Here is a 72,089-nt window from a genome sequence, read left to right as displayed (position 1 = left end):
TCTTTACCGGGAAACGTTTACAGGGAACACTACGTGCTTTGCATTGCTGTCAGGAGCGCCTTGTCATCAATTATGTAGTTCGGATGTGTTTTTTTTTAACTTTTTATTTATTGAAACGTATGCTGTTTTGCATATTGTATGCGTGATTTTATAGGTTTCTGTCTCCTTCTCTCCGAAGTGTAGGCAGGCGTCGTGCCCTTCCGGTGGCAGTTGCCAGTCTGCTCCTCGCTTCGCCTTTCCTATCAAGTGTATATATGTTTTCCAAACGAAACACAAAGAACGTATGTACTGTTCGTGCACTGTTTTGCTGAGTGCTTGCAGCCTCTGCCTTACGGGAGTATAAGCCATTGCATTTTTGTGTGCTTACGGGGTCATGAGCCATTGATAATGACATTTATCAACATGCTGTTATGTGTGTTGTATGCGTGCTTACAAAGAATGTAAGCACTGCTCGCTTCCTATTGCTAAGTGCTTGTAGCCTCTGTGTTACGGGGCTATGAGCGATTACAGTGTTTGCATCCCTACGGGGGTATGAGCCAGTGACGAGAACAGTTTTTTCTCGCCGAGAACAAGAATACACGGGACCCTAGCCATATACAGCTTCGCTGTTAAAAACTTCCCTGTCAAAGAACTATCATATGTCCCATATACACTATCGCCATTGGGGCTAATACAGATCACCTATAAAACGTATCTACTCCCATTACCAAAAGTGGCATGCCAGATATGATAGCCACGTCTAGTAGACAGGGTGTTGTTTGTTTGTTTTTTGACAGCGAAGCTGTTAAGGGCTATTTTCCTCAGGAACGGGTCCGCACGTTAACAAAGAAACTATCATTATCAGAATTGGTTCCAGTGTCGTCGTTTGCTTCCAAGGCCGGCTCAGTGGCGCCCCCCGGCGCTACAGTGCGAACGCGCTCGTGCCTGTGCTCCCGCGTTCGTCATAGTCATAAAATAATTAATAAATTTTACAGCGAAGCTGTTAACGGCTCGTTACCCCAAGATCGTATCCGTGTGTAGACACAAAACCCACCATACGTGGGCCGATGCAGAAGATGTTGCAATGCCGCGTCGACCTACGGCGGAGGTGAAGCAGGCGTTAAGCACTCCTTATACGTGCGCCGATACCGAAGCTAGTGCAACGCCGGGCCTAACCACGGCGGAGGTGAAGAAGGCGGCATGCACTCCCCATACGTGCGCCGATACCGAAGGTAGTGCAATGCTGGTCTGACCCACACTGGAGGTGCATTTCGCCATTAAATGGCCCCTCACCAGGCCCACAGCAAATTTTGGTTATACGCTGGAAGTTACGCGTCATCTAGGGAGTATTGTGCCACAAGATGTTTCAAATCGGATCATTAATAGCCGAGATAGAAATATTTCAGTGCCGCGAACCCATGATTTCAGAAGGCGAGCACCACTGCATAGCGAGAGACTCTCTCCACTCGCCCAGTCTAGCCACCGCAAGCGAAATTCCTTCCCTGCCTTTCCCCATGCCGGACCTCGAGGATCGTATGTCGCATACGCCACGTGTCCAGCCTTAATTTTTTTCACCTCGCTTTCTTTTATGCGGCGCTGGGCACTTGCGCTGGCGGCGTTACGCGCGAGCTATTGTAATCGCAGCGCATGATTTTTTTTATTTTGTGCGCTGTACACAAGAACACATGATCAGCGGTATAATTCAGTGCTACGCGAATACTGAGGCAGAACAAGCGGATCACATAGCATGATCACGCGCTAGAACACGGCAGGAAATGGCACAGTTTCGGTACATGCGTACGTGACTGCACGACCATGTGAAGAAGCAGAAGAAGCGAAGTACCTCTCTCTTGCTTCAGTGCGAAGTAAAACAAAAAAAAAACGCAAACACTCATCTTGTGTGTTTTATTATTTCTCTAAACTTCAATTTGTCAATTCAAGCAGCATATAACACAAATAAGAGATGTTGCGTTGAACAATTTTTGAAGTCACCATAAGTGACGTCACACTGCGGACACGAGGACGTAGGCTCAGGGACACGAGTACATCACCGTCCGGCTTGGAGCGTAGTCGCCGGAAGGGAAAGGGAAAACGGCGTTCGGACTGAAATTTCAGACCTTTCCGCGGCGCGTAGCGATGTAATTCTTTGCAAACACGATTAGTGTTTGCAAACGCGCTTAGTCTATGCTCTACGCTTGTCCGCTCAGAATGGCCAGACACGGGGAGGGGTCTTAAAGGCGCCCACATACATAGCATCGCTTGTCATCCCTCTCCAGAGTAGAAGGCCACTCAGTTCTTTTCTTTTTTTTCGTGAACCAAGACACAAAATCTTGCCTTTAGCAGGTAGCGCAATATTAATCCCTACTTAAATTACTCGACGAGGCAGCAATTATTTCTACTAGAAATGAAGATGGCTAGCTGTATAATTACCATTATCACGCTAATTACTTTTTTTTTATTACTTCATGCCACATGTTTCAGTCGGCATGACCAGACTTTCTGCTGGCTTTAAGGCGAACCGAGCACATAGCGTGATGTGTGTGCGCGTGATTGAGCCTACAAACAGCCTCGGAGATAAGTTGTTAGTTTCTGAAAATTCGTTTCCTGAATGTCATATTACTACGGCATTTCAATGTTGTTATACGTTGTGGTTTAGGAGCTATGAGCAGCTATGAAATATATGACAATCCGAACAGCGTGGCCACAATTCTGCTGCGGAATGAGTTGTGGTGTTGACTTTGAGAAGTGTTCAAATTGTTATGTGCACATACATTGCTCGACTACGTCGTTTTGTTAGACTATGTTTACGCACACGAATGAAATATTTTGGCTTAGTAATAGCTTCACGCCGTACAGCGGTTATCACACCTGAGGAGCGGCGGAGCCACCGGCGACCGCCTGCGCGAGCGTCCGAAATAGTGCTGAATCCTGAGTATAGATATTTGTTCTATAGGGTGCATTGTACAAGCATTTAGCATAACCATGCGAAGTCTTCTTACGGCGTGAGTCGCTGATTTTTTCTTGGTGAAAGTAGACGCCGAAAAACGATTTTTCTTTGTTGGGCCTTGTGCATTCCGTTCTTTATTAGGCACTCACTGGTTTTACGGGAATTCTATTGTCACAATCGGCTGACGGATTCTTTTTAAGCGATCCCTTTGGAATATTACAGCTTTACAGGGTGAAAAGGCAATGCCTAAGCATGAAGCTGATATGTGTCGAGCAAATTTACCAACCGCATTGGTCGCTGTCTTGAGCCATGCCATCGTACTCATACAGGAGGCTAACGTAGTCATAGCATAGTGATTTCTGCTCTACTACATTCGCAATGCGCGTGAACGATGCTGGTGGCAGAATAAAAAGAAATGATCAGCCCTTCCACTCTGTAAAGAACGAGCAACGAAGCTGTGGTGTGTTTTACCTCAATTGACGCATCTATACGTATATAGACATTATTATTATTATTATTATTATTATTATTATTATTATTATTATTATTATTATTATTATTGTTATTATTATTATTATTATTGTTATTATTATTATTATTATTATTATTATTATTATTATTATTATTATTATTATTATTATTATTATTATTGAAGGAGACAGACAAAGAATACATATTTCGACTGTGGAGTGATTTATCGTTACTCTTCTAGGAAGTAGTGACGTATGCAAGTACCGCAGCATGGCAGACGAGAATTCCGGAATATTTAAAACTTCACTGTAAACTATGTAATTAGGAGAGGAGACGAAACTGGGCGTAATGATATATTCGTTTTAGCGGCTATTTGTCATATACTTTGTTCAGTAATAGTTTCGATAAAGCAAGAGTTACAGCCGCTTTCTGAAACCATGCCCCCTCCGTAGATGGCGTTGTATTGACGGCAGAAAGCAATTAGGTAAAGTTTAATACTTCCCTTTGAACTACCTAAACAAGTCAAGTAAATAAAACTCGGCGTAGTGATAGAGTCATCTATGCGGCCAATTTCAGTATGATGTGTTTGGGATAGTTTCGATAAAGCAAGACTTACAGCCGTTTTATATAACCACACAACCCATGTAGACGGGCATGTATTGGCAGCAGGTGGGAACTTGGTAACGTTTACAACTTCACTGTGAACTAACTTATTATGACCCCTACATGAAACTCGACGTCACGATAGAGCCGTCTTAGCGGCCAATATCGCTATGATATTTTTTTTCCAAGATACCCACATTTGAGAGCTAGAAGGGACTCCAGAGAAAGAGGAGACGAAAATTATTTAGTGCCGACGCGACGCGCGACCGCACGGACATCGACCACCACCAGGGGGTAGCTATATATAGCTTCGCTGTAAAAGGTTGCCGTTTCACCCGAAAGGCGAAGCACCAATTGCGATAAAAATAGCAGAAAGCTTAAGAAGTAAGGATACTACTTTTATTGGCTGTATCAACTGCAAGCATTCGCGAACATGGTGTCAGCGCGCAATGGAAACACGTATCACTCGATAACCGCGGACAGCCGCTGCCAAGACAATGGCGCGAAGAAATGCGGCAGCAGCAGTAAGCGAAACGAGCTTTGTGCTGTCTATCGCATCGAGGCAAGTGAGTGCCGAGAACGCAGAGCTTCGTGGCTCACGGAGAGGCTTGACTTAAATTTCTGGCATGGACTTGAATGAGGCTGACTGGAATCGTTGACTTGCACTTCTTGGCGGTAGCAGGCCGATTCTGTTGCTGCTTTCTGAGTGTCGATACAAATTGAGCCAGGAACGGAGTGGAAATAAAGCTGGGGAAAGGTGGCAAGGGTCGATGGAGTCTTCTCAGTGTCGGTGATGCCTATAGCAACAAGTCTCCACCTCTCAGTCGAGTCAATTTTGTGTGCACCTTGCCTCTTCTGTTCACACACAAGGAATAGAGCAGATGTGGTGCTGCCCGACGTACTGCTCGCAGAAGCACTTGTCACTAGGAACTTGTTACGTTTCGTTGTGTCACGGTTAACAAGTTTATCATTGCTCTCGGTAGATGGGCGGTTGCTGTCTTGTTTCCATATGACGCAAAGTGCTGAAACATAGCGTTTCGAGCCGTAGTTCCACTTGAGCCACGCTCCGTTGCGGCAAATTCGTGGGACGTGTCACTCTGTGCAAGATTTAAAACAGCAGTTTTTTCCAGTTAGTCGGCGTCTAATCCCGTCGGCTGACAGTGTGACGTGGTAGTCCTTTATGACGTGGTCACGTTGATCGCACAGTACACAGCAGCGATGATTGTTCGATGGGGATCTTGTGGCCAATGCTAATGCTGATGGTAAGGGTGGTGGTAGACAATGTTGATACCCCCGGTGTCTCACGGATGTATTGTGCGGTAAGCACCTCCAACGGGAGGCCTGGCTCTCTTCTCTGCTCTCGATTTCCAGCTGCAGGAAAGCCATGACTTCTCGCACCTCTCCTTGACGCGACCTCGGTGTGGCCCCCTCGTCGGCCTCAGTCTCCTTCATGCGTTGACGGTAGAGAATGACGATATCTTCGGGGAGTGACGGCATAAGGACAAGATGAAGTATGACCGCGTATTCTGACGCTGCAACTCCGAGGCTGTCGAGGCAACTTGTACGGATGTACACCTCTTTGCAGAGTTCTTACAGCTGCGATACAGGATAACAGCGACCAACAGCCGCGATGGCAAGCAAACTGTCAATGCGGTCATGAACGAATGCGGTCTGACGGCCGAACCTCTCTCGGAGCATTTTTACTGCTACCACGTAGTTCGCTTCTGCCAGGCGCACACCTTCAATTGCACATTTCGCTGTTCAGGTTAAGTAGGACCTTAATACGAAATCGTCCCTATGCGGGACAGCTCGTGATTTTTATAGATCATGGCCTTGAGATGTTCCGAGAAGCTTTGTCACTCGTGAAGCTCAACGGAGAAAACGGGAACCTGTTGTTTTGGTAGGGCGAGTTGCCTTACCGAAACTGCAGGTTCCCGAGCACCGTTGTTTCAGTGCTCGGGAACTTGCCTGGGTCGAGATGCTTTACGTGGGACTTTCATTCAGAACACTCTGGGCGGCGCTGTCTCCCGCCTTTGCAGCAGGATTCAGAAGGAAGCGCACCCAGTTCGTGGTGTGGCGGATCTTGTTGTGGTACTCCAGAGCTGCCGCGGTTTCAGCCTCACACTCGTCACCGTCGTTCATGAGGTTGGCAATCTTCTTGTTGAGAGCCGCAACCACCGAGTCCTTGTCCTTCATGCCACCGAAAATAGCTTCACTGTCATTGGAAGGCGAAGGATGCTCGGCTTGTAGCGTTTCGGTAATTGACTAGATGAGCCTTATAGCAGCAGCTCGAAGTACGCCTCGGCGTATAGGATGCCAGTCTTCTGCTGAGTTTCACGAGACCAAAAATTATGTTGAAGAGATGCCCGTCGGATGCGGTTTATGGATCCAACAGCTAAAATGGCGCTAGCGCGAGCCTAACCTTCACGCGTTCTCCACCGCTTCTTTCTCTACAGTTTTCAACACTAAGCATAGCATAATAACCGAGTAATGCGCTCGAGTACTCCGTCAGAGCACGGACATCCGATACATGGAAGAGTAGTCGGAGAGCAAAGAATCAATGAGATGATACGCAACAAATTTACCAAGTCGTCGAAGCCTCGTCTTCTGTAGTTTCAGTGAACACGGAAATACCTCTGTGTTTCTGCGTAGATTAAACTCGCCTGAACAATGTCTCCAAAGAAGGACGCTTAATCGTTCACGTATTTTTCGTCGTATCGCCAAACTGGCTATTCAAAAATAGAAAGCCGCGACACCGATCGAGAGAATACCTTCATCAGTCCGAAAGGTCTGTCTGAGTTGTACTTCTTGCAAAGCGGGTGTTGCTCGGCCCCTGTAACTTTCCAAGTCGTGATGGACAGGGTGTTGCCCTGCTGAAAAGGCAGACATGTTGTCTCGGTAGCCGCTATAGGCACGCTAACATAATGGGAACGGTAAATTCTTTCTTTGTTTCGTTGTCGTTTTCTGTTTGCAGCTTAGGGACGATGCTATTTGCGAGGGGGGTGCATTGTGTTTGTAGGGAGGCGTACGCGCGTAAGTTGCTTATACTTGCGTGGTTAATGTGGTTTTACTGCCCCGCCAATGTTGCTAATGGTATATTCGAGTGGCCGTATTAGACCGGTCCGGATTCGGTGCATAAAGAAACTCAGGTGCTTCTGCAAACATGGACGACCCCCAATGAGGATTGGTAATCAGAAGCGTCACTTCAATCGTTCGTTATTCCTGCCGTACTACGGCGTTAAAGCAATTTTCAGCCATTATCGAAGCAAAGCCGGAGCTTTCGGCCACGGCCACCTGAATAAGTCACGAATGATCACTCAGCGCAAGACGGACCTGCCTGTACCAAAACCTGCTAAAATAATGTCGCCGATTGCGTAGCGAAAAGAACCTTGTTCGATTAGATTACGTTCAAACGCGGAAAGTGGTGTACGCTCTGGAATGTGCGTGATCACAAGCGGTCACGCTTTATTGTAGGTTTAATCGCGTAAAAATAAAACCGACGACATCTAGCCTCCACACCATGTTTCGAAGAACAACCACTGTGCTATAAAATATCGTTGTATTTCAGTGTTGCTTGTTTTCCTGAGCAAAACTTCACGCAGTAAAGGGTTTTGTGACTCGCAGTCAAGCTCCTGTCTGGTTGTCTGCCATAACTACAGTGTGACAATATAAATTTCCCTCTTGGTGCCCTCCCTCATCGTTTCATCCTCCTCAGTAACAATTTCATTTTCCTTTACCTATTTGCCTTCATCGCGAGTTCCTCGAATAGCAGTTAAACACCTACTCAGAGGTACCTAGAAATGCACGTGTCGTTGCTTGTTTGAAGCATAGTGGGAAACACCAAATCTAGTGTTGCCGCTGTCTACTTTCACTTGTACATTTTCTTTATTTTAGAGAAATGCTATTTTGCTTGACCTCGGCAATTGGCAAACGGCTCGCTTTACGAAAGGTGTGCTCTCGATTTGTTTATTCCATCTAAACAGCCAGAGAACAAAAAAGGAGCTAACTCTAGTTGCAACGTAACGTGCAACGGACGCTGTGGCAAAGGACATATTTTTGAGGCACTAAATCATTAGCACGAAAACCAGAGGTTCAAATCCCTGCCAGTTATGACGACTCCGTCGTCTCATTAAATTGTTTGTTATTTGTTGGAGACCCTCTATGCTAAGTGGATGAATGGCGCTGAAAATATCACGATGTGGCACCAAAACAGCTACCACGCAAGACGGGCACACATTATGACTGGCAGTTTTTAAATCAACCTTCTAATAGTAGCAACCTAAAATCTCTAATGTATTTGTTCCCAGGAAGTTTGGCGGATATCTCTGCGAGTGTATTGCACCTAATATTCTTGACCACATGAAGCCAGCAAACAGTGAAGCCATTGAAAACATCAGGGAAATTAAAAATTATGGGGTTTTACATGCCAAAACCACTTACTGATTATGAGGCACGCCGTAGTGGGGGACTCCGGAAATTTTGAACACCTGGGGTTACTTTAACGTGCACCTAACTCTAAGCACACGGGTGTTTTCGCATTTCGACCCCATCGAAATGCGACTGCCGTGGTCCATCAGAGAAATTGACGGTCGTATAAATTGTAATGTAGAAAATAATCAAGTAAAGGGAAATCAAAACGGACGAAAAGGTCAATTGTCATCAAGGAACCAAACCCACGGCATCCGCATTACTCGTGCGTTGCACTACCAATTGTGCTAGGCAATGGCTATCGATTCTTACACTAAAATGGGTATTTGCGTTTGCTACAGCAATAGCACTAGAAGTATTAGTCAACGCCACCCAGAGCCACGTTGGGCGGATGTGGAACATCCTTTTTTTTTGCCTGATGGCGTCACGTAACAAGTGACCACTGTAGAGCAGGCACGGGGCTAACAAGCCCTCGCATGCATAAACCCTCGCACCTAATTCGTAGTTCAAAGCACACGTAATACGGAACCTGTGGGATCGACTCCCAGTGGTGACAAATTTTGTTTTAGTCCACTTTCATTTTCGTTTTAATCAGTATTTTCTGCACTCAAATTTAACCTACCTAGCAGGCAATTTATCCGAAGCTTACCTCGGCTTCATTGTCTGTTTGTTTATGTCGTCATGTTTACCAAAATTGAACCTATCCATTCCTATTCTTTACCCGACTAATGTTGTTGACGTTCATCGGGTGGAATTGTAAATATAGGCGCCGCGAATTGCGCTCTCTTTCAGATTGCACCCTGTGGACGAAAGAAACAGCCAAAGATGCGGTGCCCCAAAAATGCTTAGATGAGTTCATGAAGAATTGTGGCGTCGGCGCCCCACTTTACAAAGATGACCTTTGCAGTGGTGATGAAGTCGCCGAATGGTGATGTACGTTGAGCAGCAATACTAGTTGCAGCAATACATTTTGTGTACATGGATTGACATTGAGTTTCCGATCTATCGCGATGCAGTCAGATACATAGAAATATTCCTAGCTATCCTATGCTGCACAATCACAAGTTAACAAAGAATGCAGTTCTGTGTCTAATAGCTAACTATCCTCATCGGAAGAAAGTGCTATACAAAAAGATGCGAGAATAGCAGGTTTGAAGACCTAACTGAATTCGAGTGAAATAACGCGAAGAACAAATCAAATATAATATTGAATACTTTTAAAATACTCTTGAAATATAAAACGGTTTTCCTTATCCATAATAAGCATTCATTTTCATATCCTCGTGATGCACCAATATTAGCAATTTTTCTAAAAACCGTGCACATATCAATCATTCAGTACTAAAATTTCAAGCAGCACATTTTAAAGAATGAAACAGTTTGTTCAGGTACACGTAATTCTTAAAACAGTGTAAATGGCGGTTTTTCTGATGCAAAATATGGCTTCATTCTGATATGGCCATTGAGATTACAGTTATAATGCATTTTCTATGATTTTGAGTTCAGTTCTCAGCACAAAAGAAATAAAACTCTTCGTGAAACATTAGATAAACACTCATATTTGCGAATACAATTCACTAACCTTATCGATAAAGAAATATTTCATTTATTTATCGACATTATACTAGGACACTTTTACGAAGTGATTTATCCATGTGACTCCCTCGAAGATCGTGAGAGGCGTGGTCTAACTTTTCTGTACTTGATCAGGACGGATTAAAATTGATCACTTGTATTCTTTCTGCGCATTTACCAGCTTCTGATACGCGCTGCTCGAGTATTACATGTAATAGCATATGTCTTAGATATTTGGTGAAGAGTGGTGTACTGCCTGCGTGCACATGGCAAGTGCATGTCCCCCAAAGATGCGCAGTTGCAGCTTAAATTAAGGCTATACAGGCACATTCGGCTAAACATAGGATAGAAAAAGCAAGCGAGAAGGTACATTTTACGTGCATTACACAGGCTAAAGAGCCAATACCACTTATCACTCTATACCTTTTGTCGATTAGATGAATGTACAGCATTGGTCCAATCTACGCGAAATTTCCAGGTTCCAGTGTTGATAACGAATATGTTTCTAGCAGTCGCTGACTTACTGCCTCTGTGAAATTATAGCTTTTTCTTTTTGATTTGGCCTTCCTTGCGCATAGTACTTGAGACAACGGAGAGAACATCGGTAAAAGTTCACTAATTAGCATTTCATTTTTCTTTCACACGAAATAGGTTGTAAGCGCCTACTTTCGTTATTACACACCCGTTAAGATCTCAAACATTGCCAGAGGAATGAGACATCCAATATTGCGCTAGAATGAAACATGTAAGCAAATGCGTTCTTATGTCAACCCTCCTCCCTTCACATATTGCAGGAAGAAGAGGACGCGACTTATTTCCACCAGGCTGAGAAGTACAAATCTTTGATTTTCCCTTCAACACCTTGAGCGGAGGCACAAATGCAAATGTGTAATAAACGTAGAAAAACACTCGAGAACACTTGCGTTTTTTTTACGCATGCATTCTTCCGTTGTGTTGAAGCGCAAGTCCAGTATCAATTTCCGTTACTTATGCTGAGTTTAGCACATCCTCAAGTAAGGCCCGCGACAACCACAACTTTTTGCTGTTTCAACAGCTGTGTAAGAATGAATGCTCGAATGGCTGCGCATGGAAATCTCTAAAGCAAACGCTCACAGAAGTGCCATGTTGTGGAAGTTTTTTTAAAGATTGTACTCTCTTGTACTCATCTTGCATTCCTCACTATGTGCAGTTCTGATGATGTAATCAGCATGTAAACTGCCTATTATGCCACAGTAGCAAGGGATCCATTGCACCCCAACACACTATCTTGACCTGCATGCCACATTTTCTCTCGATGAGATTATGTGGCACTTATATCACCCAAGTAATGCAGTAAAACGGTAATAGTGCTTTTCCATTTGATTCCAAATATTTAAAATCAATTCTATTAATATGAAACATCTTTATTACCAGGTCAATCTTTGTCGGAGGAACTTCATCTCGCCTAAAGAGAGCACAGCACCACCCATAGTGTTAGCCTATCCCAACTCTTTTATTTACAGCACCAGACATTTGTGAGAACCCCACGTTTCTTTTGCGCTGTCCTACAGAACTCACATCGTACTAATATTTCGCTGTCCGTCACCAGCCGCGTATTATTTTTTGAGCTATTGGAGGCGAGTACTTATGGAGTCACCATCTATGGTAGGCACCTCGCCTGCGTAGTGTGAGGAATAATGCGGCGCTCTCCTCATAAGTTTGGCAGTCCGCGCTTAATAAAAACACAATCCAGGAACCCTGTTAGATATTTCTGTACGTACATTTCAACTGCTGGAAGTATTTTACTGCCAAACTAATCATCTTCACCAAACAGAAAGCACAGAATGGTTTACACACATCATCTCTTTACTGAATAGGTAGTGAACGCCAAAACTGCGCGTGGTCGCTGTGATGGAGTCCCCCGCAACAGTTTCTTGCGCGAAAGGTTGGCAATCGCTGAGAGCAAACTATGTGCGATCTGTACCTATAGTAAGTTGTCTCTATAACCAAATCGATCATCACAGAAGGAAGCCTCAATACAACCAAACGGCTTCCCAGTAGCCGGCTGCGCTTCTGCATGCGCTACCGCACACAATGTTTTGCTATTGCTGCCAGCACGATTTCGCGCCGTGCCGTCAGTTTAGGCTGCGGATTATGAGCAATTGTTAGTACACAAGCAACCAATGTTGTGTGGTTGCTATCAGAGCTGTTCAAAAATGATTTCATTATAACTCCAAGCACTTCGACATCTACGGCGACTTTTGATATGCAGTCAGATGATTCAAACTTTCGTTTTCTTTTGAAATCTTGGACGTTTCAATGTCATTATTTCTGAAGTTGCGTTTACTACATGTTTATCCGTCTTCTCAGCGAGTTATTTCTCGTAGAATTCTTTTTCTTAATCCAGTATATTGACGGTTTGGTGTTAACGCAAACATCAGAATATATGCCATGCCTTTCTTTAATGTACTCCTTATCATCCTCTTACAATTCCAGTGAACTTCCCAGTATCTAGCATCAACTTGTTCAAACACCAGAGCTTCATCACATTAGCTGGGCCGCGCTCGTGCGAGCGTCTCAGTGCGTGCTTTGTGCTCTCACCTGGAACATCGCAGCTCTGACACCGTAGCAGAAATCTTCCCCACGAAAGTACTTGCTACACACCCGAGTTTTAGCCGATGGCTGCTTGCCGGTTCCAACTTTCATGATCCAAGCTTCCCGCAGCTTCCTGTCCTGCGGGTGCGTGTGAAGGCCGATACCGGGCTCCGTTGAGTATGTCCGGCACTGTGGCATCAAGCAGTAGCCTACCGTGTTTGATGTTTTCAAAGGCCGCCACTACCCATCATAGTGCTTTAAAGAATTGTTAAGCAGACACGCGAAACGGGAAAAACCTCCCCATTTACTCAGAACCAGCGCGACAGACATTGTACTTTCGTTTTCACCTATTTTCGGCGCTTCCCAAGCAGCCGACGCGGCCGCTGTGATTCCTCATACCACGTCGCGCCGACGCTGGCGCCAGCTTCTCCTTTGATGGAGCTCGCCCCCAATAGTGAACTGTCGATGTGATCTGCCAATTTATGTACACCGCAACACAAGACAACTTTCCAGTGATCTCCATTTCGGCGTATGTAATATGGTAGCGTCCTTCACATCAGCAAATTTGCAGCCGTCGTGAACTATATCTCCTTTCTATTCTCACACATTTTGCTACAGTTATAGACAACTGCTCAATTCTATTGCAGAGTACGTGAAGTATTAACGCGACAGCGTTAAGGAGCTCGTGTCGCAGAAAAGCCGGTGTCGTCGGCGTCGGCGGCGCTGGCCGTGAGCGATAAATCCCAGCAGGCACTTCATGAATAAAAACAACTTGCAAGATGGGCTGGGTGGGAATCGAACCAGGGTCTCCGGAGTGTGAGACGGAGACACTACCACTCAGCCACGAGTTGGATGCTTCAAAGCGGTAGAAAAGCGCGTCTAGTGAATGCGGTGTTGCCTTAGAAACGAGCTGTTTCTAAGGCTCAGGCGCACATTTCGTTGCCGCGCCGAACGCTGCGTTGCTCGACGCTCACCGCGTCCGATGCGGGGCGCGTAGTCGCTTCGCCGTAGCCCATTGTCTTACACCCCTTGGCGGGTCGACGGGAACGCTGTCGCGTTCCACTCTTGAAGGCGAAGCTTAAGCGTCCTCCAATTTTTGCAATGAACATCGGCCTGTCGTGGTGGTTCAGTGGCTATGCCGTTCTACTGCTGAGCACGGCACCAGGGATTGCATTCCCGGCCGTGTGGGCGGAACTCCGACGTGGCGAATTGCTAAGAAGTCGCAGTTTTGTCCGAAATCATTATTTTGGAATCCAAATTTGTAGATGGCTGTAAGAATTAAGTAGAATATTACAGTTATCGGCTGCGCAAGCAAGTGTTAACGTTACCTTGCTAACTAAATAAGAAGCATGGTGTAAAGCTCGCAGATGCAAACATCAAACCATCTCACTCGATGACCACGGAGAGTCCCGGTCAGGACGCTGACATGATGAAGAGTGGCAGCAGCAAGCAAATTGCCCTTCGTGGTTCCTCTCTGTTCAGCGCGAACTAGACGAGTTAAAACAAAGTGCCTATGAATCCACTAGCTATCGCACGTTGCCTGAACTTAGCACCCACCGCCCATTACCTCCAGGAAAGAGGGTGCGCGGCCACGCTCAGGTGCACCATGAGCAGCCGAGGTTGTAGTAGAAGATAGAAATGTGGTAACCTGACCACCCCCAACCTCACTTTCCCTACTAGTGTGCCAACACCTCCCCGCTCCCTTCTTGTGCACTCGGATCCTGCCCTATACACCCCGACGGCTGAAATAAGCCACTATCATCCTCTGCTCACCTGAGCATGATTACAATTGCGGCTACAACACACGGCGCTCGGCCGCAATCATATAGCACTTGTACTTCATACGGAACATCGCGGCGACGCCGATGATCTCGACCCAGTCCCAACCGGTGCCACCGGAAGCCCATGCTGCATCTTGGAATGCACCGAGAACTAATCCTTGGAGGACGCCTGGCAATAGTCCCATCTGTTATTTTTGCTGCACTCCCGGACACGTCAACCGATATTGCCGCCGTCGCCCTCAAGCGTTCGGCGGCGCCTCTCGGCCCTTCTATTACGGCAGCCAGCCCTTTCTCCATTACGCCGCTCCTTCCCCGCAACCGTGTGCTCGTGCTGACCTCCCAGAATTTCCGTCACGTCGCTCGCCCTCTAATCGCCGACGCTCGCTCTCTCCAATGCGTCGGCGACCCGCAGAACCTGACTAGGAATACTGGACGTCGACGTCGCAGTTCAAGAGGCAAGATCTGCCCCCCATTCGAACTGTCCAAGCCCTCGCGCCTGTCCTGCTAGCGGTCGAAATTTGTGTACAAGGTTTTCCTGCATTCGCTCTTGTGGATACCGGCGCAGCCGTTTCTGTGATAGCCACCAAACTGTGCCGTTCACGGCGCAAGGTGACCACGCCGCTTTCTGGACTGTCGCTTCATACAGCAAGCGCGCGACATGACACTTCGCACGCAGCCTGTACTGTACGTGTGCTTATTCACGGCATTGTTTATATCGTCGAATGTATTGTTCTTCCCGCCTGCTCGCATGACGACATCCTCGGATGGGACTTCTTATCCCGTCATAAAGCCGTGATCGACTGCGCACCCGCCGAAGTTGAATTTTCCCCTCTGTGTGACGCACCATTGCACAAAGACCATGATCGCCCTCCTAAACTTACCGAGCGCGAGGACAGATATTCCGCCTCGCTCCTTCGCCCTCGTACCCGTCTCTTGAGATGCCATCACTGATGCAACGGTCCTCTTCACGCCGTCCGATGTCTTCATGAGCCGTAAATTTCTCCCACTACCCTTCCCAACGCTTGACCTCGCCGGCAGCTGCAGCAATGTATACTTCTACAATCCCCTCTGTGCGCCTATTGCGCTGCTCGTTGGTGAATGCTTTGGCTTCGTGGAACTCCTCGACTCTTGGTCTTTGGTTGACGTCCCCGGAGACTCTTTTGATGTCGACTCCAGCCAACCACCTTCGATTTCCGCGCTTGAGGAGACGTCCAGGGATGCGTTCTCGAGTGCCATCGCCGATAGACTCACACCTGCCGAACGCAACGACCTTCTTGATCTCCTGCACCCCTTTAGAAGTTAATTCGACGTTTCACCGCCTCAACTGGGCCGCACATAGGAAGTGCAGCACTGCATTGACACAGGTTCGCATAAGCCGTTACGTAAACGACCGAACCGCGTATCTGCCGAAGAGCGTCGTGTCATTACCACCAAAGTTGAAGATATGCTGCGCCGTGACGTTATTCAACTTTTGCCCAGTCCCTTGGCATCTCGATGTTTTTTCCTAACCCAAATACTCAGTTTCAGGTTCCCTCGCGACTTTTTTTTACAGGACCATCCATCTTTAGCTCCACATAATCTGCGCTTTAAAGCTGCACCTCTACGCGAAGGCCTGCTGTTTCAATTTAACTCTGCATAATTCCGTAATTACAAACAGTTTTTGGAGCCGCATAAGTGCGTGCGAACTTGTCAAGCACATGTCAACCTCGGGGGAAAGGAACTAAGAAGTATGTAAGTAACCCGAACAGATGCTTTTTTTTTTGTTTCTCGCATGGGTCGATTGCATGCAACATTGCACGGTCATACTGCCAGCCTCGCAGCTCTTGAATCGATAGCTCTTGAATAACAATTCACCTTTTGTAGAGTAGAGTCCCGTGAAGCACAAAGTATGGTGACACAAGACAACGTTTAGCCGAGCTACAATAGCCGGACGTATTAACACAACTCCATACGCTCCATATGTCAATGCGCCAAAATACATGAAAATCTGAATTTGCAATAAGGTCTACTTTTCAGCTGACTATTTGGGCAGACATCAGCTGCATACTCACGAAGAATCAGTGCGGGTGGCGCCGCATGACACAAAGTAGTCGCATGCGCGTCTATAAGATTACGGGATTCATTGAAAGTCTAGGGTCAATCTGCAGGTTTCTGAGACATTCAATGTACATTATGAAAATTTCGCGTCACCGAAGTCCCTAGAAATTTCATGCACCCAATTTGGTTGACGCATGTACCTAGCTGACACAAGCATTGTGGAATTTTTCAATACTGAGACACGAACTGCGAAACAGCAATGTAATTATAAGTGATAACTTATAGTTATATAAGTTAATGTGATTTGCTAGAGCTATACTTGAGGCGTATTCGCTCTTTCCAAGTATGATTACTAGTTGATCACCTGCCATGGTTGCTTAGTGGCTATGGTGTTGGGCTGCTAAGCACGAGACCACGGGATCGAATTCCGGCCACGGCGGCCGCATTTCGATGAGGGCGAAAGGCGAAAACAACCGTGTACTTAGATTTAGGTGCATGTTAAAGAACCCCAGGTGATCGAAATTTCCGGATTCCCCCACTAAGGCGTGTCTCATAATCAGAAAGTGGTTTTGGCACGTAAAACCCCATAATTTAATTAATTACTTGTTGATCGGAAATGCTCGTCGTCAGTTGTGTTCCGTACGCAGTAAAAAAGTGTGGACCCTTAATTGTGCTGGATATTCCAATAGTTGACACCTTTACCCTTCAGGCTATTAGCAATTTATTGTACCTAACATCGAGCTTAAATAGCTGCGGCGATTAGAGTACACGTACTTGAGTTGAATATTTTGAAGCGATTCTGACCATATCGCACAAGCCGAAATATCGGACACGAATGTCCAAAAGTGATAGTCGGTAAAGTTAGTCATGTGGTTTTTGTATCCTCTGTCGCTGCTATCATCATGTTTTCTTGCCGCATAATGTAGCCAAGAAGGAAAACGTTAGTGGTACGCATTCATAATTCGTTCGTACCCATTTAAGGCACAAAAGGGGGTGAGGAGGTGTGGGGCGCTAGCGATAATAGGAATCAGCCGCCTTCAGGAAGCAAGTTTTTCAGGTGCCTGTAATTCTGACAACCCGTCTTCTTCGACAAATAGCTAATTCCAATGTATGCAGAAAAGCACGTGTACTATGATCCGACTTGAGGTTTCTTCAGGAAAACGCCGCACTCGAGAAGAGTAAAATTCGAATATTTGCTTATTTCGAAACTATATCATGGCCGCTCAGCTACAGCCATATCACAGGGCTCTCGCGTAAAAAATAGAATAAAACACGTTACCGGCAAGCTACATCTGTCCTTACATCCCTGTGCTGCAACAGCTGTTCTTATTTTATAAAATTTTTGTGCTATGATCCGTTTCTCCCTTTGCACATGTCGCTCAATTCAAGCCATTTGTTTAAAGCGTTCATTTAACCTCTCGGAAAATTCTTAAAGGAAAATGTTTCTTGAGATGAAGTTATCTCCCTGCAATGGCTTAATTTCATATCCCCTTAGTTTTGCGGCAATGTGCGCGTCGCCGAAAATCTTTATCGCACAGCGGTACTGATAGACAATGTTCTATATATGCACGCTCAACCATGACGTGCCTGTTATTCTCGGGGAAGCGGTAGGGGTCTGATGCCGACACGGAGATAAGTGACTTGTCCAATATGCGAAGGTTGTGGGATCATTCTCCGCCTGCGGCAAGTTGTTTTTTCATGTAATTTCATTTCCATTAATTTATTGTTTCTTTATTTCATTTATTAAGCACAAGCAATTCCCCCCATTTTGTCCTTGGTGTCAGTATTTGTTGGCGTCTCATGATATGACTGCTTAAAATGGGGTCCCTCAGTTAACGTCCTTTTCATCTGGTTGTGTCCGATATAGATAAGTCATGTGAAAGGGCTCACTAATCGGGCAAAACAACATTTTCCTCAGCTATCGCCTACTTTATATAGTGTAGTAATATTGTTTGTTAGAGTCTTGCACTGAGATAAACCAAAGGGTTTGATTTTAACCAACTGAAAAGTGACCTGACTGGTACATTTTATACTTTTTTTTCACCGTGCGACCTTGTTCGGTCCACAACAATCAGACTTGCAGTAATTATAGATTAAAATCATATTATCTTCAATTTATTCACAATTTAGGCATTTGACCTATCTCTTGGAAAATATGTCGCCATCTGGTGAGTGTGACGCAGTGACAATAAGCTTGAAATTCTTCCGGCTTACCTAGATAATGTATATAGCATTCTTTGATAACACAAAAATTGGTTTTCTTTTAAAGAGGAACTCACTTACTCGCATGCCACTCACGTCTGCAATTTTTCTACAGAAATAAACGATACGCCGTCATGTCTGCAAACCTTGCAGGGCACAGCAGAGAGAATATAAGAGACGTTCAGCTGGAGGTTACCTCCAGTAGGCCCCCCAATCGGCAAAAAAGCATGAAGTGCGTTAGCTTTCTGGCTGTTCTCGTCGTCACCTTGCAGCTGTCGCTTGCGCAAGCTCAAGAAACGGACGATGTTCCAGACAGCTTCAAGGTAAATATTCGCGCATGTACCGGTCGCACTGCGTGCTACAGGGTATTCACAGTACTTTGCAAGGGTTGGCATCTGGCCTTGCCTTTTCGAAACCTTTTCTAGCGCTTAGCGCAGAAACTTTAGAAGAGACAAACGAGTGAAGAGAGACACGCAAGCGCAGCGAGCTTACTGTCGTAAACGCAACGCGGCGAGCGCGAAGCCTGAAATCCAAAAGTACATTTTGCCGCGTCTTGTTGCTCTTTCTGTCGGCCTTAGTGAGAGAGACACACAGAGATTAGTTCCTCACAAATTTTTAGCCCGAATGGCCGGTATCCGTCTCAGCGTTTTTCTCAATCCCCGGTATAGTAAGGGCGCTAACTGATGATGCACAGAAAAATCCCATTTTTCCTTTTCTTGGTAAAATCAAGATTAATGCTCGTTACGACGGGCACACCTTAATTTTCTTTCATTAATGATATTCGATATGTTATCACCTGTCTCGCAAAGATGACCCACTCAAGTGGACCTGTCAGCGATCTTTCACAAGCAGAAAACTTTAGAAATGAGCAACATTGCCAACTGCTCTAGAAGGATTGAGTCGTGGGGTGAAGAAAACTGGCGGCCACCAGCGACCATGCTTCCGGCCGAATAGTGATTTGCACATGCTCCTTACTGGTGGAGGACCTGCATGCTCGCCATAATGGGTTTCGTTTGCTTGATGTGATTGCAAATCACGAAGAATAGAGCGCATAAGCTTCTTTTCCTGTATTTCCTGTTTTAATACAGAGGTAGTACAGGCATGGACAACTTAAGCATGTCATTGCGTGGAACTGAGAAAGCTCTCCAGTTTATTTAGTCTCGATTTCGACTTTTCAAGCTGCCACACAAAAAACATGGTTCATAACTATCTAGAATAATTCACCGACATATACGTATCATTGTTTGTACGCAGGTCTTCCAAAACTTCCCATTCGCTGTCGCAGTCTCCGACCAGAACAACGACACCATATATGAATGCCTGACAGCGAAGAGACTGTGGCTAATGCCAGAGGAAAAGGAGGGGCAATACGTTTGGCTCTTTGGAGGGCACGATGGCACATCGAAGTGAGTTTAGCGTTCTCTCTGTGCAAGCGTGTATGTATATAACAAGTTCATTTCTGCACGAAGGGATGTGTGCTCGACTGAAGTCACCCAAGCAATTTCACAAGCGCAAATACATCGGCGTATGTTTAGTTCGTGTGCTTCCTCACTACACCTTGTATCGTATTTAACTTTCAGATAAACACATTATAATTAATATGAATGTTTTCTAGAAAATGACAGCATCATCATGTAGAGGTTGTGAGTAAACCACGATGCAAGTCAACGGTGAGGCTTTGGGTCAACTAGCCTGAAATAAGTGTATTTACCTTGAGTGCATGCAACAGTTACATTTTCAATCTCTAATTCAAGAATTATTGAAACGTAGCTTCCGAGTGCGCTACTTCGTTAACAGGTACTCATTCTCAGTCACATACTCTGCCATGTCACTAAACGGATGCGGGCACAAAGCTAGATATTGATTTATGGAGGATTGGAGGAGGTATCACGACAATCTGGCTTGCAGTATATTAACGCCACATCGAAGCAAATATTGTGCTAGTAAAAGGAAGAGCTTTAAGTTTTTGTTGTATTCAGCAATATCTTGCTCCACAATGTGAATTTACATTTGTTACTCCTTGTAATTTTGTTTGCAGACAAAAGGTTAACTTCTACGTATTCGAAGGAAGCAGCCCTGACACATTCTTCTTCTCATTGGGCCCAGGTAAGAACCCAGTGGCTGCATAAATATTTTAATATTATTAGCATTTGGAGCATACTAGACGCACTCTCTTGGGTCTGCTTGCCCACCTGCCTACCTGCCTGTCTGTCTTACTGTGTCTCTAGCCATTTTCTAGCAACCATACGTCTCTGGGTAGCACTTGGTAGAAAATATAGTGCGCCGGGCTGCTGTGCTAAAGGGACAGATATCGAAACCAAGCGTGGAATTAACTTGGCGAACTATGTACCTGTCACACATTTTTCATTCGAGATCGCAGCGCAAGACAGCTTTAACAACTTAGAGCAGTCTTTGTCCTTCACGCGCTGAAATATAGGCAGTGTTGCCTCCCTTGGAGGAAAAACGTTACAGGCCGTAGCAATAATTGACTATTGCGTTTTTGTAGGGAAGCCTTTGTCGGGTGCATGTCGAAAGTTACAAAAAAAAATGCAAAAAAGAAAGGTAGAGGCTCAAAATAGATGAGCAACCAGCACAGGGCGCACATATGTGTACATTATTCTAGCGCACAAGTGAAACACGGACGAATAGAGATACAACGCTTTCGTTTACAGCGCAGCTCCTCGTGCCCATTCCTGCTTTGAGTATTGGCGTCCCTCGGCGTAATCGAGCGAACGAGCGGAACTAAGGAGAAAAGAGCGAACGCGAGTGCAGCAGGGTTTGAATGACGGCTATAGCGAAGAGAGCGTGAGGAGGAAAGCGGAGGAGGCTGCAGCGAACCATGAGGCCGAACATGGTGCAGGGGTTATGGCAATAGCGTGACAAGGAAAGCGTAGTACTACGCAGGGCGTGATCTGCGGCGACGCTCCCTGCGAAATGGCGCCCCAGTGGAGCGCGTCGTTTGTTCACCGAAGAAGCCATCGATTAGGGACGCGGCAAGCGTATCCACCGATGCCGTATATGGAAACAAACCATTGCATGAGCGCAGGTCTGTCTGTGGGAATGTTGTGAATCGCTCCAACGCGTCACCGATGCGCTGCCTCTCGCGTTCTCTCGATTAGCGAGACAGTGGCGCCAAGCCTCGCTCCGTCGGCAACGTGCCGCATCAAAGAGATTATGCGCGAAGCCCAATATGTCCTACGTATGAGCTGCGCTCATATTTCGCACTAAGGAGTACCGCATTCGTTGGTGATTTTTTTTTCTGCCGTCTTCGCCACACCGTGAAATGCAGTCAACTTTTCTGCTTCTTCAGTGTATCTACGTGGCAGCATATCTGAGGCGGGACGCTGCCTTGCGGTACGGGATCGGCGAGGAGTGGTCTGCCTTTTATTTTACGCTGTGGTTTTCGTTAGCACTATGTACAGCGTGATCATTTTTAGGTGTTATCGAATTTGTAAGATCGCTTTTGTCGTATAGAACAAATATAGTCTTTTTGCCGGTCTGCTCGAAGAGGGGGACATTAAATGTACGAGAAATTGAAAGGCACAATCGACTGATTACGGGAAAAATCACTAATTGCATTTTTACTTATTACCTTATAGGACAAATTGAAATACAAATTCTAGGCGGGCCGGCACAAGGCATGTCCAGTTGAAACTATCCCTTAGAATAACACCAGTTTCGAGATAGTGATTTCAGAACCTTGCGAAGTAATGCATAGGCGATCCAGTTACTTTGGCGCTTTTATTCGTAAAAGTTATTTTTTTTTAAGTCTCTATGGAACAACAGTGCCATTTTTCTGACAATATGATGTCGCTGATCTCCAAACCAGTGCCATTGCAGATGGATTGCAGGTGGATACGCCTTGCTGTGCTCACCTGTGTCAATTCGTAAATTGCAATGTGTACCACAAAGAAAACAGTTAGGAGGTTAAATATATACTTCCTGAGAATTAGTTGAATATGCGTTTTCTATTTCTTCGGGAAAACAATCTTCGCATCGTTAGAAGTCCGAGCTAAAGGAGTGGAATTATGCTATCTGCCCGATGCGCCTTTTAATACTTCTGGGGCCCTAAAACGTAAAACTATGACAAGGTGTTTTTATTAAAATCGCCTGCCGTCAAACTTGCATAACCGCAGACGCGAACATGGCGCAGTGACGCGCAGCGTTGCCTGAAGAGCCCAATCAAACGGTGTCCTAATTTATAGGAGGTGACTTTTCTTTCCTTTGAAAATAAATATTAGTGCAGACATCGAGCAATTTTTCGTTTGTAATTGACTCCCAGTAGGTAAAGAGTATGCTCAAGTGCAGAGAGTTTTGATGGGGCCGATCCAGCGCACTGAAAATACATAACCGGATAAAGAGGGCGGTGTCGGCGTGTGCGATTCATCCGCTTTCCTTTACTGAGCTTGCAGTGGGTGGTTGAAAATGGCGGCGACGTGCAACGGAATGTTAAGAATGCCGCTATAACGGATCCTCAGCAAAGGAGAGTTGGCAGAGCGAGGTTGTGAACGTGCTGAAAGTGCTCGAAAACATTACACGGCCACAAAAGAAGTTTTATTATTCGCAAATAAACGCAAGCTGTCCGGCAGGTGCAAGAAGCCAGTTCCTCAGCGATTGGCGGCTGCCATATTTCATTTCTTTTGGAGCAGGGTGCCTGCGGATATTCAGAAATAAATTCACTTTTGTTCGGCATGTTAATGCATCTTTAACGCGTACACGTCAATTTTACGCGGCGAGTTTTCGTGGTTTTGTGACGTCGCGTGGCACGCAGGGAAAGTGAGTGCAGCCTGAAAACTTTTGGCGAATAGCAGAGGGCTAATGGCGAAAAGTCGTCGAATCAGAAATACCAATTTTTTGTTTGTTCAGTCCGACCATGCATAATCAGTGTGCCCAGGTCATATAAGATGGGGAGCTATTGCGGCTTTCGTGACGTCGCGGGGCAGACAGGCGAAGTGGGGAGTGGCTCAAGAATGTTTTTGACCAATCGCGGAGGCTGATTACAGAATTGGAATAGAAAAGTTTGGAACGGCTTTAAATTACGTGGTTTTACATGCCAAAACCACTTTTTGATTATGAGGCACGCCGTAGTGGAGGATTCCGGAAATTTTGTCCATCTGGGCTTTTTAACGTTCACCTAAATCTAAGCACACGGGTGTTTTCTCATTTGCCCCCATCGAAATGCGGCCGGCATGGCCTTGATTGGATCCCGTGACTTCGTGCTCAGAAGCCCAACACCATAGCCACTAAGCAGCCACGGCGAGTTTGGAATAGCTTTACGTTATAGCGCCCCTGTAGAGCTTCAAAACTATCACCCCGTATAGTACGCATCTTGGCAAGATTTTTTGGTATGACGTCACTTTGTTGACTCGTATATATAAGAGGTTCTGCCACGAACAAATAAGCTTGTACACTCCTAACTTATCCAGTAATATGCAGAGGAGCGTATGTGCCCAATAAAAGCATAGGATAATGTCGACGCCGGGGTGACATGGCGATGTTATGCGAATAATTTCGCCTTTTCCTCAATGACGCCGGGGACAGTTGCCAAAAATTTAGCAGACGATCCTGTAGTACTGAAATTGAACGTTACTGAATTGGGCTGCAATTAACCACTCACACCACAGTCTCTCCCAGAGACGTAAACGTTACATGTATAGTGGATAACACGCATGCAGCACTCTAGGCATTTGAGTAACTTCAGCTGGGGACCCGAGCTTGTGTTGCTGAACTGAAGAGCTGGGACTGGTGCACAGAGTGTCTGTTCGGTCTCTTGGACAAGTCTTAACAAATCCCACTTTTATTTGGCGGAAGTGCGGGTTAACCTTAAAAACTACAACTACGAAGCCGGACGCTGCGCACTCCTACAACCATGCCTGACGATACCACGCAAGCAGACATCCCACAGGCTCTAGCGGTCATCCTGTCTGGTGTCTTGCGCCAGCATGATCCCAACATCTTTAGCGACACCGATGTTCATGGCGTGGAGGATTAGTTCTCGTCTTACGCACGGGTGAACCAATACAACAAGAAGGACGTCCACACTCAGTGGCACAACAAGCTTTTTTGCTTACCCTGCGTCTCGAACCTCTTATTCCGAAGCCACAAAAACGATTTTGCCCCATGGAGTGCATTCAAGACAAGTTTTGCAGAAGTGTTTGGGCGCCCCCGAGTGCTCAAGCTTCGTGCTGAACAACGCTTAGGTGGGCGCGCGCAACATCACGGTAAGCTTTCACAACTTACAATCAAGCTCATTTACTTGTGTAAGCACGTGAATCCGTCAATGGCACAACAAGTCAAGGTAAAGAAAGCACTTGATGAAAGGCCTGACGAGGACGCCTTTCAAATGTTGCTAGCGAAGGATCCGCGCACCGTTGGTGAAGTTACCAATTTACGACAAAGTTCTGATGACTTGCGGAAACAGCGCATATAATTACGCTGCCCAACACCCGCAGAAGATTCGCTAGTAGCATTGATTATTGGCGGCAACCAGAGAACTCTCCTGACGCAGATAAAGAAAATTGTGCACGAGGAGGTCGCGTGACAGCTCCCTGTTTTGCGACCACGGCGAAGCCTTCCCACTATTTGGCTCCAGCAGCGATCCGACAGATGATTGAGGCGCAAGTGCCGAAGCTACTTATTATCCATTTCAACGGCTGCAACGGCTGCATCTCAGACGTATGCTGAATCCTCTGTACGGGTGCCTCGTCTGCCGGTTCTCTCTCCTCCGCCTTTGACTCGACAGCCAGCGGCTCCTTCTTTCGGTGCACAGCAGCAGGGTGAAATCCGTGGCTCACTGCTCACGACCGCCCAATATGGCATGTCTGTGGCACCGCCGGTCATGTACAGCGCTTGTGCCACCGGCACTTCCCGGCCTTCACGGGCACCTTGCGAGCCCCTAGCTACGGCTCCCAGCCATTTCGTATGCCTCAACAGCCAGAACCAGAATGGTACTGATGACATATCAGCTGCAGATTCACAGACCTTTGGTACTCTTCGCTCACCTTCCCCTCATCGCCGCCCATCTCACCCACGCGTCCTAGGCCCAATGCTAGTACTTCTGAAGTGGAAAACTAATTTCCGCAGTTGCAGAGGCACAAACTGCGTCGTAGTCAGAACTTAAAAGTCCTGTATTTTCCCCTGTTAACATTGATGAAGTGTTCGTTGATGCTATCAAATCTTTCGCGCTCGTCGATATAGGTTCTGCAGTATCCGTGAATAGTGTAAACATTTCTCGCTCAATAGGTAAAGTTACCGTGACGCCTTCGGTATTACCGCTGAAAAGTGCAAGAGCAGAACAAGTTCAGCCATTCGGTATGTGCATGGCGAAAGTGCTTATTCATGACATTTTGTATTCGATTGAATTGTGTTTGCTAAATTGTTGCTCCCGCATAGGGATTCTCTGCTGATATTTCCTGTCGCGCTATTACACTGTCATTGACTGTCCACTTCCCAAGGCCCAGTACTCTGTTCTGTGGGAATTGCCATATCAAGCTTGCAAATTGGTGATGCTAGCAGCACATTTGCAGCGTCCTATACTGACCTTCTTCAACTACAGTGCTGCCTTTGTCGTGATTTCACGTGCGTCGCTGGCCTTCACGACGACTTTGTTTATACCCACGGCCATCTTCAGTCAGTGTCAGCCAATATTGTTGCCCCGTTCGCTCTCGTCATAGTTCGCCATGGTGCTGCAGAAAGACTGGTTACTAATACGCATTAGTGCACTTTGGTTTGCACTCCGGCAAAACTATTGGAACCACAGAGGCTGAGGACGCTGGCCTTATTCTGCATTTCCCTGTGGCAGACAGCCTGGCTACTGCCAACGTAACAGCATTGGTGCCACATGTGCCATCTGTCCTGATATAACTGGATGGTAGTGACGCGCTAATGACGTGCTAGCATTGAGGCCCTGGTGTTGCAGAAAATTCACGTCAGCGCCGCTCGTCCCACGTCCAGCGTCGACCGTTGTTTTGGCAAGAATCATTCCGAACCAAGCAAACCCAACCACGCATTCCCAAACACGCCGACCCTCTGTCTGGTGCAAACAAATGATTGAAGTAATTGAATTTTTCAAAGCAAAATACGTCGGAAAAATCGTGAAGTATCACTTAAACACAACCTACAGATATGATAGCGTCGGATTGTAATTTGAATATATGAGAAAACATAATTCTGTTACGCGGAAACTCAAACACAAACCCTTTTTCCGGCGTTTCAACCATTCATAGACTGGCCCCGGCGTCGGAGGTTTAAGAGGCCTCGGAGCGGCCCGACCGGTTCCTTGCAACACTTTTCGATTGCGCTCAGCTCCACCGCGTTGCGTCTCATGCAAAAGGCTGCATTTCTACCAGAAAGCTCCCCTTCGTGCATAGCCTGTGCTGACAGGGTTTCCCAGTAGACAATACTTTTACATAAGCTGCAGTTACCAGGAAGCGTGAGGAGTAGTAAGGGTTCTTTGAATGCTATCACGTTCCAATTTAAAGGTGACGCTTAAGCGTCCTCCAAATTTTTGCCGATGATTTCAATTCTACACAACGTGAGTGACTTAATACACTTCTACAGTGATTTTCACGGCTTTTGTGACTTCAAACAATCGTCACTGAACCGGACAATCGCCATTCCTCACAAAATTTGCACGGTAGATCACGCACCGCACACCAGCGTCTGTACCGCGTGTCATTCTCCGAGCATTGTCTGACCACCGGGCAAGTTTAGGACATGCTTCAACCTGGCCCCATCTATAGCTGCGGTAGTCAACATTTTAACGCAGATGCGCCCTCCCGATCCCTCATGTGATCCGACAAAAGGCCGCCCTCGTCAAGTATGTGTGCCGTTGCTACACCTACTATAACTAACAAGATTTCCGAACACAGAAAAGATCCGTGGATACGGCAGTCTCATTGAAGTTCTCGTCACTTCAGCAACGCCTACATGCCCTCCCGCCCTTCGTCACCAAATCACCCATTTCTTGCTATGGGACGCCCTCTTGTACCGACGAAACTATCAGCCACATCGTCGCAAATGGCTGCTATTCATCTCTCGCCATTTGCGGTCAGCCATTGCACGTGTTTTCACACCGACCCTCAACAAGCTCATGCTGGCGTCCTGAGAACTTACGAACGGCTCCGCCAATTTCAGCACTGGCACGAGACGTATTCTCATGTCCGCAAATACATTCGATCCTGTAGAGCGTGTCACCAATGCAAGATAGCTTGTATGACAGGCCCACGGCAACTTTTAGCGTGTCCGGCACGTCCTTTTCACCTTTATTGACCTTTATGAACCTTCATAGACCTCATCCATACACTGATAATGGAAATCTTTGTATAAGTGTCATAGTAGACCATCTGACAAGAAACGCCGAAACTGCTGCACTTCCTTCGGCTGCCCTTTGGGAAGTCGCCGCATTCATTTTACGGCGTTTTATCTTACGAATCGGGGCGTCGTGAGAATTGCTCAGCGACTGACCCCGTGTCTTTTTATGTAATGCTATTAATGGACTACACGCAGCGTGGCGCACTATTCACCGCAACACTGCGCCATATCATCCACCGACTAAGGTCTAACGGAACGGTTGAACCACATTCTTGGTAGTATGCTCAAAATATGCGTTGTGTCTAACCATTACAATTGGGATCACGTCCTCCCTTTCCTCATGCACGCATGTAATGCCACCACTCAGGCGATCACAGGCTTCTCACCGTTTGCTCTTCGCAATTGACGTGAACCATCCCCTACTCTTAACAGCATTCTCCCGTGTCAATTGGATGCCTTCGAGTTCATCCCTTTTTTAGAAGTTTTTTGGCATGCCGGCAGTGCCGTCAGCTTGCTCGCATTCAAATCCGATACCCAAGGCATCCAAAAAGATCGCCACATCCACAATCTGCCTACAGCATTCTTCGTCGAGGATGCTCACGTGTGGTTTCGGTTGCCGTTCCATAGTCCAGGCCTTAGCCCAAAGCGTCCGCCGAAATATAATGGTTCCTAACGCATCGCCAAGTGTACAACGCCTCTGAACAATGGGGTAGAAACGGTGACGCCATCGTCGGACATGCAGCACCCCGGCGGCGGGACGGTTCATATCAGAGGCCTAAAACTGTATCACCTCCTCCTCATCGCGTCATAATCATAGGTCCCTAGGATGGCTCATCTTCGTCAAGGGGGACATTGCAGGGGAGAATACGCGTCCACAGCAGTAGGCACTGCCATCGCTTCGGCACCAGACCCGATTTCATGTTGTTGATTGCAAGAGCTAGATACGGTTGATGCAGAACCTTTTTTGGTCCCTTGAACTAATTTTAATAAACCCGTCTCTCACGTGTAACAATGAGAATCATTTTGGACGTGTCGATCGCAGTTTGCTGTAACGATGACCTGTAATCTTTCTAACCGTTTTTTTAGCAATCTCGGCCATTGTGCAACGTAGAAGCCTGGTTCAACCCCGAAGGTAGTTCAGTATAAAAACTTGGCCAATTCCTAAGGTTGCCAACCGTCCCTAATTTAGAGGACAGTCCTGACCTTTGAGCGAATTCCCTGAGTCCAGTCTTAACTCAGTCGTGTAGGCCAAGTATCCTTTTTGAATATTTTTCTTACTGGATAACCATAGAAAAATCTGGTTTTCTTCGTATAACGCCTGATAGCATTCCTGTGCATTATTCTCTTTGATCTTTTGTTGCCCTGTCATCAATATGAAGATGGTTTCGTTATTGTCGTAGTCCTTGTTGTATTCACTCTACCTCTATCGGTTTTTGAGCACCTTTATCAAGGAAACCATACTGCAAATTTCCTGTTGCAAATTGCGATATAATAAGACAACAAAAAAATTTTGACTACTTTCTTGCACCTGCAGATTGGCAGCCTCTGGAGGATAAGTACATTGCCGGCCATAATTGCCCCTTTTCTCCGACTTCGTCCTTATGGCATCTGAGTGTGTATGCAACACACCCATAGTTGGGCACGGTGACCCGACTGCTGGCTGTAATCGGCAAATGCCCACGCTAACTAGGTGGTACCGTGGGTATTGTGCAATTTTAAAATGGTTTCCGATTGAGAAGCTAGCGCTGTCTTAAGAGTGCACACCGGTATTCAATAAAACTCTTTGATGCCAATTTCGCTTTGTGCCACAGAGTGTGTGCCGCTCTTCCATCAACCTTTTTGAGGCCAACGTTTTGAGTTTTTTGACTGGGTTATGTGGGCTGTTCCTGCGCGTATGCGCCGCAGGTACACGCCACAGCGTCGGTGCTGCGTTTCATTGAACGACCCTGATGCCAATATGGGCACGTGCCACTGGCCCTCTGCCGCTTGCACTACGGGGTGTGTGTCAGAAGGCGCGTGCCCTAGTGGCCCCTCGGTATGCGCCGCTCTTGAACGAACCTGTTTAACACCCGCCTGGGTCACTGTTTGTCACAACAAACAAAACCTTGCCGTCCACTTGACATCAATGAGCAGCACGTGGCTAAATCATTAGCTGTTCGCTGTACAGCAGTTCTATGCTTAATAAAACCATTCCATTCCGAATCATGTATGCTCCGCTATACGTAAATGACAATTGCCTTCTTAAATTGATTTCAGCTTCATGCATAGCGCTAGAGCAGAAAGTTTAAATATGATATGAAACGAACTGATGGAAGAGGAATATAAGCACACACACCTGCACTGTGAAGGATAAGTTGGAGTAGCGTCAAATTGGCGCTGAGACGTTTTTTTATTATTAACTTCTATACTTTATCATTACCTGGCTTCATCTTCTTCACGTTGCATGGTCATCGTGTTTTTTCCAAAGAAGGTCATCGGTGGACATTTGGCATCTTAGCTTAGAGAATTAATTATTGCAAAAAAGCTTCGCAATATTGTAACATTTTATTGCAATGCCATAGGCGCAACACTAAATCCACTATGCTACCGTCGCATGTAGTTAATCGACCCGCGACCGCAGCATAGTGGCTACAGAGTGTTACTGCTCAAGCCAGTGGGGCCCTGGACTAGGGGCTCCACCCACTCGCTTTCTGCATTTCTTTTTCTTTTAAATAAACGTTTTGATTTATATATGTATGCTGAGCGCGAGGTCACGGGTTGGACATAGGCGGCAGAGGCCGCCTGTTGATGGACGTGAAACGCATAAACATACAGGCACACATGTTAAGGTGCCCTTTAAAGACCTCCATGCCGTCAAAGTAATCTGGGAACTGGCGTGCCTTAAAATAAGATGGTTGTTTGGTCTGCCTAAACTCGACAATTGCAGTACTTAAGTTAATAAAAGTGCACGAATAATGATTACCTCAAGAAAAATATACATATGTTCTTCAGGAGAACCTTCCAAATTAGAAAAGAAAACCTAGCCACTACAAACTACCTTCTTCTTTGGGTATTTGCTTCGATGTGAGCGGAGCGGCTAAAAGAGAGTCCGCCGTTTATGGTCGACCGATTATGTTTATTACGCGAGGATTTCTGGCTGCATACCTAAAGCTATATTTCTCCAGAGTAATTTGCATATTCCTAGGCCACCTAGCTCCTCATTATACCAACTCTTTTGTCTACTCGAAACATTATATGAATATTTCACTGGCTTGAGCAAATAGGTTAAGCGCTGTAGGATACTAAACATAACGAGTGTTTGCAGTTTAATGAAATGCAACTCCCACCTCCCCCCATGTCTTGTTTTCTTCAGACGAGCCACCCAATGCCGAGGCAAAGTTTTACTACGCCGACTACGACAACTGCGTTGTCCTCGACATCCCTTACAATGGACGCCGTGAGTACACTAAAAAAGGATGTTCGCGTTTGGGCAGAAGACAGGTCAGGATTGATTTCTGAACTAAAATTACTTGTAAATGCAAACCAAAGTGAATCACAGGAAGTTGGAGATATTAATGGTGAACAATGGATGAAAATTAAAGCCTTCGCTATTGAAGAAATAGCATATTCCCATATATAATATCTCCATGGGGGTGATACACCAACCCTAAAAGCGCATCTACGGCCATTATCAAAAGAGACATGTCCGGTATGATAGCCACGTCTCGAAGACAGGTCAATCATCAATCATCAATTCATCAATCAAAAGGTAAAGAATTGCCTGTGACAGGTAGCAAATCGTTTATCTCGACGAGACAGCGGTTACTTGTACGAGAAATCAAAATGTCTAATTGAATTATTACCATAATCACGCTAATTACTATTTTGAAAACTACTTAATGGGACTTGTTTAAGTCCGCATGGCCAGAGTTTCTGTTGACATTAAAGCGGACGGAGCACACAGCGTTTTGTCAGCTGGCGTGTTTGAGCCTACCAATAAGCCTCAGAAATCACTCGTCTATTTCTGAAACGTTTTTCCCCCAATGTGACCTACTGGAGCATTCTCACTGTTAATATACGCTACGGTTTAGCAGCAATGAGTAGCTATGATGCATATGTGAAAACCCTAACAGTTCTCCTTCGAAATCAGTTATGATGTTGACTTTGACAAGCATTCAAATGATTATCTGCAGAAACATTGCTCGACTACGTCGTTTGTTGTACAATGCTTACGCGCACGAATGAAATAGATTCAGTTAGTAACATAACCATCCCTACAGCGGGAACCACACTTGAGGAGCTGTGTTAACCCCCGGCTGCCGATCGCGCGAGCCTCGGAAACAGTAATCAATTTTTAGTTATAGATATGCATGTTATGGAGCCCACTGTACAATCATGTAGCATAACCACACGAAGTTTCCTTCAGGCGTGGGACGCTAGTAGTTTTATCGAGGGTATCATCTACAAACGATCGCTTGCTAACTAATAACAAGCATGGTGTCAGCGCGAACTGGAAACACAACACACTCGGTGACCGCGGACAGTCGCTGTAAAACGCTTGCGTGAGTAAACGCAGCAGCAGCAGCAGTGGGCGAAATGATCTTCGTGCTGTCTATCGCATCGACACAAGATGAGTGGCGAGGTCACACAGCTCCCACAAAGCTACGATCCGCCGACGCACCTTGACTCTGTGCACAACAGAGATCGCTCTCAATAAACGGCAAAGCGCGCTCGCGCAGCCGCCACACGCGTTGTTGCAACCGGAATAGAACGCCGCCCACCTTTCCTCCCCTCCCCCAGGTGCCTCGCAAAATTGAGTACCTCGCATGCCACGCAAGACTGCACGCTTTCTCAACTATTCTGTTCTTTTGGCGAGGGCGAGATTGAGCCACGACCATCTTCTACCCTCGCATGTTGTCACTGTCACAAACAGCGTAACTTGTGCGGTCATGGTGTTATCGCATTTGGACTTGATACGGAACATCATGGCAACGTCGACGGTAGAAATTCGCTTCAAGTGTCCATTTATTTGCTATCGCGATAGTATATTGTAACAATTGGCTCAAAGATGTTACGGGTTTCCCTAAAGTTGGCCGTGCACGAGCTCTCCTGTGTATCAGTTCTTGCCCCTATTGAGCAGTTTTTCCAATTCGTGCTGGAAATTCTCAGCTTCCACTGCCTTTGAATTGAAACTGATTAATTCAATACTTTACGGAACACATGCACGATGGCAAGATATGCAAGCAGGGTCACGTAGGCTTGCAGTATCTAGAGAGGAGGAAAGCTCGGGAGATCCCGCTCATAAAGGACTGTAATCTTCTTAGGAGCCTTAGGAACGTCATCTATGTTTCTTCACAGTTGACTGCTGGGCTCGTTGCGTCAGAAGCCTAGTCAGGCATGCATACCGTCACCTCTTGCTCCAGCGCCATGAGAATAAAGTATTGATCTGATGATAATAACTGTGGTATTTCTGATGGGGGAGTACACGGTGTATGGCGAGGGGAGCAGACGCATAAGTTAGTTATATTTGTGTGGGGAACATGGTTTCAGTTACACGCCCATGTTGTTAATGGTATATTCGAGTGATGTTATTATAACTCTCTAAACACTGAGCAAGTCAGCGCTTCTGCTAACGTAGGGGACCACCGGTGACGATGAGGAATCAGAAGCGTCACTTCCATGCTTCGTTCTCCCGTATATTACGGTTAAAACAATTTTCAGCCATTATCGAAGTAAGGCCAGAGAGTTCTGAAACAACCGCTCGAATAGGACACAAATTATCGTTCGGCGGAAGACGTACCTGCCTGTATTCAAACGTTCTAGAATGATGTCCCCGATTCTAAAGTGAAAGCAACAATCTTCAACTAGATTACGTGCAAGCGCGAATAGTCGCGCACACTCGGATGGCGCGTGATCAAAAGTGGTCACACTGGATTTTAGGGTTTGTCGCGTAAAAACAGCTACGGCATTTCGCAGCCACATCACATTTTGAAGACCAACAACTGCGCTCAAAACTATCTTTTTTGTTTCAGTGTTACTTGTGTTCCTGATCACAATATCTCGCAACAAAGAGTTTCGTTTCTTGCAGGCGATCACTTGTCTGGATTTCTGCCATAAATACAGCGTGAAAATATGCATTTACCTCTCGGTGCCTTCCCTCATGGCTTCGTTCTCCTCATAATTAATTTATTTTTGCTTTACTAACTTTCCTCCTTCGCAAATGCCTTGAAGAGCAGTTGAACACACATTGAGAGGTGCCGTTTCCATGTCTCGTTGCTTGTTTGGCCACTCTTAATGATTTCAAGAAACCATGTTCCTGTGAACCTCGGCATCGTCTAACGCAAATAGGCATAGTGCGAAACACCAACTCTAGCGTTGCCACCGTCTACTTTGGCTCGTGCATTTTCTACTCAATTTCGTTAAATTCTCTTTCGACCTGACATCGCCAAATGGAAAACGGCTTGATTTATCAAAGGCGTCTTTACGATTTGTGTATACTATATCACTAGCCTGAGAGCCAAAAATTAGCTAACTTAGATGTGACATAACGTGCAAATGCCGCTGTTGCAAAGGGCATACTTGTTTAGATACAATTTTTGAAAGAATATCAGACATTCAAATCTGTGCCGCTAAAATAGCTAGCGTTGCAAGATGGCCACATATTGTGAATAGAAGTTATTTAAATATACCTTCCCGTAGCAGCAACGTAAAAAAATCTAGTATCTTTGTTCCCAGGAAGTTTGGCCGATATATTAGTGAGTGTATTTCACGTAATCTTCTTGACCATATCAGGCCAGCAGACAATGAAGCTAAGGAAAGGATCGGGAAATTACCTGTCGTATAAATTATAATGTAGAAAATAATGGAGTGAAGAAAGATCAGAGCGGACGAAAAAACTAGTCGCCGGTGGGAGCAGAACCCACAACCTCTGCATCACGCAATACGTTGCGCTACCAATTTGGCTACGGCAATCAGTATCGATTCGTCCACTAACTTGTGTATTTGTGTTTACTAGATCTATAGCGCTAGAAGTGTTAGCGAACGCCACTCAGGGCCAAGGGGAGCGGATGTGGAGCACCCTTTGTTGCCCAATGGCATCACGTAACAAGTGAGCTTAGGAGAGCAAGCTCGTGGCTAATAAACCATTGCATGCTACCACTTTCGCAGTGCAAAGCACCTGCAATGCGGGGTTGTGGATTCGCATCCCGGAGGCGAGACATTATCTTTGCATCCACTTTCATTTCCCTTTGACTCATTATTTTCTACATTCCAATTTAAACTACAGGTAATTTCCCTGATGCTTTCCTTGACTTCGTTGTCTGTTGGTTTTATGTTGTCATGTTTACCAACATCGAGCCCCTCCTTTCTCCTTCTTTGCCAGATTAATGTTCTTGGCGTTCATCAAGTGTATTTGTAAATACACGCGTCACGAACTGCTTCCTCTTTCAGAATGCATCCTGTGGACGAAAGAAACAGCCAAAGATGCGGTGCCCGCAAAATGCGTGGAGGAGTTCATGAAGTATTGTGGCGTCGGCGCCCCACTTTACAGCGATGACCTTTGCAGTGGTGATGAAGTCGCCGAATGGTGATGTAGGTTGAGCAGCAAGACTAGTCGCGAGAGGACACTTTTCCAAAGTGGATTGGCATTGACTTTTCTATCTACCGTGATGCAGTCAGATATTTAGAACAAATATTCCTAGATGTCTTTTGCTGAAGAATCGCAAGATAACAAAGCGTGCAATGCTACGCCCAATAGCTCCCTGCCCTCGGCCGAAGGAAGCGCTTTATAAGAGGACGCGAGATTAGCAGATCTGAAACTGTAACCCAATACGAGTGAAATATGCCAACCAGAAATCAAATTTAATATTTATTACCTTTAAAATAGTCTTTATATATAAGACGGTGTGCCTTACCCATAATAAACTTTAATGTTTATATCCTCGTTAGGCACACTGTTAGCAATTTTTATAAAAAGCTTGCACATATCAAGCATTGACTAATGAACTTTCAAGCATAACATTGGCAAGAGTGAAGCAGTTTGTTCGGGTACATGGCATTCTTCACACAATGTAAATAGCGGCTTTTTAAAGCAAAAATGCCGCTTGATTGTAATGTGGCCGCTGAGATTCAATTGATAACGAATTTGGTATAATTTTATGTAAAGTTCTCAACACAAAAAAAGTAAAGCTGTTCGCGAAAGGTTGGAGGTACACTCATAGTTGCTAATCCAATTGAATAAGCTCATTCGATAGAGAAATATTTGGTTTATTTATGGATATTATGAAATTATGGAACATTTTTGCGAAGTGATTTATCTATGTGAAGCCTCTCTTCTAGCTTTTCTGTGCTCTGTTGTGGCACATTACTTTGGATCAGTTGCAGTCGTACTGCGCATGTACCAGAGCCAGATCCTCGCAACTCAAGTATTACGTGTATTAGCATATGTCTTCTCCAGTTGGGGAAACATTATGCATTAACTGCGTGCAGGTGCACAGGGGCAGCTTAAATGATTGCTATGAACAGTAAGTCTAAAGAATTTAGGGTGCACAGGCATATTTGGCTACATATAGGATAGTACGAGCAAGCAGCTAGGTACATTTTACGTTCATTACACAGGGTACAGAGGCGCGACAAGTTATCACTCCATCTGTTAGGAAAATTCTTACTGATGCCTTGGGTCGGTTAGATTAACGTGCAGCGTTGGCACAGACTACGCGAAATTTCGATGTTCCCATGCTGATAACGAATATATTTCAACAATCGCCGACTTACAGCCTGTGTCAAGTTATAGCTTTTTCTTTTTGATTTGCCCTTCCTTGCGCATAGTATTAGAGACGACGGAGAGAACGTAGGTCAAAGCTCACGAATTAACATTGAACTTTTCTTTCACACAATATATTGTAAGCGCTTATTTTTCAGTACGCCCCCGTTACCACGCCAAACATTGCCAGATCAATGACCCCACATCACATACTTCGCTAGAATCAAGCATGTAAGCAAAGGAATTCTTATGTGAATCCTTCTCACTTTACAGATTGCAGGAAGAGGAAAACCCAGCTTATTGCTACCACGCTGAGAAGTACCAATCTTTTATTTCTCCTTGAACACCTTCTGCGCAGGCATAAATGCAAATGTGTAATAAACGTTGAAAAGCACACAAGAACATTTGAGTTTTCCTAATGCGTTCATTCGACAGCTGTGCGAAGCGCAAGTTCAGCTTCAACTTCTCTTGCTTATACTGAGTTTAGCACATAATCATCAATTCTTAAGTAAGGCCAGCGACAACCACAACTTTTTGCTGCTTCAATTATTCTATTAGAATGAATGTTCAAATGGCTGCGAATGGAAATGTGTAATGCAAAAACTCACAAAGGTGCCACATTGTCGAATTTTTGTCAAGCTAGTGCAGTCATCTTGGATGAGTCACTACGCGCAGTTGTGGTGACCTAATCAACATCTAAACTGCCTAATATGTCACAGTAATCATAAGTCCTGTTCACTACAACACAGTCTCTCTACCTGCATGTATCTTTTTTCTGTCCTTGAGGTTATGTCCTACTTTCGTGACCCTTGAGCTGTGCCCTAGGTGCAAGTACTGCAGTGAAGCCGCGTAATATTACTTTTTCCATTTGATTTAAAATTTTTAAAACGAAGTATTTTAGTATAAAGGATTTTTATGAGCGCCACTATTACGATCAAAAGGATTTCATCATTCTTAAAGGACCACATCACCACCTTTAGTGCAAGGCTATTTTAACTCTTTTCATCCCAGGAGCAGTGTTTTGTGGGAAGCCCATGTTTTTCAGGGCTGATGTCCTATAACGTAAAACTATTCCTATTAGCTTCTATTCCACTCTCCTGTCGTAAAATTTTCTTAAGCGCCGACTCAAGCATCTAGCAGTAACCCACAGTGTTGTTTGAAAGGCCCAATCAAACGCGCTTCTCGTTCAAAGTATGTCGCTTTCTTTTTAATTTACTTAGAAGAAATGTTCCGAGCTATAATATGCTGAACAATCACAACGCAACAAAGCATGGAATTCTGTGCCTAATAGCTTACGGCCCTCAGCGGAAGGAAGCGCTTTATTGAAGGACGCGACGTTAGCAGATTTGTACATTTAGCTCAACAGGAGTGAAAAAAAAGCCAACAACAAATCAAATTTAATATTGAATGTCTATAAATAGTCTTCAAATGTAAGATGGTGTTCTTCATTCAAAATAAAACTTCATCTTCATATCCTCGTTAAGCACCGTTGTCAACAATTTTTCTAAAAACTTTGCGCATATCAAGCGTTGACTAAAATTTTCAAGCAGAACATTGGCAATAATAAAGCAGTTCGTTCGGGTAGACGAATTTTTCATACAGTGTAAATGGCGTACTTGTTTAGGCAAAAATACTGCTTCATTGTAATATGGACGCTAATATGAACGCAACTCTAAACGAAAAAGAAATAATATTGTTCGCAAAAAGATTAGATATGCACTTATGTTTGCGAATCTAGTTCTATAACGTTGTTAGACAGAGGAATCCTTGATTTATTTACAGGTCGCGGGATCGAATCCCGGCTACGGCGGCGGCATTTCGATGGGGTGGAAACGCGAAAACACCCGTTTACTTAGATTTAGGTGCACATTAAAAAGAGCCAGGTGGTTCAAATTTCCGGAGTCCTCCACTACGGCATGGTAAAACGGCACTACGGCACTATCGTAAAAACACCATAATTTAATTTTGATTTATTTAACTATATTATCAAATACTCGGACATTTTCACGCAGTGACATGTCCAGCCAGTGACATGTGACTCTCGTGGACTAGCTTTTCCTTGCTCTGTCATGACAGATTAAGATGGATGAGTTGTTTCCAATCTTACTGCGCATGTACGAGCTCTTGATTCTCGCAACTCGAGCATTACATGAATCACCATATCTCTGGTCTAGTTGTCGAAAAAGTATGTGTTACCTACGTGTACGTGGCAAGTGAATGTCATGCACAGGTGCGCAGGAGCAGCTTAAATGAACAGAAAGCATAAAGAATTTAGGCTGTACAAGATTATTCGGCTAGATATAGGATATAACTAGCAAGTGGCTTGAAGCATTTTATGTGCATTGCACAGGCTACAGAGCCGACTCCCGTTACCACTCCGTCTGTTAGGCACAAATCTAACGGATGCCTTTAGTCAATTAGATGACCGTGCGTCGGTGCAACAGTCAACGCGCAATTTCCAGGTTCCGGTGCTGATAACAATTATATTTCTCGCAGTCACAGACACACTGAGTATTTGAAGTTGTACCTTTTTCTTTCTGATTTCCTCTTCCTTGCTCATAACATTAGAGGAATTGGCCAGAACGTAGGCAAAAGTTCCCGAATTACCATTTAATTTTTCTTTCACACTTAATGTATTGTAAACGCCTATTTTTATTACGCCCTCGCTAAGATATCAAACGTCTCCAGATCAATGGCAGGTCACATGTTGCGCTAGAATCAAGCATGAAAGCAATAGAAATCTTGTCTCAACCCTTCTCACTGGCCATATTGCAGGAAGAAGAGGACCGAGCTTGCGGCCATCAGGCTGAGGAGCACAAATCTTTGATTTCACGTTGAACACGTTCAGCGGAGGCATAAATAGAAATGTGTAATAAATGCTGAAAAACACTCAAGAAACTTTGCGTTCTTCCGACGCATGCATTCTCCCCCTGTGTGAAGCGCAAGTCCAGTGCAAACTTCCTTTGCTTTTACTGAGTTTTGCACATAATCGTCAATTCTCAAGTAGGGCCTGCGATAATCGCAACATTTTGCTACTTCAATGGTTCTATTAGAATGAACGTTTGAATGGCTGCGCGTCGAGATCTCTAAAGCGAACCTCACATAAGCGCCACGTTGTGGAATTTTTGTGAAGCTAGTGACATGATCTTAGATGCGTTAACACGTGCAGTTTTGATGACCTAATCAGCATCTAAGCTGCCTGCTATGTCACAGTAGTCAGAGATCCACTTCATTACAACACAGCATCTCCCCCTGCATGTCACATTTTTCTGTCGATGAGGTTATGTAGTACTTTCATTACCCTTAAGCTGCGCCCTTGATGCAAGTAATGCAATAAAACAGAGTAGTAATAGTGCCTTTTACATTTGTCTGTAAATTTTTAAAATCAAATGCTTTACTACAATGAATTTTGAGGACCGCGGTAACCACGATCGAAAAATATATTTTTCCTTGAAAGGCCACTTTACCACCCTTACTACTTATCACCACTTGCTAGCGTTATACAGCCACTCAAAATCTTTTATTGTGTCCAAGTAAATTTATGCTAGCCAACTGCACCAAGTATAAAGTTCCACAGTAATCGGTGGGTAGTCATCTTCTATAATTTTGGAACAAAGAAATTTCCGGCTGTTCAGAAGATTCTTCAGTTTTTTTCGTCACACTAATACGTCTTTAACGCCTACACGTCACTTTGACGCGGCAAGTTTTCGCGGTTTTGTGACGTCGCGTGACAAACAGGCAGATAAGCCGCAGCCCTGAAAACGTTTACCCAATAAGAATTGCTCAAACAACACCTCCTTCGCTAATGACTAAAAAGCGTCGAATGAGAAATTATTATTTTCTTCCGTTCGGTCCAATCATACATAATCAGTGCTCAAATATCATATCAGATCGGATGTTTTCGTGGTTTTCATGACACCGATTGACAGACTGGCACCGTGGGTGGTGGGTCGAACATATTTGTTTGCCAATCAAGCAGTTCTAATTGCAGATTTGGAATAGAAAAGTTTGGAATAGCTTTACGATATAGCCCCCCTGGCCTACGAAACGGAAGGTATATTCACTTTTCGTAACCTGTAACCAGCTGGGTATTCTTTTTCAGCCGATAGTATGTCGTCATTGTTATCTGCCTATTTAGGCCCACTGCAAACGAAACAACGTTCTACTGATCTCCAGTCCTTCGTATCTAATCATGTTAACATCCTTCACATCACCCAATTTGAAGCCGTCCCGCGCCGTGTCTGCCATCTATTGTCACCCATTATGCGACGGTTGAGAACTCCTAAATTCCATTAGCGATTACGTGCGCTATTGCAGTACACATCCACCTGCCACGGTGGCTCAGTGGCTACGCCGTTCTACTGCTGATCACGAGGCCAGGCGTTCGATTCAAGGCCATGTCGGCCGAACTACGATGTGGAGAAATGCAAGGAAGTCACAGTTCGGCCGGAAAGGCGAAGCATTGATTGTGATTACAAATTACGAGACCGCTGCACGAATTCATAAGTATATTAGTCCTGTCGGTCGCGTAATCAGGTGGGTCATTACACGCCAAATCACCCAGCCCTTTTTCGACCATCACAGATATAGCTGCAAAATCTTCCACATGTTTATTGGAATTCAAAACTCTGTCTCCACGTTTATTTTTCTTTGCAAAAAATTTTGTAGAATTTTGACGACAATTTGTTTGTCCTGCCAAGCTGAGCTGGACGGCATCAATAAATATTTTTTCTCAAAAACACAATGTATGATCCACTATTTCAAATTGCGTTTATCGCAACCCAAAGATGCGATGTCACTGCAAAAATTGCCCCTCTTAAAAATATTTGAATACTTCCATTGGTTCTGGCACTAGCAAAAGCGTGTGAAATTGCAATATTTGAGTTTTTTTCACGGAACGTAAAAAAACCTGGAAGTCACAATTAAAATATATACTCGTGGCCAGCTCAACATAGTACAGCTGAAACATATTTATAGTATCGAAGGTTTAGCAGTTCGGCATGTAAATAAATTGTAAATTTTAATTTTTTTCGAAAATCTCCATCTTCATGGTAACAAAAGGTGCCTTAATGATCGGCCTAAAAATATATGCATTACATCATTAGATAGCCCTACGTGTCTACTATGCATGTGGAAAGTTCTAAAAAGGGGTTATGTTTTAAACGCAAGAAATGCTTTTTTTTAATTTTTAGTACGTGGATCACGTAAACAGCATACATATATGAAGCGTAGCAATCCTGAAAATACATATTGGCAACAAAGTGAGCCCAATAAACTATTCAGCAAGCAGCTTCTGGTTTTTTATTGTATGCAAACCGAGACAAGCGATTTCCAACGCCGTATCCCTGACTTTTTTTCCATGGCTACAAAATTTGAATGTCAATCGTGTTTGAATACATGAGCCTGAACATAGCCAGTATCACTTTTATAGCCGAGCAGGTGCCGGCTGTCGAACAGCTTTAACACCTCTTGTCTTCGATGAAAGCGTGACTGCATCTTTTATTTCAAAAAGTGACATCGGCTAAAAATAATTTAAAGACCTGGTTCCGCCAAGGCGCATAGCATTAGCAAACCTGGATGACAGTTCTACTTCCCGCTTAGATATTGCTCTCTCCGGCACCCAAATTGGTTTTATAAGTAAAAGGTTTTAACGTGCCCTGTCGTAAGCTCAAACGGTGTCAAAATCTGCCTTTAGAAAGGCCTTTGTAGGCTTGTTTTGGCAGCGAACTGTTTCAAGGGGCAACCCACCCCATCACAGGCACTTTTTCCGTGTGATGTACCAAAAACATTCCATGTAGCATTCAAAATAAAATATTCGTTCTGGTAGCACAGGTTTCCAAATTATTTCTGTTCTTATACTGGGAAGTAGCCCCATCCGAAAATTAGTGCACATTTTCTACATGCGGCATGTCTACATTAAGTTGATCTATCAGCACCTGCTTAAATGTCGAAACCGCGGCAGTCGTATGGTCGAGGCAGCCGGATATCACTACGTAAGATTATACATGTGCTTCATCAGAAGAGTCCGTCGAGCGAGAGTAGACCATATAGGGGTGTACTATTTCGTGAGAGTTGTCCCAGTATAATGACCGTGGGGCGCTTTGAATGAGAAAGCTGTAGTTTTCAGAGAATCTATTATAACTATGGCTTCTGCAGGCGTGAGAGCGGTCTTCAAATTGCGTAGGTGCCGAGCTTGGAGCTTGCTGACAAAGTGATGCGATTTTAAGTCGCTTATCATCTCAAGCAGGAGGTCTACGAAGTCAATAAGGGTTAACAAGATTGTGGCCATTCGGCACGGAACTCCACTAGCCCACTGACGGACAGAAATACTTGCAGCCAAATCCCGGTTAAGTGCAGAAGAACGCAATATCAGCGATTTGACCGATGAATCTCCTGGGAAATTGCTGCATGTACCCGTCATACAGCTCTTATTCGTTATCTCACACACATTCATCAGAAGGAGCGAATCGATTGTTTGCAAAATGCCCTAAGGGCTCTAGCATCAATTTTACATTTTTGTGGTAAATGCAAACGCAAACGGAGTGCATTCCCGCAGCACCGGCAAGTACACCGCGGCGTGGCATCAGGTAGGCGATCTTAGAAAAGCCGCAATTCAGCTCCGTGTTACTTTTCTTCCATTGCTTGTGCGCTTCCTTAATATTCATTACCAGCAAACGTTTTTGCTTGCCTCGGACGACGTCCTCCTTGCCTGGAAGACAGACGGATGTATGTTCATCCTCATAAAACTTTATTATGCTTCCTGTTGTTGTGTTGTCTAATGGTCTACTTTGATGTAGCAGAACCCGAAATTCTTCACTGTTGCCTACCTTTTATATCAATGAGAACTTGACTTTCCGATGAACCAAAGTATTCAGCAACTATGTTTCGTGACCATGGACGAGGCGCCAATGCCAGACGAGCAATTTTTTTCCGTCTTTTGCTTTCTCGTACGAATCGATCTCTCACGTCTCCAAGATTATTCTATTCTACCGCAAATGCGGTGGTTGGCGCCATTTTATAGGCTTCGCCTTGCGCTTGAGCATTCTTACTATCATCATTGGGCAAGGCGCCTCCTGCGACAGCCGCTTCTTCCTCATGGCCCTTCCGTTTTCTGCTCAAGGTCCTTCCAGTCCCATCTCGTGGTGCAGCACAGTCTGCCTAGGAGGATGCATACCCTTAGAATGTAGAGTCGCGTATTATTCCACCATCTGCCAAGCTCTTATTGGCTGCGACAAACTGCGCCCGCATTTAGAAACACCTGACTTTACATTGCGGACGGTGTCTTTCCCCAGGAACCATCCCCAAGAGAGGCACTGCTGTAGCAATGCCCAGAGGTACAACACAAGTTCCCCTACGGCTTAATCCATGGTCGAAGAAAGGGTCCGAGCACATCTTTGACGCACATAGTGTCGTGAACTTCTCAATACAGATGTAATAAAGGTGTGCGCATATTGTTTCTAAACTGTCCTTGTCGCTTTTCGCACGTAATGGCAGAATAAGTTCACGTTAATCTAGGCTGTCAGTTCTAATCAGGAAGGTGTTTTTAACTTGTATCGGCTTATGCCAGTCTTTGGATCCCAGTGAGAAGGGAAAAAGGTGTTAATCTGAAAATTGAAAAGAAATTCATCCATTTCAGGGCAAGATGTTATTTATAATGCTTTGCGTAACGATGCGAGCGCTCTATCTGCGTTCAACTTATACCTATGTGGAAATATTCCAATTTATGAATGCATTAAATATACCTTTCAGATGTGGAGGACTCTCTGGGGAAATTAAGAGGTCGTGAAGTTCCATGTGCGATTGGAGGATGGTTTACCTGGCGCACATCAAGCGCAATCCACATTAACTGAAGCGCGCGTCTGTTCGCAATGAAATGCAGATGATCACACCGTTTTCCTTTCATCTGTGTTGCAGACGACGCTAGCTTTGTCGTCTGGATCCCAGGCCCGCAAGCCTAGGCTGCGGAGCACCAGAATCAGTGCTCTACCTAGCTTGACTCGCGTCGGAAAAAGGCCGGTGCTGAAACAAAAATAAAAAAAGAAGACATTTCTGCGTTTAAAAAATTTTACCTTTTTATAACTTCCCACATGCATAGCAGACACGTAGGGCTATCTAATGATGTAATGCATATATTTTAGGCCGACCACCAAGGCACCTTTTCTTCCTTGAATATGGAGATTTTCGCAAAAAAATTTAACTTGACATTTCGATACCTTAAATATGTTTCAGCTCTACTGTGTTCAGTGTGCTACCAGTATACATTTTATATGTGACTTGCAGGTTCTTCTACGTTCCGAGAAAGAAATGCTAACTTTTTCAATTTTACACGCGTGTGCTAGTGCAAGTTCGAATCTAAGCATTCCAATATTTATAAAGTTGACAATTTTTGCAACCACATCGCATCTTTGGTTTGCCATAAACGCAATTTCAAAGAGTGGATCATACAATATGTCATTGAGAAAAAATATTTATTGATGCCGTCTAGCTTAGCTTGGCAGGAAAAACTAATTGTCGTCAAAATTCTAAAAAATCCTTGGCAAGAAAAACTAAACGCGGAGGATGAGCTTTGAACTCCAAGAAACACGTGGAAATTTTTGCAGCTGTATCTGTGATGGTCGAAAGGACGTTGGTTGATTTTGCGTGCAATGACGCCTCTGCGACGTCATTCTCCATGATGACTCCCGATATGAGCTCCTCACACGCAGAGGTAAGAACGTCCTGCTACGGGTGGTAGGTAACATCCTTCATGCTTGCCCCACAGAATATTGGCTGAGCACAACCTGTCATCCGCTCACAAGTGTTCTGACCGTGCGCCTGAACTGAGCGCTAAATGTCATGTGGTCTATCTACCCTGTACGTATCACAGTGATTGGGAATGTAGGATACTGTTTGTTACGTTTGTTTTAAATCGTAACGTTACGACAGCAGAATATACTGAAGTTCTTTTACTACTTGGCTAGCATGCCGGAGTGCGATTAGACTATCCTTCCTTGAGCTGGTCACTTGTCACCCAATTCGCCAGTCACGTCGTTGATCCGGGAAGTAGAGCCCGTCAGCTAGACCAAAATCGACTCTCTGTGCTCAGGCATCCCCATTGGTGCCCGTTATAACAGCGGGCAGAAAAGCGGGCACTTCCACCCGCTTCACTATATCTTTTGTCATTGCAAGCCGTGCTAAATGATATGCCGTACTTAGGTCGACTTCTCTTGTAGAAGTAGAATTACTGACTATATAATCCAGCCAGTGCCATATTAACTCCCTGAGACGCAACACCTGTGCGCAGGTATCCGCACGAGGACCGTTATAACAGGCGGCAGATAGACGTGAACACGCGTTCTCTCGTTCTCTTTCATAACAACGCCTACTAATTGATATGCCCTCATCAGGCCGATTTCTGTGCTCAAGGTAGAATTATTGACTATATAGTCCTGCCGATGCCCTACTACTTCCACCACAGCCAACAACTGAACGCTTACTGCAATTGGTCTCGGCTCGGTAGGTGGTGGGAGGCAGAGTGAGACTCGCGAACGCTACCGGTGGCGTGTGTGCGACCCATGTTGGCCTCATTGCTGTAACCGGTGAGGTCAGGGTTACAACTGAGCTCCCCAGCCCTAAGGAGTACGAGTAGGGATCGGGGTGCCAGTTGGAAGCAGTGCCACCAGGTGATTTGTATTTTTTTTCTTTCTTAGAATAACTTTTACGGAAAATGCGGCTGAGCAATGTTGGTGGTAATGCACTAGCTTTATATGAATATAGCGACACAATGCATTGCCAACATCGATACGAGTTATTATGACGCGTGTACGGTGAAACAACTCTTTCCCACGTCCCTGAACGTTCGATGCCATCTAGTACCGCTGTGGCGTAGCCTGGCCATAGCGTTGAATATGTAAAGCGTGTGTGCGTGTAAACGCTGAGAAACGTGTCTTGTGGCAATCCGGCTCCTCTGTGACGCATCTTTCTGGAGACGCTGTGTACCGGTGCCCACGGACGCTGAGGAATGTTGCTTCTTGCGCCGTCCAGCCTGTGGCACCTGCTCGGTGACCGAAGTTGCTGAAGGGGTCGATAACTTCTGCTTGTGCTACCTCGCCACCCACCCAGTATCAGTTGTATCTGTTGCAGCTTACTTAGTTCTCATTCGCACGTGGGACTGCGTTCGTGCCGTTTTTTTCATGCCTGATATGTGCCTTTCCTTACTTAGCCACACCAGTGAATGTGAATGCTACCAATGCCATAAGAGCTCTTCAGCGCAGCCCGTTTTCCAACTACAACCTCTTTATAGCCCTATAGAATCATTCTTCCTTGTTGGCTGTGGCATCCTAGGCGGTGTCGCAATGTCTCCATCATGGCATCCGAAATGAGCTATTTAAGACTGGGCTGAGTACGTCCTGCCACGAGTGACAGGTAACATCCTCTGTGCTTGCCAAACTGAACTCTGGGCAATGGTAGCCGCTCACTTCTTTCCCCATGGTACGTGGGACTGCGCTCGCGCCGTTTTTTCATGCCTGATATTTACCGTTCTGTGCGTCGCCATATCAATGAAAGTGAATGCTACCAATGCCACAAGGGCTTCTTACCTTATACCTTCCCACATGCATAGTAGACACGTAGGGCTATCTAGTGATATAGTGCATATATTTTTAGGCCGACCACCAAGGCACATTTTCTTACCTTAAATAAGGAGCTTTTTTTGCAAAAGAATGGAACTTTAGAAATTTTCCCATGCGAACTGCTAGATCTTCGATACTTTAAATATTTTTCAGCTCTACTGTGTTGACTGGGCTACTCGTTTACATTTTATATGTGACTTCCAGGTTTTTCTACGTACCGAGAAAAAAACTCGAACTTTGCAATTTTACACGCTTTTACTAGTGCAAGAGCCAATCGAAGTATTCAAATATATATAAAATTGGCAATTTTTGCAACCACATCGCATCTTTGCGTTGCGATAAACGCAATATCAAGGAGTGGATCATAGAATGTGTCTTTGAGAACAAATGTTTATTGATGCCATCTAGCGCAACTTGGCAGGAAAAACAAATTGTCGTCAAAATTCTACAAAACATTTGGCAAGAAAAAATAAACGCGCAGGATGAGTTTTGAACTCCAACAAACATGTGGAAATTTTGGCAGCTGTATCTGTGATGGTCGAACAAACGCTTGTTGATTTCGCGTGGAATGACTCAAGTGGTAACGCTCGCTTCGTAACTAAATAACATGCATGGCGTCACGCTCGCAGAGGCAAACATCAACACATCTCACTGGATGACCACGGACACTCTCCAGCAGGACGCTGACGTCAAAAGAGCAGCCGCAAACTAACAGCCTTTCGTGGCGCCTATTGGTTCAACGCAAACTAGGCGCGTTAGGATACACTGTCCACGATGCCATTATCTCGCGTTGCCTAAGCTTAGCGCCTACCCTGAAGAAAGGGGACGTGCAGCCACGCTCAGGTGCAGCGTCGGCAGCCATGGCTGTAGTAAAATATGAGAAGCACGTTAGCCTCCCCCCCACTTGCTTTTATACTCACGGACAACATTCCGTGGCTATGAAGGGAAAGCTACGGGGGCAGAACTTCTGCATAAGTGTTACCGCGTCAAGTAGCCTGCCAGCGTCCGCCAGCGCTTTCGCTTGCTCGGAACATAAACTGAATCGACGCGGGTTTCACTTGCGATGGTTTCGCGTTCGCCCAGACGCGGAAGGTAAAACCCGCAAAAAGTAAACTAAAATTAAGCGGTGTGTTTTGTCCTATTTAACTGCTGCTAATAAAGAGCTTATGTTTTCTCTTCCCCACGTTAAACCAAGGCGGATGAAAACGTGGGATTCATTTCAGAATCGCTCTCACGTGTGCTCGCTTTGCCTCCGCAGCTTTCCCTTCAAAGCCACACAAAGTTGTCCGCAAGTATAGCGCGCAAACACGTTCTGCTCCCTCCTTGCGCACGTGGATGCTCCGCTGTCCGCCCTTGCGCGCGCGATGAGCCACCATCCCTCTGGGCTCACCCACGTACGAGAATTTAAATTGCAGCTACAAGATACGGCGCACGGCCGCGATAATATATCACACTTGATCTTTATACGCAACATACCGGCGACGCCGATACCTTTGGCGAAAGTTAGCCAGGCATGGCCATCTCATTGCTATCATAATAAAACGCTTGTGTGCATTGGTTCAACAGCACGTCAAAAAAAGAAAAAATACAAGAAGAAACTAATTTCATGGAAGCGTAATTTCATGAAAGTAATGGTGAGCCCGACTACGGCGCCTACCATTACTCTCACTCGAGAACAACCCCGAGTATACTTTTACTTTCTTTGGTTCGAAACTCAATGCTAGAATACCAGCTATGTAATCCCATGGCCACTAGCGTGTCTCATAATTTGCACCCAGCATTTTACTTCCACTTCCCTATTTGGTAGCCTGCAGCTGTTTGATTCTTTTTTTTCACCATCTGTGTTTTGGCGTTTAACATTGCACTCTAGTGATACAGAAGTTTCATGTAGTTCTTTTTTCAAGGATATTGGAAAGCTATCACCAGGCAAAGCAGGTCACTGAGATATAGCGTGTAGAAAACGTATGCACAGTGAATGACAGAAATGAACGTCCTTGAAGCTACTATTTCATTTAGTGCTATATCGCGATGCACTGAGCTGAACATGTAGAATGACTTGTAGTCTGCTCTGGTTGGGGTAGAAACAATCCCTTGCTCGTTCCCCGACTCACTGACAGACATGATTTCGGTATTCAGAAAGTTTCACAGGATGGTCAAGAAATCTTACGCCGCAAATGTCCTCGAACTTGCTGATGCACTTTTGCGGGAGCGGGTCCAGGTCTAAGCACTCACAGTGAACATTCATCACGCAACCTAGTTGAGCAATCAGATTATCCCTGAATAAGATGGCATCGATCCTAATAGATACAAGGTGACGGTCAAGAACTAACAGAAGCGTTTGATTTCTCAGCGTTTATTAGTTAAATTTGTGGCCCCTGCATGATGGAGGACTCTCCCTTCTATTTCACTTGACACCCGTTTTACGTCAGTTATTGGGTCCGTATATCTCTATGAAGTTTATTGATTTCAATACACCACCCGTTGTGTGCCGCCCTGGACTTCTTTTCTTTCCAGTGGCACGAATTTTCTGACTCTGTCTGAGCATCGCCTACCTCTCGGCTTGTCGATGTTGGGCACTGGGAGGCACGCGACGACCACCTGTGCAAATAAGTTATGTGGCCAGGGGGACACAAAGTGAGATGATAGTTATGGCTGTCAGCAGCCCAAATAACTAAAATTGAATAATTAACTGTTTGTTGACGGCAGTAAGTGGGTATGTTTGTGTTTAAAACTTAGAGGTAGTCGCGTTTCTACACAGTATTAGTTGGAAGAATTCTTTAGTAAGATCTTGATGAGGGCTAGTTTTTTTCATATTTAGAACTGAGGTTGAACAGCCCGAATAAAACAAGGACACGAGGAAACAAATACCACTTGTTTGTGGTAGCACTTGTTTGTGGTATTTGTTTCCTCGTGTCCTTGTTTTATTCACCCCGTTCAACCTCAGTTCTAAAGAAGAATTCTTCTAGCGTGTCTATACTCCGAGATATCCGATTCCAAATTTTAATTGTCCTTCGCAAGAGTACGCACGCAAGAAAGTTAGGATCGGAGCAGAATTCCTCCCTGATGTGACGCGGCTGTTGCGTCGGCGTTTAGTTTGACAACATGGTGGAGGCATTGACAAAGATGATATCTGTCCCCCTTCCCCTCTCAGCTGGCGAAATGAAAAATCGAAGAACCCGGAACCGCTGTCGTCACACGCGACCGCGCAGCCTTTAACGATGGAGGCAGCTGCCATGCCGAGATAATGGCGCGAGCAGAGTAGCCGGAGGGCAGTGCGCGTGTGTAACAGCGACTAGACGGGCAGGGCAAGGCATTTGCCTGGGCTACTCAAATAAAGTGAATGCTGATTTCCAAGTATTGTAAGTTTTATTGAAATCAAGATCAATAACTGTACGGTACACCGCGCTGTCATATCTTGATTTCGCCAGCCGAGAGGGGAAGGGGAACAGTTGTCGTCCTTGCTCATGCTTCCGCCCTTTTGTCAGGCCAAATGCCCCACGCAACAGCCGTGTCACATCAGGGAGGATCTTTGCGCCGATCCTCACTCTCTTGCATGCGTAATGACGCGATATACAATTAAAAGTGTGAGTCGGATATCCCGGAGCTCAGAAACGCTATAAGAATTGTTCCAACTGATACTGTGTAGAACGCGACTGCCTCTAACTTTTAAATAAAAACGTACCCACTTACTGCAGTCAGCAAAAAGGTAATTATTCAGCTTTATTTATTTGGGCTGCTGACAGCGATAATTATCAGCTCACTTTGTGTTCCCCTGGCCACATAACTTAATTGCACAGCTGGTCTTCGCCTGCTTCTCAGTGCCTAATTTCAAGGAACACATAAAGCTTAATTTTGAACTCCCGGTATATGCACTTCAAGTACTTACCCAATAGGTTCGTAACATGAGAATACAGTAAGTGTACCCTTTTCATGGATAACGGTGAGTCGTAGATAAGGTTTTGCCACACACCGCGTGGTGCAATTCTAAGCAGTCAAGAAAGAAGTTTAAGTGCTGCGCCGGCACGACAATTCAATTCTTCCACTTTGTAAGGAACAATTGCTTCCGATTAAAAAATTTTTAGTTGTTAAACGCATACGAAGGAATAAGCGTAACGAAAAATGAACAATTCTGTGCGTTCATAGGCAGCAGCACGCCCACTCTTCGTCTCGGAGGCCACGCAAGTACTTATAGGCAGCGCCTCTATATGAAACAGAGTGTGCGGAAAGAAGAGCGAGAGAGGAGCCCCGTTGCCGCATTACATGTTTCTCGACGTTCGAGCTCACCGGCTCGCCATGTATTTCGGAGGCCAAGCGAAGTCTGCCCTCGCAGACTTCCCGGCGGCACCGTTATGTGTTACTGCTTGTTCTTAGGCAAGAGCGAAAGAAGAGTCCCGCTACAGTGCATGCCTCAAACGTAACACGTTTCCACGTAGCAAATAGGTTGATTCGCTATATTGATTCAGCGCTAAACACATTATATACGAATGCCTGAAAACACCATATACGAATGCCTGACGGCGAAGAGAATGTGGCTAACACAAGAACAAAAGCAAAGAGAATACATTTCGTTTTTTGGAGCACATGGCGGCAATTTGAAGTGAGTTTAGCTTTTTCCCTGCACATGCATGTATAGGCAAGTTCATCTATACGCGAAGTGATGTTTGCTAGACCGAAGTCGCTAAAGCACAATCATACGCGCAAATATATCTGCGTATGTTTAGTTCACGTGCTACCTCAGCATGCCTCGTATCGTGCTACGTTTTCGAATAAACACATTACAGTTAATCTGAACGTTCTGGAAAAAATGTTAGCATCCTCATATGGAGATTACCAGTCAACCATGATGTAAGTCAACGGTGAGGATTTAAAGCAACTTGCGTGAAATAAGTTTATTTACCATCAGTGCACGCAGTGGTAACGTTCTCGATCTTTATAATGTGTCATCCGTAAATTCAAGAATTCATAAAACGCACCTTCAGATTGCGTTAGTTCGTTATCAGTTATTTCTTCACTATTACATTATCCGCCATGTCACTCAAAGAATGTGTGCATAAAGCTAGATTTTGATTTAACGGGAATTGGAGCACCTATTACGACAATGTGGCTACTAGTATATTAACGCCGCATCGAAGCAAATATTCTGCAACTAAAACGAAATGTCTTAAGTTTTGCTTCCGTTCAGTAATAATTTGCTTCACAATTTAAATGTACATTAATTTCTCCTTGAAATTGTCTTTTGCAGACGAACGGTTAGCTTTTACGTATTCGAAGGAAACAGCCCTGACACATTTCGCTTCACGTTGGGCGCAGGTAACAACCCGGTGCCGGCATAAGTATTATTAATCCTATTAAACATTCTTAGCGTAATTGGCGCAAATTCCGGGGTCTGCCCGCCCGTATGTATGTATGTATGTATGTATGTATGTATGTATGTATGTATGTATGCATGTATGTATGTAGGTATGTATGTATGTATCTATGTATGTATGTATGTATGTATGTATGTATGTATGTATGTATGTATGTATGTATGTATGTATGTATGTATGTATGTATGTATGATTAGCTATGTCTAAGCATTTTCCGGCAGCCCTACGTCTATGGGTAGCCCTTGGTGGCCATTATATTGCGCGTCGAGGTGCTGTGCTGAGGAAATAGAGATAGAAACCAACCGTCGAACCAACTTAAAAATTAAATTATGGGGTTTTACGTGCCAAAACCACTTCCTGATTATGAGGCACGCCGTAGTGTAGGACTCCGGAAATTTCGACCACCTGGGGTTCTTTAACGTGCACCTAAATCTAAGTACACGGGTGTTTTCGCATTTCGCCCCCATCGAAATGCGGCCGCCGTGGCCGGGATTCGATCTCACGACCTCGTGCTCAGCAGCCTAACACCATAGCCACTGAGCAACCACAGCGGGTGTCGAACCAACTTGGGTCACTATGTATGTGTCGCAGTATACCTATGTTCTGCTATTCAACGAACCTCTTTGACGGCGACGTGGGTCACTGCGGGTGCGGTACTAGGTATATACTGCTTTTTCATGAATATATTCACGCTAAATTGAAGTACTGTGATGTCGCACTGAGTTTGTGCTGCTCTTCAATGTTCCCATTCGATACCGACATTTGTCAGTGGGTTTGTGCCAGTAGGCGTGTGGCGGCTTTGAAATAACTGCCTTTGACGGCAAGTTAGTAAGTAGTTAACTGTCACTGGCAATGTACCGCTGTATGATGTCAAAAAAATATTTCTCCCGTGCAGGCTGGAATCCAATCTGTACCGAGCGGGGTCATTATTGCTACGTCAATAAATGGCGAGGCGTGTGCAGTGGGAAGCAACGTGTCGAAGCAACAGTGCAGAGTTAGAGCAGCTCGGCTGCATTTCGATCAGTCGACTTTGCAATGAGGGTTTTACGACCAGCTGATTGTACTGTTACAAATCCTTCGAAATTTCTCCCATGCGGCGAAAAGCCCCTCCATCCATGTGCCACTATCGCTTTTCCTAAGTTCCCACATTCATAGGTCGCACCAATTCCGCTAATGAGTTTTTCTTCACCGGCGTTTCCGTTCCTTGTGATTAACTTCCTGGATTTCAGGTTTCGTATCTTTAGCTTGGTGCACGCTCGCTTTTTAATGCATTAGTTACGACACTTAACGCCTAAAACCTTCAGCTGCGACTGCGTGTTTACACCAAAACCTGACACGTGAGAGAGAAAGGAGCCTGTAGAAGGAGGGTTGGTTGGAGGTATTTATCGTGGTAGCGAAAACGGGTATGGATAGGCATTAGTGCTGCGTACAATGGAACACACTTCACAAGGGCGCCTCAAGCGCAGTAGCCCAACTCTCGCAAGCAGCTCCGCAAATGCACCGCGTATGTGCTAGGCTGCAATGCACCTATCAACAACTTGGATCACTCATTATGTTGCATTTGTGGTGCGGCCAGGGAGGAGAGAGAGAGAGAGATAATAAACATTTTTATTGGGTGAATGCAGCTTTGGAGAGGCGTCCTCATTCCAGAAGGCCTTGAGCTCGGGCCGCGTCCTGCGCCCTCGCAATCAGCCGTTGCTGATCCTCGAGGTAGGAGCTGGCCAAGGCTCTCTCCCAAAGCTCATTGGTGGGGTTCGGAGGATTTAATGGTGCCGCTCTGCAACCCCCTACTATGTGCCTGAGGAACCCGGGCTCTGCGCAGAAGCGGCATTGCGGAGAGAATTGTGTAGGGGCTATGAGGTGATTTCTGGTTGGGTGGGGGAATGTATTAACCTGTAGAGCTCGGAGGAATTGCTCCTGCTCTCTAGGTAGTGACTTGTGTGGGGGTGCATATGTTCTGCGGGTTAGCTTGTAGTGTTGTGTGATGTCTTGTTACGAGACTAGAGGGTGCATGCACTCGGGTTCAGATTCCTCGGCGTCGGCTCGGTGGGTCAAATATCGAGCCACGTGGTTGGCGACCTCGTTGCCAGGAATGCCGTGATGAGCTGGCGCTCAGATGATCATGACTGATCCGGTTGGCGGCTTTTGATTGATGATCTTGAGCGTACTGGCATGAATTCGGCCGTTAGCAAAGTTGCGGCACGCCTGTTGGGAGTCGGTCACCATAACTTCAACCGCTGTTTGGGAGAGCGCGAGGGCTATGACCGCTTCCTCGGATGTAGGGGATTGTTTCGGGTGAGCGAAATGCTGCTCCGATGTTCTTTGTTGACGACTACGGTGGCTGTTGTGGCGGCGCGTCTGGGGTAAGAAGCCGCGTCCATGTAGGCTGTAGAGGGTAAAGTCCCGTATCGCTTGTGTATGGCCAGGACCCGGGCCTCCGTTCGCTCTGCGTGGTGCACTGGGTGCATGTTGCGAGGTAGAGGACGTACGGTAATGTTGCTCCGGATGGCATGGGGGAAACTCACAGTCTGAGGCGGCGGATGGCTCAGAGGGGCAGAGAGCCCCAAGCGTAAGAGAATGGACCTCCCCGCTTCCGTAACCGCCAGCCTTGCTCGCTGACTGGATAAGCGTGCCTCTATCAGCTCCTAGGCCGTGTTGTGCACACCTAGTCGTAGTAGGCGTTCTGTGGACGCACTGATCGGCAGGCCCATCGCCTGCTTATATGCCTTTCTGATCATTGTGTTGATTTTCTTGAGTTCCGTCGCGTTGAGTATTTCGTATGGAATAGCGTAAGTTATTCGAGACACGACGAAGGCTTGGATAAGCCGAAACGTGTCCGCCTCCCCATGCCTCTTGTCTTTGTTGTTATTCGCGCCGGATCATGTGGGTAACTTGGGCTGTTGTATTCTTAAGCTTGTGAATTAATGGTGTATTGGTGCGATCCGACTGGAAAACCTTTCCCAATATCTTTACGCTCTGATATGGAACGATGGTCTGTTCTTCCAGTTGTATGTTGATAGTGGGCGAGTCGGATGCGTGCTTCTTTCGCGGTGAGACCAGGAGTAGCTCCGACTTTTGGGGGGGGGGGGGGGGCAGCTGAGGCTGCATGACTTAGCATAGTCGCTCACCACGTCTGCCGCTTCCTGCAAGCGGCTCTCCATTTCCCCGATGGACGCTGTGGACGACCAGATGGTAATGTCGTCAGCATATAGGCCATGCCGGATGTCCGGGATGTTATCGAGGAGCGGTGGTAGGCCTATTAGGGTGATATTGAAAAGGAGAGGGGATAAGACTGCACCCTGTGGTGTGCCGCGCCCGCCCAGTAGGAAGGGGCTTGTGGCTTAGACCCCGCCCTTGAGGATGGCTTTTCTATCTGAGAGGAAATCTCTGATATAGGAGTACGTCCTGGCCCCACAGCCCAGTAGGTTTAGCCTCTGTAAGATTGCTGTATGCTTGACGTTATCGAACGCCCCTTTAAGATCTAAGGCGAGGATAGCCGTGGGGGATTTGCGTGTCGCTTGTACAGTCAACTCCTCTTTCAGCTGAAGTAGGATTTCTTGAGTTGAGAAGTGTAGACGGAATCCTATCATCGCTGGTGGAAGTTTCTCCGAGTGATCCAGGAATGGTTGTAGCCGGGGGGAGAGGGCACACACCGGTGCGTTACGAATACCGTCTCGAAGGCTACGCACTGACTTCTCGACAGTGCCACTAGATGACGCAGCGAGTCAAGAAAAACAGCTGCTGAGGAGCCCAACTGCGGCACGATGCATTTCTCAGTGCATGTACCGACGCGCCATCCGTTTTAGATGCCACGCGTAGGGATCGCGGGGACGCCGCTAGATGACGCAGTGTTTATAGGGAAGCCCAAGAGAGGAGTCCCACTGCAGCACACATCTCATGCATAAAGGGTTTGGTTATGGTAATGCGTTGTGTCGCTATATTATTTGAATGCTGAGTGCATTGCCCTTGAAAGTCATTTTAACATAGTTTGAGACAAATTTTTTGTTTAGTGTCGCACCTCAGAATGCTGCTAATGACATAAACGCTCTTCAGCGGAGCCTGTTTGCCACCTACAACCTTTTTGTAGGCGTTCTTTCTTGTTGGCTTTGAAATCCATGCTGGTGTCGCTATGTCTCCATCATGGCACCCAAAATGAGATATTTAAGACTGTGGTGAGTACGTCCTGCCACGAGTGGTAGATAACTTCCTCCGTGCTTGCGCCACTGAACACTGGGCAACCACAGCTTATAATTCACACAAGCGGCCTTGACCACCTAGGCGATGTCATAAAGTCCACCTGGAGAAATTATTTGGCTGCGGTCGCGATGGACAACGCCACGACCATTGCTATCAACAGGGCGTTTCGGACAAGCAGTTTTACCAACGTCGCTAGTTACCTCCGGCTTATTCCACGCCAAAGCGGACACTTCGCCCCCGGTTCATCATGTACCTTTCGTCATCGCAAACCCTGCTAAATCATATGCCGTACTTATGTCGACATCTCTTGTCGAAGTAGAATTGCTGACTATTGTTACGTTTCGCCTACGACGCGCGGTATAGCCGGCGTGGATACAACGGACGCCGGGGCTTCGTTCAAAGCGGCGGACATTTTGGCCCGTTCGGAGCTCCCGCAAAGCCTCCCCGCCAAGCGCGTCCAGGCGTGTTTCAGTGCCACGTGTCTTCGTGTGTGCGTGTGTGTGTGTGTGCCCACGCTTGTCAAAGCGCGGCAGCCGGGGAGAGGAGCTCCCCAAGTGTGAAGCGAGGAGGTCTGACAGGCGCCGGCTTGGCGGATGCGTCACTACACTCGACTCAACGTGTCTCTCAGCCTGTCCGTGCCCGCCGTCACGTGGTCTCGTCACGAGGCCTTCCTCTTGCCCTCAATTCCGACAGTATAAGAGCAGCTGCCCCCGGACGCCAAGAGAGAGGCTCCGATTTCTTCCGTTGAGTTACGTGCTCTCCCGTCTCTCCACTTCGGTCGACCTGACCGCCCGCTCTTTTGCGATGTTAGAATAAACAAGTTGTTCTGTTACCAGTCGACTCATGCTTTGCCGGGACCTTCGGATGCTTCCAGTTGTGCCCCAGGCCGCCAGGCCAACGCTACCCTTGGGGCTTGCGACCCATTTGCAACAACGGGCGTCAGCGCTGAGGTTCCAACACTATATAATCCAGCCAGTGCCATATAACTCCCCGAGACGCAACACCTGTACGCAGGTATCCGCACGAGGACCGTTCTAACAGGCAGCACATAAGCGTTAACCCGGGTTCTCGCGTTCTCTTTCATAACAATGCCTGCTAATTGATACGCCCTCATTAGGCCGAAATCTGTGGTCAGGGTAGAATGGTTGTAGAATTATTGTAGAATTATTGACTATATAGTCCTGCCGATGCCCTACTACTTCCACCACAGCGAACAACTGAACGCTTACTGCAATTGGTCTCGGCTTGGTAGGTGGCGGGAGGCAGAGTGAGACTCGCGAACGCTACCGGTGGCGTGTGTGCGACCCATGTTGGCCTCATTGCTGTAAACGATGAGGTCAGGGTTACAACTAAGCTTCCCAGCCCTAAGCAGCACGAGTAGGGATCGGGGTGCCAGTTGGAAGCACTGCCACCTTGTGACTTGTTTTTTTGGTTTCTTAGAATAACTTTTACGGAAAATGCGGCTGAACAATGCTGGTGGTAACGCACTAGCTTTAAATGAATATAGCGACACAATGCATTGCCAACATCGACACGAGTTATTATGACGCGTGTACGGTGAAACAGCTCTTTTCCACATCTCTGAACGTTCGATGCCATCTAGTGCCGCCGTGCCGTAGCCTGGACATAGCATTGAATATGTATGGCGCGTCTGTGCGTGTAAACGCTGAGAAATGTGTCTTGTGGCAGTCCCGCTCCTCTGCTGCGCATCTTTCTGGAGACGCTGTGTACCGGTGCCCACGGACGCTGAGGAATGTTGCTTCTTGCGCCGTCCAGCCTGTGGCATCTGCTCGGTGACCCAAGTTGCTGAAGGAGCGGGTAACTTCTGCTTGGGCTACCTCGCCATTCACCCAGTATCAGTTGTATCAGTTCAGACTTACTTAGTTCTGATTCGCACGTGGGACTGCGTTCGCGCCGTTTTTTCATGCCTGATGTCTGTCGTTCCTTACTTCGCCACACCAGTGAATCTGAATACTACCAATGCCACAAGCGCTCTTCACAGCAGCCCGTTTTCCAGCTACAACCTCTTTATATCCCTTTAGAATCATTCTTCCTTGTTGGCTGTGGCATCCCAGGCGGTGTCGCTATGCTCCAACATGGCACCCGGAATTAGCTATTCAAGACTGCGGTGATTACGTCCTGCCGCGAGTGGTAGGTATCATCCTCCGTGCTTGCCGAACTGAAGTCTGGGCAACGGTAGCCGCTCACTTCATTCTCCATGGCACATGGCACTGCGTTCGAGCCGTTTTTTCATGCCTTATATTTACCTTTCTGTGCTTCGCCACATCAGTGAATGTGAATGCAACTAATGACATAAACGCTCTTCAGCGGAGCCTGTTTCCACCTACCACCTTTTTGTAGCCGTGTAGAGTTATTCTTCCTTGTGGCCTTTGAAATCATTGACGGTGTCGCTATGTCTCCATTATGGCACCCGGAATGAGATATTCAAGAATGTGGTGAGGACGCCCTGCCACGAGTGGTAGATAACTTCCTCCGTGCTTGTACCACTGAAGACTGGTCAACCACAGCTTATAATTCACACAAGCGGCCTTGACCACCAAGGCGATGTTACAACGTCTACCTGGAGAAATTAATTGGATGCGGTCGCGATGGACTACGCCACGCTATTTCTTTCAACGAGCAGCTCTACCAACGTCGCTAGTTGCCACCTCTGGCTCATTCCACGCCAAATTAAACAGCGTTTTTTTTTACCATCACAGATATAGCTGCAAAAATTTCCACATGTTTGTTGGAGTTCAAAACTCTTCTCCACGTTTATTTTTCCTTACCAAAAATTTTGTAGAATTTTGACTACAATTTGTTTTTCCTGCCAAGCTGAGGTAGGCTGCATCAATCAACATTTTTTCTCAAAGACACATTTTTTGATCCACTCCTTCAAATTTCGTTTATGGCAATCAGTGGATGCGATGTGACTGCAAAAATTGCCAATTTTATAAATATTTGAATACTTCCATTGTTTCTGGCACTAGCAAGAGCGTGTGAAATTGCAAAGTTCGAGTTTTTTTTTTTTCGGAACGTCGAAAAACCTGGAAGTCACATTTATAAAATGTACTGCTAGCCCAGTCAACATAGTACAGCTTAAAAATATTTAAAGTATTGAAGGCTTAGCAGTTCGCATGGAAAAATGGTAGAGTTCAATTTTTTGCGAAAATCTCCATTTTTAAGGTAAAAAATGTACCGTGGTTCTCGGCCACAAAAATATATGTATTAAATCGTTATATAGCCCTAAGTGTCTACTACGCATATGGGAAGTTATAGAAAGGTGTTATCTTTTAAATACAAGAAATGCTTTTTTTTTTAATTTTCAGTACGCAGAGCACGTAAACAACGTACACATATGAAGCGTAGCCGTCCTAGAAACACATATCGGCAACAAAGTGAGCCCAAGAAACTATTCAGCAAGCAGCTTGTGGTGTTTTATTGTACGCAAACCAAGACTAGCGATTTCCAACGCCGTATCCCTGACTTCCTTTTTCCATGGCTACGAAAATTGAATGTCAACCGCGTTTGAATACATGAGCGTAAACATAGCCGGTACCACTTTTATAGCCCAGCAGCTGCCGGTTGTTCAACAGCTTTCAAAGTTTTTGTTTTCGACGAAGGCGTGAATGCAACTTTTATTTCGAAAAGTGACGTCGGCTGAAAATAATTTAAAGACCTGGTCCCACTAAGGCGCATAACATTCGCAAACCTGGACGACAGTTTTATCTCCCGCTTAGATATTGCTCTCTCCGGAACTCAAATTGGTTTTATATATAAAAGATTTTCACGTACCCAGTCGTACAGCTCAAATGGTGTCAAAATCTGCCTTGAGAAAGGCCTCTGTAGGCTTGCCTTGGCAGCCGTCTGTTTCAGGGTGCCACCCATCCCAGCACAGGCACTTTTTCCGCGGGATAAAGTAAAAGAATGCCATGTTGCATCCAAAGTAATATCTTCCTCGTGGTAGCAAAGGTTTGCCGAATCTTTCTGTTCTTAATCTGGGAAGTAGCCCCATCCGAAAAGTAGTGCACTTTTTCTACCTGCGGCATGTCTACAATAAGGTGATGTATCATCACCTGCTGAAATGTCGAAACCCCTGAAATCGTATGGTCGAGGCAGTCGGATATCACTACGTACGTTTACACATGTACTTCATCAGAAGAGTCCGTCGAGCGAGAGTAGACCATATACGTGTGTACTATTGCGTGAGAGTTGTCCCATTATATTGACTGTGGGGCGCTCTGAATGAGAAAGCTGTAGTTTTCAGAGAAATCCATTATAACTATGGCTTCTGCAGGCGTGAGAGCGGTCTACAAATTGTGTAGGTGCCAAGCTTGGAGCTTGCTGACAAAGTGATGCGCTTTTAAGTCCCTTATCATCTCAAAGAGACGGTCTACGAAGTCATTATTGGTGAAAAAAATTTTTTCCAATCGGCACGGAACTCCACTAGCCCACTGACGGACAGAAGTACCTGCTGCCAAATCCCGATTCAGTGCAGGAGAGCTCAATATCAGCGATTTGAGCGACGAATCTCCTGGGCAATTGCTGCATATACCCGTCATACAGGTTGCATTTGTTATCTCACACACAATCATCTGAATGAGCGAATCGCCTTCTTGTAAAATTCCCTAAGCGCTCTAGCATCAATTTTACATTTTGGTGGTAAATGCAAACGCAAACGGTGTTCGTTACCGGATCACCGGGAAGTGAACAGTGGTGTGGCATCAGGTAGGCGAACATAGAATAGCCGCACTTCAGCTCTGCGTTACTTTCTTCCATTCCTGATGCGCTTCCTTAAGATTCATTAGCAGTGATGTGAAGTCAGCAATTCACGCACGCCACGAGCGCATGCGTCAATGCCTGAGTGACATGACGTCACGCCAGAGTTTACTACTTAAACGACTAACTCAATAAACGTGCGTTCATTCCTGTTCCTGCGTCCATTACTTGAGTGGCGACAAGGATTAACCCCCACGGCCAATGTAAAGCATGGCGACGCAAGTCGGGCCGCCTATTTTTGATGAAGGGGACAAGTGGGACGCATATCAGGTGCGATTAGAAGCTTTTTTCGAAGCCCACGAGATTGCCGATCCGAAGAAGCGTCGGGCCTTACTTGTTGCCGCCCTTATTACCAAGACTGTAGATCTCCTGGCAGGCCGTTGTGCGCCTAACGAAATTCAGGATCTGACGTACGAAGCAGCAGTTCAAAAACTGGCCGAGTACTTTGCACCAAAAGGCAACGAGATAGCGGAGTCTTATCAGTTTTTCACAAGGAATCAGCAAGCTGACGAGTCGACAAGCGACTTCATTGTTGAGCTACGGAAAATGGCTAATAGGTGCAATTTTGGACAGGCGCTAGAGAGAATGCTGCGTGACAGGCTTGTCTGTGGTCTACGAGATGCTGGAGTGCGTCGTAATCTGCTAGCAAGGCACACGTTCACACTGCAGGAAGCAGAGGATGTGGCGCTAGCTGCTGAGATGGCTGCGCGCAACGTACAACAGATGGGTGATGGGCCAATCAGAGAGGGCGTCCACGCAGTGCGAACGAAGCAAGAGCGGCAGAAGTTCTCCAGAAGACCACAGCCAGACAGGATGGAAAATTCGAACAATGAAGTACAGACCGGCTGCCTTTGCTGCGGAAGCGACACCCACTAGACCGCCAAATGCAGGTTCCGCCGCGTTGAGTGTTTCTCTTGTCGGAAGAGGGGACACCAGGCTGCAATGTGCAATTCCAAGCCACGCCAAGAAAACGTAGCTCACTGTGAGAAACCATCCTCGGACAGCGAGGACTACGGACAGTTCGTCGACAGGACTGGTTCGGCAGATATGGCGAACGTTACAGTGGAAAGGGGTGCCTGTGAAGATGCAAGTGGACACAGGGTCACCAGTGTCAATAGTGACATGGCCAACTTATGCCCAGCATCGCCACCGCTGGCCCAGGCTCGACAAGTCGTCGTTTCCACTGAGTTGCTTCCTAGGGAGACTACCAGTGAAAGGACAGCTGAAAGTTCCTGTCACCTACGATGGAAAAACCGCCAACGCGACGCTAGTAGTGCTCGGCTGCTCAGGCCCAAACCTGTGTGGACGAAACATAATTCAAGCATTCCAGCTGACTGGAGGCCCAGTGCTCAACGTGGACGTCAACGACGGTAAGCCGCCAGCTGCTGACCAAATTGCCATTGCTGCTACGCTAAGGGCGGAATATGCCTATCTGTTTTCGCCAGGGCTAGGATTAATCAAGGGGCCTCCGGTTCATCTACAGTTACGCGAAGGAACCGTACCGCGATTCTGCAAGGCCCGTTCTATACCGTACGCACTACAAGAGCCTGTAAATGCAGAAATCGCAAAGTTGGCTGACACGGGCATACTGACGCAGGTCGCCTGCGCCGAGTGGGCTGCGCCACTCGTTCCCGTCGTCAAGAAGGGCGGCTCCATCCACTTGTGTGGTGATTTTAGAACGACAGTCAACACACCATGCCACACGGAACAATATCCGCTGCCAAAGATAAGGGACATAATTGCGAAGCTCAGCGGAGGGGAAATATTCAGTACAATAGATTTGAAGGATGCATACAACCAGCTACCAATAGGTGACGCGACAATGAAGCTGCTGGTAGTAAACACGCCAAAAGAGTTGTATACCTTCAACCGGCTGCCGTTTGGGGTGGCGTCGGCACCGGCAGTTTTTCAGAAGCGAATGGAAGCACTGTTGCAAGGGCTACCGGGTGTGCAATTGTATTTAGATGATGTGGTGGTCGCCGAGAAAAGAGGAAATTGTGACGCGTTGCGCAAAGTGTTCCAGCGGTTCAGGGAAGCCGGTGTTAAACTTCACCCGCTCAACAGCAGATTCCGTCAGTCGGAGGTGGAATTCCTTGGTCACCGCATTCGCGCAAATGGCCTAAGACCAAAGACGGAAAACATCGACGCGCTCTTACGAATGCCTCAACCTACGTGTGTAACGGAACTTCGCGTGCTACTGGGTCTCGTTACGTATTACAACGCACTCTTGGGGAACTTGGCTACAGTGCTTGCGCCATTATATGAGTTATTAAGAAAGAACAGGCCTTGGCAATGGGAAGCTAAGCAAAAAAATGCATATGAGGCAGTGAAGCGGTTGATAAAGGAGGTGCAGATTTTGACCCACTATGACCCAACAAAACCACTCATCTTGGAGATGGACGCATCCTCATGCGGTATCGGGGCAGTCTTGTACCACAGAGTGGACGGCGTAAACCAGCCAATCGGATTTCGATCTCGCACCCTCTCTTCAGCCGAGCGGAATTATGCTCAGATTCTGCGCGAACCCTTAGCAGTGGTATTCGGCGTGACGAAGTTTCGCGAATATTTGCTGGGAAACCAATTTACATTGGTCACAGATCATAAGCCGCTGATGCGCCTTTTTAGTCCCGATAAACCAATACCACCCTTGGCAGCAGCAAGGATACAGAGTTGGGCACTTTTACTCGGTGGTTTCAAGTATTCCATTGAGTACAAACCGGGAAACGACATAATTGTGGCCGACGCATTGAGCCGTCTTCCCGTGGAAGCGCCACATGATGACAAGACAGTGAAGTCAATGTTGAAAGATGAACGGGAGTACGTGCTGCTAACAGACCACCTGAACACAGGAGTGGTGTCGTCGCACAATTTGGCCGAAATGACGGCACGTGATGGCACGCTCATGGCGGTTATGCGTTATGTTCGGGAAGGCTGGCCAAGGAAATTGCCGGCAACACAAGAAGCATTACGACCTATGTTCCAAAAGAAAGACGAGCTGACATGCAGCCATGGTATTGTTTATTGGGGCCATCGGGCCGTGATACCCGCCGCAGCTCGGGAATCAATGCTGCAGCTGCTGCACGATACCCATCAAGGCATGTCGGCGATGAAAAATCTAGCACGGGCACTTTTCTGGTATCCCGGACTTGACAATGATATCCAGAATATCGTACGCGCATGTGCAGTGTGTCAGCAAAACTGCAGCATGCCACGCGCGCAAGAGCCGGTTCCGTGGCCGGACACATTTGAGCGATGGTCTAGAATCCACGTTGATTTCACAGGACCAGTCGAAGGGCGAACGTTGATGATCGTAGTGGATTCGCATACCAAATGGATTGAGGTTGTTCCGCTTAAAGTAACCAGCGCAGATAACACTGTTGAAGCGTTACGGGGCATTTTCAGCAGATTTGGGTTGCCACGAACAGTTGTCTCCGACAACGGGGCCTAGTTCACAAGTAGACAGTTCCGACAATTCATGGAAGATAATGGCATAGTACACCTACGATCTCCTCCGTGCCATCCGCAATCCAACGGGCTGGCAGAAAGGGCAGTGCGCACTGTTAAAGAAGGTCTGCGCAAAAACGTGCATGGTACCCTTGAAAGACGCCTGGCCCGATGGCTACTGCGTTATCGGCGCACCCCACTCCAAAACGGAAAGAAACCTGGCTTCTTGCTTCTTGGTTTCGAACCACGTACTCTGTTGGATAATGTGGTGTCTCGACCGTTTTCTGCTGCAGGAGCACTTCCGCGCAGACATTCGCCCGGACAACCGGTCTGGTGCAAGGACTATAGGGCAGGTGCGAGCTGGAGACCCGGAGTGATACAGAATACCAGGGGCGCCCGCCTGAGCACGGTCAAGACGGAGGATGGGGAACTATGTGAGCGTCATGAAGATCAGCTACGACACCAACATCGTTGGACGCACCAACAGCAACCAACATCGTTGGACGAGGAAGGCGCTGAAAGGAACGGAGGGTTAGCCCACCAAACGAAGATGCGGACCCTCTGGCGGGCTTTTCGGGTACCAGCCCCAATCCCTCGGCTACCGAAGAGCACGAAACGGGAGTTGCCAACACTGGAGTCCTGCAAGAGCACGACACGGGTACTGCGAATGCTGGACCTCTGGCAGTTCCAATTCGCAGATCAAACCGGCGTCGCAAGGCGCCAGACCGTTTCTGGAGCTCCTCCTAAGGAGAAGGAATTGATCTGAAGTCAGCAATTCACGCACGCCACGAGCGCATGCGTCAATTCCTGAGTAACATGACGTCACACCAGAGTTTAGTACTTGAACGACTAACTCAATAAACGTGCGTTCATTCTTGTTCCTGCGTCCATTACTTCAAGCAGCAATCTTTTTTGCTTGCCACGGACGACGTCTTTTTTGCCTTGAAGACAGAAGGATGTATGTTCTTCCTCATAGAATTTTATTATGCTTCCTATGGTTCTGTTGTCTAGTGGTCAAATTAACTTTGATGTAGGAGAGCCCAAAGCTCCTCCCTGTTGCCTAATTTTCATAGTAATGCGAACTTGACTTTCATATGCACCAAGTACTCAGTAACTTTGTATAGGGACCATGAAAGAGGCGCCAATGCCAGAAGAGAAATTTTTTCGATCGTTTCCTTTCTTGTACGAATCGATCTCTCACGTCTCCAACAAGCTTTTTATAGTCTTCCATAAGTGCGGTGGTTGACGCCATTTCATAGGCTACGCCTTGCACTTGAGCATTCTTACTATCATCATTGGGCATGGTGCTACCTCCGACAGCCGCTTCTTAAGCATGGCGCTTCCGTTTACTGCTCAAGCTCCTTCCAGTCCCATCTCGTGGTGCTGCAGCACACTCCGTTGAGTTGGATGCATACCCTTCCATCAATTGTAGACTCGCATATTGTTTCACAATCTGCCAAGCTCTTATATGCTGCGACTAACTGCGCCCGCATTTGCAAACACCTGACTTTATATTGTGGACGGAGCCTTTCAACAGGAACCATCCCCAAGAGAGGCACTGCTGGAGCGAGGCCCAGAGATATGGCCCTAGTTCCCCTACGGTTTGACACATGGCCGCCGAAAGGGTCCGAGCACATCTTCGACGCATATATTGTCGTGAACTTCTATATATAGGTGTAATAATGGTGAGCGCATATTGTTTCTAAACTGTCCTTGTCGCTTTTCGCACGCAACGCCAGAATATGTTCACGTTCATCTAGGCTGTCAGTTCTAATAAGGAAGGTGTTTTTGACTTGTGTCGTCTTATGACAGCCTTTGGATCCCAGTGAGAAGGGAAAGAGGTGTTTATCTGAAAATAGAAAAGAAATGCATATATTTCAGGGTAAGATATTATTTATAATGCTTTGCGTGAACGATTCGAGCGGTCTGTCTGCGTTTAATTTATACTTATGTGTAAATATTTCAATTTATGAATGTATGAAATATACCTTTCAAATGTGCAGGACTCTGCGGAAATTAAGTGGTCGTGAAGTTCCATGTGTGATTGGAGGATGGTTTACCTGGCACACACCAAGCACAATTCGCATTCCCTGAAGCGTGCATCTGTTTGCAATGAAATGCAGATGATCTCACCGTTTTTCTTTCGTCGGCGTTGCAGACGATGCTAGCTTTATCGTCTAGATACCAGGCCCGCAAGCCTGGGCTGCGGAGCACCGGAATCAGTGCTCTATCTAGCTTGACTCACGTCTGAAAAAGGCTGGTGCTGACACAAAAAAAAAAACATTTACTGCGTTTAAAAAATAGTACCTTTTCATAACTTCCCACATGCATAGTAGACACGAAGGGCTATATAATGGTTTAATGCATATATCTTTAGGCCGACCACCAAGACACCTTTCTTTACCTTGAATATGGAGATTTTCGCAAAAAAATGCACTTTTACAATTATTTTTTCCATGCGAACTGATAACATTCGATACTTTAAATATATTTCAGCTGTACGGTGCTGACTGCCCTAGCAGCATACATTTTATATGTGACTTCCAGGCTTTTCTACGCTCCGAGAAAAAAAACTCAAGCTGTGCAATTTTATGCGCGTTTGCTAGCGCAAGAACCAATCGAAGTATTCAAATATCTATAAAGTTGCCAGTTTTTGCAGTTACATCGCAATCTTTGGGTTGCCATAAACGCAATATCAAGGAGTGGATGATGCAATGTGTCTTTGAGAAAAAATGTTTATTGACGCCGTCTAGCTCAGCTTGGCAGGAAAAACTAATTGTCGTCAAAATTCTACAAAATTATTGCCAAGAAAAAATAAACGCGGAGGATGAGCTTTGAACTGCAAAAAAACATGTGGAAATTTTTGCAGCTATATCTGTGATGGTCGAAAAAACGTTGGTTGATTTTGCGTGCAATGACCCCTCTGCGAAGTCATTCTCCATGATGACTGCCTCCCGAGATGAGCTCCTCACACGCGGAGGTAAGAACGCTTCATGCTTGCCCCACTGAATACTGGCTAAGCAAAACCTGTTATCCACACACAAGTGGTCGGACCACCCAACTTAACTGAGCGCTAAATGTCATGTGGTCTATCTACCCTTTACGTATGAGTGACAAGGAATGAATGATGCTGTTTGTTACGCTTGTTTCAAATCGTAACTTTGGGACAGCAAAATATACTGAAGTTCTATAACTGCTTCGCTAGCATGCCGGAGTGCGATTAGACTATCCTTCCCTGAGCTGGTCACTTGTCCCCAAATTCGCCATTCACGTCGCGTATCCGGCCAGTACAGCCCGTCACCTAGACCTAAATCGATTCTCTGTGCACAGGTATACCCATTAGGCCCGTTATAAGATCCTGGAGAAAAGCGGACACTTCGCACCCGGTTCATTATATACCTTTCGTCATCACAAACCCTGCTAAATCATATGACGTACTTAGGTCGACATCTCTTGTCGAAGTAGAATTGCTGACTATATAATCCAGCCAGTGCCATATAACTCCCCGAGACGCAACACCTGTGCGCAGGTATCCGCACGAGGACCGTTCTAACAGGCAGCACATAAGCGGGAACCCGGGTTCTCTTGTTCTCTTTCATAAGAACGCCTGCTCATTGATACGCCCTCATTAGGCCGATATCTGTGGTCAAGGTAGAATTATTGACTATATAGTCCTGCCGATGCCCTACTACTTCCACCACAGCCAACAACTTAACGCTTACTGCAATTGGTCTCGGCTTGGTAGGTGGCGGGAGGCAGAGTGAGACTCGCGAACGCTACCGGTGGCGTGTGTGCGACCCATGTCGGCCTCATTGCTGTAACCGGTGAGGTCAGGGTTACAACTAAGCTCCCCAGCCCTAAGGAGTACAAATAGGGATCAGGGTGCCAGTTGGAAGCACTGCCACCTTGTAAATTGTTGTTTTTTTCTTTCTTAGAATAACTTTTACGGAAAATGCGGCTGAGCAATGTTGGTGGTAATGCACTAGCTTTAAATGAATGTAGCGACACAATGCATTGCCAACATGGATACGAGTTATTATGACGCGTGTACGGTGAAACAACTCTTTCCCACGTCTCTGAACGTTCGATGCCATCTAGTACCGCTGTGGCGTAACCAGGCCATAGCGTTGAATATGTAAAGCGTGTGTGCGTGTAAATGCTGAGAAACGTGTCTTGTGGCAATCCGGCTCCTCTGTGACGCATCTTTCTGGAGACGCTGTGTACCGGTGCCCACGGACGCTGAGGAATGTTGCTTCTTGCGCCGCCCAGCCTGTGGCACCTGCTCGGTGACCCAAGTTGCTGAAGGAGCGGATAACTTCTGATTGTGCTACCTCGCCATCCACCCAGTATCAGTTGTATCAGTTGCAGCTTACTTAGTTCTCATTCGCACGTGGGACTACGTTCGTGCCGTTTTTTCATGCCTGATGTGTGCCTTTCCTTACTTAGCCACACCAGTGAACGTGAATGCTACCAATGCCATAAGAGCTCTTCTGTGCAGCCCATTTTCCAGCTACAACCTCTTTATAGCCCTGTATAATCATTCTTCCTTGTTGGCTGTGGCATCCTAGGTGGTGTCACAATGTCTCCATCATGGCGCCCAAATGAGATATTTAAGACTGTGGTGGGTACGTCCGGCCTCGAGTAGTAGATAACTTCCTCCGTGCTTGCGCCACTGAACACTGGGCAACCACAGCTTATAATTCACACAAGCGGCCTTGACCGCCTGGGCGATGTCATAACGTCCACCTGGAGAAATTAATTGGCTGCTGTCGCGATGGACTACGCCACGACCATTGTTATCACCAAGGCGTTCCCAACAAGCAGTTCTACCAACGTCACTAGTTGTCACCTCTGGCTCATTCCACGCCAAATCAACCAGCGTTTTTTTGACCGTGACAGATATAGCTGCCAAAATTTACACGTTTGTTGGAATTCAATCTCTTCCTCCACGTTTATTTTTCCTTGCCAAATATTTTGTAGAATTTTGACGACAATTTCTTTTTCCTGTCAAGCTGAGCCAGACTGCATCACCAATCATTTTTTCTCAAAGACGCATTTTATGCTTCCACTCCTCCAAATTGCTTTTGCGGCAACCAGAAGATGGGATGTGACTGTGAAAATTGCCAATTTTATAAATATTTGAATACTTCCGTTGGTTCTGGCACTAGCAATAGCGTGTGAAATTGCAAAGTTTGAGTTTTCTCGCAACGTAGAAAAACCTGGAAGTCACATTTAAAAATATGCTGGTAGCCCACTCAACATAGTACAGCTGAAAATTTTTTGAAGTATCGAAGGTTTAGCAGTTCGCATGGAGAAAATTGTAATGTTCCGTTTTTTGCGAAAATCTCCATCTTTAAGTTAGAGAAGGTACCGTGTTGCTCGGCCTAAAAATATATACATTAAATCATTAGATAGCCCTTCCTGTCTACTATGCATGTGGGAAGTTATAATAAAAAGGTGTTATTTTTTAAATGTAAGATATGTTTTTTTTTATTTTCAGTACGCGGATCACGTAAACAGCGTACACATATGAAGCATAGCCGTCCTGCAAAGACTTATTGGCAACAAAGTGAGCCCAAGAAAACATTCAGCAAGCAGCTTGTGGTGTTTTATTGTAAGCAAACCAAGACAAGCGATTTCCAACGCCGTATACCTGACTTTTTTTTTCCATGGCTACGAAAATTGAATGTCAACAGCGTTTGGGTACATGAGCCTGAACATAGCCAGTATCAATTTTATAGCCGAGCAGGTGCCGGCTGTCGAACAGCTTTAACACTTCTTGTGTTTAACACTTGTGCGAGGACGACGAAGTGATTCTTTGATAGAACGCTTGTGCATTTGTCTCCGCTTTTTCGCTTCGTTTCCCTGCATTTGCAGCCGTCATGTCGGCTAGCGTCCAGGAAACGTGGAAGTGCGTCAAGCGATACAGACAGCGAGGACACTGAGATATGCTCGGGCAGCTACGACTCGTCGGACGATGACTTCCAGGTCGTGGTGAGTAGATCAGCGAAAAGAAGACTACTGCAGGCACCTTCATCGTCAAGTGCTTCTACCGTGAAGAGTGCACCGCTGCCCTGGCCGCACACTGTGCCCTTTATGCCCGTGGACCCGGCGACCAATTTGCGGCTCCTCAACAGGCAAGTCCTCTCTTCCTTACTCGAGAGAATCGCACCAAACGAGATTAAAGACGTGCGAATAAACTCGCGGAAAAATGTCCTGGCAGTTGATGTGCTACATCGCAGTGCCCCACAACACCTGCGTAATATAACTGATATCGACAAGGTAAAGGTGCAATCAATGATCCCTAGAGGCAGCGATGGTACTGCGGGCGTCATTTATGACGTTGACGTTGCCATTCCTAATGACGACTTGCCAACGCTGATAAAGCCAACGACAGAAGGCAATTTCATTACAAGGATTTCCAGATTGCGAAACACACGCTGTGTGAAGATTTTGTTTGAAGGAGACAGCCTTCCTTCCCACGTCAAAGTAGGACATGTCCACCATCCAGTACGACCATTCGTACCGAAGCCCCTCCAGTGTTTCAAGTGTTGCAAGATTGGCCACGTGAAGGGTGTCTCCGTGAGCATCGTAGTGTGCCCGCGGTGCTCTGAGTCCCATTCAGAAGACGCCTGCAGCGAACATGTTCTGAAGTGCCCTAACTGCAGTGGTCTTCACAAGGCCTCATTAAAGGATTGCCCGCGGATGCGGAAGGAATTCACGATTCTAAAACGCGTGGTGCGCGACAATTCAACGCATCGAGAGGCTGCTACCGCTGTTCGGCGACGTCGGCATCGACACCGAAAACGTTCAAGAAATTCCGCAACTGCAGATACGTACACGCCAGCTACAGTCAGAAGGGCTGCCGCATCTCCACATTGCGCCACCAAGACAGATACAAGGAAAGCGAACAAAGAGGAGAGGCTCGCCCGTCCTGAAGAATGGCCTGAGCTACCGAGGGCACAACTCCCTGCTAAGTTACATCAAAGCGCACCGACTTCAACGGCTTCTGCAACTGTTGAAGCGACGCTGGCTAATGAC

General features: G+C 46.1%; 2 protein-coding genes across 3 annotated transcripts in view; both read left to right on the top strand.

Moving 5' to 3' along the window:
• The window catches only part of LOC129380114 (uncharacterized), an 18,850-nt gene extending 7,931 nt beyond the window's left edge, over window positions 1-10,919 (top strand). Inside the window, exons 5-6 of the mRNA XM_055066774.2 lie at window positions 9,221-9,361; window positions 10,798-10,919. Of these exons, the coding sequence (XP_054922749.1) occupies window positions 9,221-9,360 (140 nt within the window). The 3' untranslated portion in view covers window position 9,361; window positions 10,798-10,919. The remainder of the gene's footprint in view (window positions 1-9,220; window positions 9,362-10,797) is intronic.
• A 7,670-nt stretch (window positions 10,920-18,589) lies between these two features.
• LOC126523620 (uncharacterized) lies at window positions 18,590-39,533 on the top strand. 2 transcript variants are annotated; one of them, XM_055066773.1, is made up of 7 exons: window positions 18,590-18,920; window positions 19,852-20,003; window positions 20,636-20,703; window positions 31,262-31,345; window positions 35,338-35,478; window positions 36,923-36,967; window positions 39,425-39,533. In XM_055066773.1, exons 1-5 carry the CDS (start codon window positions 18,732-18,734, stop codon window positions 35,475-35,477), a joined length of 633 nt encoding a protein of 210 aa, XP_054922748.1. In that variant the 5' UTR covers window positions 18,590-18,731; the 3' UTR covers window position 35,478; window positions 36,923-36,967; window positions 39,425-39,533. The 2 variants fall into 2 exon arrangements, with proteins under 2 accessions (XP_054922748.1, XP_050028173.1); XM_050172216.2 differs by lacking the exon at window positions 39,425-39,533 and having other exon boundaries at window positions 36,923-37,026.
• Window positions 39,534-72,089: the final 32,556 nt, after the last annotated feature.

This window comes from Dermacentor andersoni, chromosome 6 (assembly GCF_023375885.2).
Source record: "Dermacentor andersoni chromosome 6, qqDerAnde1_hic_scaffold, whole genome shotgun sequence".
Classification (NCBI taxonomy): domain Eukaryota; kingdom Metazoa; phylum Arthropoda; class Arachnida; order Ixodida; family Ixodidae; genus Dermacentor; species Dermacentor andersoni.
The sequence above is the reverse complement of the archived record's forward strand: the minus strand, read 5'-3'. Positions and strand labels throughout refer to the sequence as shown.

Excerpts from the sequence above, each read along its gene's own strand:
- LOC126523620 (XM_055066773.1), top strand. The coding sequence starts at position 18,732 with ATGTCTGCAAACCTTGCAGGGCACAGCAGAGAGAATATAAGAGACGTT. Across the intron at positions 18,921-19,851 it reads ATGTTCCAGACAGCTTCAAG|GTCTTCCAAAACTTCCCATT; the intron begins GTAAATATTCGC and ends GTTTGTACGCAG. Across the intron at positions 31,346-35,337 it reads CATCCCTTACAATGGACGCC|AATGCATCCTGTGGACGAAA; the intron begins GTGAGTACACTA and ends TTCCTCTTTCAG.